The sequence below is a fragment of the Neovison vison genome, chromosome 6 (genome assembly GCF_020171115.1).
Source record: "Neovison vison isolate M4711 chromosome 6, ASM_NN_V1, whole genome shotgun sequence".
Taxonomy (NCBI): domain Eukaryota; kingdom Metazoa; phylum Chordata; class Mammalia; order Carnivora; family Mustelidae; genus Neogale; species Neogale vison.
The window spans coordinates 211,248,129-211,320,217 of record NC_058096.1 but is presented as its reverse complement, the minus strand read 5'-3'; the positions used below and the strand labels follow the sequence as shown (position 1 = coordinate 211,320,217).

Genomic DNA, 72,089 nt, shown 5'->3' with positions numbered 1-72,089 from the left:
GCTGAAAGCCCTCTGTGGTGCTGGATCCCAGGACCTAGAGATCATTACCTGGCTTGAAGGCAGATGCTTAACCATCTGAGCCACCCAGGTACCACTGTGGTTAAAACTTTTAAACTGGTAGCTAAGGGGTTACTGTGAATTTGCTAGCAGGAAGTAAGTGTTACAAGGTTGAAGGCAGAACCTGAAGATAGCTGTGATCCAAATAGTGATATTATTTACCTCAGGATTTCTCTGTCCCTGCATATGGACATTTTGCTCAGAGTATGCCCAGGGGTAGGGTGTGTCCTGTGCATTGTAGGATGTTTAGATATTCCTGTCTCCAGGAACCCTTCTCCAGTGTGATAGGCAAAGCTGGCTCCAGGCAGGGATCAATAACCCCTAGGGGACAAAATCAAACCCAGTTAGAACCACACATTTAGTGTAACTTTTACACTAAATAAAGTGTACTTTTATACTTTTTCTAGCATTGCTATATTAGCGGTTTAATAATAGCAAATATGAAAGACCTTCAAAAGTGTGAGAAGAAGTCACTCTGTGAAATTGACATTCATGCTAGTAATATATTAATTACTTAATCAAACAAACAGACAAATACAGTGATCAGTTGTTCTGGGCTAAGTCGAATTGGCTCTCACATGGTGATGGGTCAACGTTCTTGGCTTCCATTCTCTCTGACCCTGTCATCCAGAGATCTCTGGGATGCTGGACTCACCTGGTTGGGCTGTGTGACAGGAAGGTGTCCTTGTGGAAGTCTGAATTCCTCCCTGGATGACAGATGATAGGGACCCAAGCTCTGTCCTCAGCTGAGGCAGCAGGAAGGAATGAAACATTGGCCTCCAGCCAGAATAAGGACTTGTAACAAATAGACAAGAAGCATGGTCCTTCCTGTCCAAAGTTGCCAGGACTGAGGGACTGGAGACGAGAAGGTATTTACAACTTCCTGTGTGTGCTCATTAGGCACACTTCCCTCTCATGACTCCAAACTCTAAGCATATGATTCCCAAGTGGAAAAGTCCTCTGGACAGAAAGGTTATTTTTCCAATGAACCTCAGTTCCCAAAAGACTAGGTTAGAGGTCATGTAAAATCAGTTTTTCTTTTCTTTTCTAGTGTCTTTCCCCGAACTTTCCCCCTTCCTGATATGTGAATCTTCTAGCATCTCACCTCAGCTTCAAGTTACAATTTTCTCCAAGTCTATGACCCAGTGTCCACTTGGATTAGGTCTCTTTATCTTCAAAGCACTGATATGTTTTGGGGACTCAGCCCTGTTATCTCCAGACACAGTTTGTTATTCTTTTCAATAAGGCAGAGGAGAGGGCTCTTCTGATAATAAACTTTGGCCAGTACACACATTGGCTTTAAGACACATTTGCTGTTACAATTAGGATTTTCTTACTTTACACAAGTAAAGGGCTATCACTTAGTCCTTTGTCATAAAATGGTTATAATAATAACAGACATGTTTAGATCATTTTATGTGGTATAATGTGAGCTTGCATCTTATAGGGATTGTTTGATTTAATATTTTAAATTTAATTATTTTTTATTAAATAAAATGTATTATTTGCCCCAGGTGTACAGGTCCATGAATCATCAGGCTTACACGTTTCACAGCACTCATCATAGCACATACCCTCCCCAATGTCCATAATAATTTTTATTAAAATATCATCACTGAGCAAGTACACTATGATCTCCAATCTATGTTGCCAAAATGGTGCTTGATGCTGTCTAGTGACCTGTCCACCTTGAATAGATGGGTATGTTGTGGGCCTGGAGTGTCATTCTGCAGGATGCTTCTAGCTTTCAAGCTCTCAGGCAGTTTCTCAACCAGAAATGAATTTATCCCTGGGCATGTCTGGCAATTTCTGAAGGGATGCTGCTGAACACTCACAATCCAAAAGAAAGCACCCCAAAATATTATTATCTTGCCACAAATATCAACCATAAAACCTGAGAAACCCATCCAGACTAGCATCTGGATGAGGTCTAGCATCTGGAGAGACTAGCATCTCTCCAACTTCAGTGTGCCTGTGAATCCACACAGATCCCACTAAATATTCGGGATCTTATCATAGTTCCAGGGTGCTCAGAGATTCTGTATTTCCAGCAAGCTTCCAGGCGATGTTGATGTGTGGATCCTGGAATACAGATAACTATTCATTAGCAAGGCTGTGATCCTGTGTTAAAGATAGGTGTAGGGAGTTTTAAGTCTTCTGCACCATATATGGTCATTGCATGAAATTATGACGGACCCTATATTCACTCATTCTTCAGGCTGTGTAAAGTCCATGTTTATTGTTTTTGTAAGTGATCAAAGTAATACACATATGAAAAACACTTTGTAGTATGAAGGATAATGCCCTCCCAGATATGTCCACATCCTGATGTCCACTGACTTTCATGTATTACTTGTTATAACACAGAAGAGTCAAGGTAGCAGATTGAACAAGGTTGATAATCAGTCTGCCATTAAGATAAGGACGCCTGGGTGGCTCAGTTGGTTGAGCAGCTGCCTTCAGCTCAGGTCATGATCCCGGCATCCTGGGATCGAGTCCTGCATCGGGCTCCTTGCTCGGCAGGGAGCCTGCTTCTCCCTCTACCTCTGCCTGCCATTCTGTCCTCCTGTGCTCGCTCTCTCTCCCTCTCTCTCTGATAAATAAATAAATAAAATCTTAAAAAAAAAAGATAAGGAGATTAGTTATGATTGTCCAGGTGGGACCAAGGTCATCACAACAGTCCTCTGAATGTTCAGGAAGGGTATAAAAGACTTTGTGTTAGGGAGAGATTGAAAATGCTGCCCTGTTGGCTCTGAAGGAAAAGGAAGAACGAGAGCCCAGGAATGCAGGTGGCCAGCAAGAGCAACTGGAATTGGAAAGGGAACAGATTCTCCTCTAGAATGAACTCAGCCCTGCAGACATCTTGCTATTAGCCCGATGAGACTCCTTCCAAGCTTTTTACTCCAGAACTGTAAGAGCACGTATGTGTTTGTTTTAAGTAACTACTGTGGGGATGTTTTACAGAAGCAGGAGGACTCACATATGAACATAGTCAATAAAATTGTTTGAGAATAGTGATTTTAAGTCTTCCAATTCACTTGTATCTTCCCTTGGATAAGGGCAAATTGCAATACAGAACCCACAGTTAAGTAGATAAAAAACTAAAACTATTTGGAGATATTCTGCCCTATATGCTGGTTCAGTAAATGCCTCCAGGCTTAAATGAACATGTGGCCTGACTACTAGGCCTTTGAGACAGTGACATAGGAAAGAAATTTGTGGTTCAAATTAAGGTCAGCACTGTAATTTATAATTTTATGTCTATATTTCTGCATCCTTCTATTTCATGTTGATTCAGAATTCATTCTTTCCATAATCACTACACTTGGCTGTTTTCTTTGGAGTATAAAAAATTAATTTCCACAAATTTCATTCTTTTCTTACAATGGTCATATGAATCCATATTTGGCATTCCACATTGCCTTCAGAAATAAAGACAAAAAAAAGGAAAAAAAGAAATAAGGACAGAGGCTCAGGGGCTTGAAATTTTTAATGATTACTTAACAAAGCAGTTAAAGTTTATGTAAAAGTCTTAATTATACATAAATGGAAACTTGGACTATGTGCTCCTCATTTGGGGATAGCTCCTTCAATTCATCAACTTCTACACTTTAAATATGCAGTTTACTGTATGTAATTATATTCCATAGTTGGATAAGTCAAAAAATATCTATGGCACATGGATAAGGGTATGATATAGAGCACAGGTACCTGACTCTCCACTGAAGTTTTGTAAGATAGCTCTTCTAACAAGGAAGGAAAGCAAGTTTTAATTACTGAAGTGGGAACAGTGGGGAGATATTCAAATTCAAATAATTCATATAAGTATATTTAAATTGTTAATAGAAGAATAACCTACATATAGAAATGTAGTAATAAGACCATGGATTGTCTGAGACAGAAGAGCACTCAGGCCACACCACATCTTGGGTGAGCCTTAGTAATGTACTGTAGAGATATGCTACTGACCACAGATTCATGAGCATCTCAGTAGAGATCAGAAATGCTTCCAGAGTATAATGTCACTTGACTGTAAAGATATTACTGATGATGAGAATAAGTGCAAGAGCCCATCTCCTTACAATCTTCAGCCCCTGAGGAATCATTTAGACATTCAGAGTGTGACATCACCCCAACAACTCATGGCTGCCTTAATATTGGTGTTTCATTAGAGACTAAAACAACCTTAGCTTTCAAGAGTAAGACCTCAAGGTCCTGTAAATCTCACATTCAGCATACAGAAATTCCTTAGAAACTTATGTTATCTCTATCACCCTTTCCTCCACAAATTTAAAAGGAAGTAACCAGTCTCTCCTCACAATCCCAGTGCAGCTCTTTCTGTCCATGGGTCTTATTCTTATGCTATAATAAAAGCATCTTCTTCTATTATGAAATGGCTCAACAATTCTCTCTTGACTGTTGTGTTACATGAGCTTCCATCAGTTGCTCTTCCCTTTGAAAAGGACAGCCTGTTACACAGCAAGTGCTGACTGACATAATAATCCAAGTGAACACACGTGAGGCAACTAGAGCATGTGCTGCTCTTTATTTGTGGTCCATGATCTGACAAATGAGGAGAGCGGTTGTGATCATCCTATTACTGAAGTTTATTTCCAGTGACTTTATGAATAAGTGACTGTATGTGGGCTTCCTTCAGGGTCACTGGAAGAGTTTGAATGATATACACATTTAACTTTTGTGCAGAAGAACTGGTGACCCTGAACTACATGATGGGCAGGACATCCAGCTGTCCTGTGAAGCATCCTCTGATCACACAAGTGGAAGAGATTTCTGAGCAGGAAGGAATTATGAAATAGATGATACTAAGATCCCTTAGCATTTGTGGCAAATGGAAAAGGGAGTTATCCCATGTAACCATAAAGAGAATCATATTATCAGGGAGAAGTTGAAATATTCATGTAGAAACAGGAAGATCACTTGGTGATAAAACATACAAGACACTAAGAAATCCTTCATGTCAATGAATAAACCCTTTGCAGACACCGATGTTCCATGTTTCAAAAAATAGATGCACAGCATGAACTGTGATATAAAAAATGCAAAAAAGAAAAAGGAAATATTTGAGTAGTAACAAAATGAGTATTTTGAAATTTTATTTCATCATAGTTATGATCACCATGACATTAAGAACATAACAGGTTCATGTATTTATTCAAATTTGTCTTTTCCATGTAGTCTCCATTGGGAGATATATGTCTGCTAATCAGTGTTTGCAGGGGCTATGGTAGGTTTTCTGGACACTAAGCTGAATCACCAAGTAAAAACAGGAGACTCATTAGGACACAGTAGCATGTCTGTAGAGTAAGTGCCTCATATTAAGTTTATGGTTATTTCAGAGACAACCATGTGGAGTAAACACAGTGAGGTATGGGACACAATTATCAGAGAAACACTCAGGCTGCCCCAGTCATGAAATACCTCTTCAGAAAGCCTTGGGTAACCTCCATACTGACACATGAGTGACTCTGCTTTCCCTTTCAGCAGCTAAATTCTACTCATATAAAATTTACCAGTAAATCCTGATCATACAGTCCCCTACCATTCTGGCCATGGACCTGGATAAGTGCATATCCTTCAGCAGCAATTTCTTTCCCTCCCTCTCAATGCTTCTCTTTCCTTCTGAGACCTCCCTGAATGGCCTTTGGGCATCCCCTCTGCCCTCCAGGACCTGTTAAAAATATACCTGGTTTTGTTAGACTTCCCAGATGGGTTTTGCTGAGGTGTGTCTTGAAATCACAGTAAGAACCTAAGGGCTGGTTCAGCCATAGCAGAGGCTTTGGTCAGGGAAGTCTCTGTGGGAATGTCCACATGCACAGGAATACAGGGAAGTAACTAGGCTTTCCTAGCCTGAGCATCCTTGTCTGTAGCCTGAGACTTAAAGGGAAGGAGGTTAGAGTCCACATTATCAGGAAGAGGTGTGAGGGTATTGATGTAAAAGAACTGACAGACTCTAGGTGAAAATTGAGGTTTTATATATTCCTCTACAACAAAGTTATGTGAGGGCTCAGTGGCCACACATAGTTTCTTAAATATGAGGAATACAGATCAGGGTTATTCTCCTGGGAAATCTAGGCATAATTTACTTGGCATGTCATAATTCATTTCAAATAAAATAGTTTCATTTGAAATGAAATTAGTTTTAAGAATCCTAATTGCCCCAGCTAAGATACAGAATTTACTAGGCATTTGTGATCCAGTGTTCGTGAATCATAGGAAGCCATGTAATTGACAAAGGGGAAACTCTGTGTGTATCAGACAGAGCAGAAGCTTAATAAAGGGAGTTAATTAAACTCAAAATGGTTGAAGGATCATATGTGAGATAGGAATCCATCAAAATCCTAGAGAAGAACATACACAGTAACCTCTTCTACCTCAGCCACAGCAACTTCTTTCAAGACATGTCTCTGAAAGGCAAGGGAAGCAAAAGGAAAATGAACTTTTGGGACTTCATCAAGATAAAAAAAACTTCTGCACAGCAAAACTAAAAGGAATCAACAAAAATCAATCAACAAAACTAAAAGGAAACCTATTGAATGGGAGAAGATATTTGCAATGTCATATCAGAGAAAAGCAAGGTATTCAAGATCTATAAAGAACTTCTCAAACTCAACATCCAAAAAACAAATGGTCCAGTCAAGAAATGGGCAGAAGACATGAACAGACATTTCTCCAAAGAGCACATACGTGTGGTCAATAGACACATGAATAAATGCTCCCCATCACTTCTCACCAGGCAACTATAGATCAAAACCACAATGAGATACCACCTTACACCAGTCAGAATGGCAAAAATTAACAAGACAGGAGGCAACAAGTGTTGGCGAGGATGTGGAGAAATGGGAACCCTTTCCCCACACTGTTGGTGGGATAACAAGCTATACAGCCACTCTGGAAAACAGTATGGAGGTTCCTCCGGGAGTTCAAAATAGAGCTACCGTATGATCTAGCAATTGCACAAGTAGTTATTTACCCCAAAGATATAGATGTAGTGAAAAGAAGGGACACCTGGACCCCAGTGTTCATAGCAGCAATGTCCGCCATAGCTAAACTGTGGAGGGAGCTGAGATGTCCTTCAACAGATGAATGGATAAGGAAGATGTGTTTCATATATACAATGGAATATTACCCAGTCATCAAAAAAGATGAATACCTACCATTTACATGGACATAGTTGGAACTGGAGGGCATTATGCTAAGTGAACTAAGTTAATCAGAGAATTAAAAGAAAAACCATTTTAGAAAGCAGAATAAGAACCTCCAAAATATGTACACATCCTAATCCCTAGTACCTATGCACATGATATTGTATATTGCAAGAGAGAATTAAGGTGGCAGCTTGAAAAGCATTGCCACTCAACAAATTCAGATAAAACAGTGAGGAACTGAGAAATTGGAACTCTTTGTACTGTTAGTTAAAATGCATATTGGTCAAGCCATGGTGGAATATAGTATTAACTAAGAGAAGAATTAACTGGGAACTTGAGTATTTTGGGACCATGTTCATCATGGGTATTGGTCTGTAATTCTTTTAGATGGGGTTTTTGTGTGGTTTTGGGATCAGGGTAATGCTGGACTCATAGAATGAGTTTGGTAGTTGTCCCTCCATTTCTATTTTTTGAAACAGATCCAGTAGAATAGGTATGATTTCTTCTTTAAAATTTTGTAAGAATTCCCCTGGGATGCCATTTGACCCCGGACTCCTGTTTTGGGGTCAAAGGTTTTGATTACTGGTTCAATTTCCTTGATTTATTGGTCAGTTCAGATTGTCTATTTCTTCCTGTTTCAGTCTTGGTAGTTTATAAGTTTCCAGGGCCTGGAAAACCAAAAATCAAGGATGTACACTATATGTTGGCTAGCTAAATTTAAATAAAAAATTCCATTTCATTAATATATAGCAGAATAGTAGTTTCAAGTGTACTTTCAAATGTACAATTTAGTAATTTAACACTTCCATACATCACCCCATGCTCATCAAATCAAGTGTGCTGCTCCATCCCAATGATCTATTTTACCCACCTCTTAACCATTTATTTTTATTTTATTTAAAAAATACTTTATTTTTTTCAGTGTTCCTAAATTTATTGTTTATGCACCACACCCAGTGCTCCATGCAATATGTGCCCTCTTTAATACCCACCACTAGGCTCACCCCACCCTCCAATCCCCTCCCATTCAAAACCCTCAGTTTGTTTTATTTTTAAGTAGGCCCTATGTCCAGTGGGGAGCCCAACACAGGGCTTGAATTCAGGAACCTGAGATCAAAACCTGAGTTGAGATCCTGAGTCAGAGGCTGGAGCGACTAAGCCACCATGGTGCCCCTCAATCATTTTTTTTTAATATTTCATGAGGTGTTTTTTTTCCAATTTATTTATTTTCAGAAAAACATTATTCATTATTTTTTCACCACACCCAGTGCTCCATGCAAGCCGTGCCCTGTATAATACCCACCACCTGGTACCCCAACCTCCCACCCCACCCCCCCCGCCACTTCAAACCATTTTTAAGTGCACAGCTCAGTGGGATTAAATACATTCACATTGTTGTGAGCTGACATCACCATCTATCTCCAGAACTTTTTTCTTCTAGGGAACCTCAAGCTCTAAACCTAAATATATATTGCTTTAATTACCAAAATATTAAGTAAGTTATAAAAAAGAAGAAACAATACCTTTTAATTTGTCTTAAAGCGTTAATTCTTACCTGTTTTGGCAAAACTGTCATGGAAGCCAAGGACCTAGTACTCATGGTTTTATGTCAAAGGAATACAGTTCTTCACCTCACTGAAGAGGGGATAGCCATTTTTTGGAGATACAAGTTCTGTGTTCCATCACAAATCAATATTTTGGAGACCCAAGGATCCTAGTAATGAACAGCTCTTCACTCTTAGATTTGGAGAAATCTTTAAATCAGGGTTGTGATAAGGTGCTAGAAGGTTACTTCTATGGGAAGCAGGTGAGTTCAGGGAAAAATAATAACTGGATTCTCCTGACTTGTAATTTGGTCTTTTGGGACCAGAAAAACTACTGAAAAAAGTCCTATCTGTCCAGAACAATGTCCCATGGGGGATGATGTGCTCAAAGTTTGGAGAAACAGGAGGGAAATACACTTAAGGAGCAGATAGGGAGCTTTAAATATCTCTTTTGCTGTTGTCTCTCAACAGGTGCAACCTTGTGCTGTTTGGGCATGGTCATTTCTTTTGGATAGGAGATGCCTGTTCTATTGTTTGAGAACAGACTTCAGCGTCCACCATCAACTGTCTAGGGAGGAATCGGGACTTCTACATAAAGAACCACACAAAGGTAAGTCTGAGAGCCCAGCACACATTGCAAGAAAGGGCCAGAGAGAATAGAAGGGTGAGAACATTTACCTGAAACCGCCTGAGAGCCAACTCAACCTAGCCCAGCACCACGACATTGCTAAGGTTGTTGGGTTGTTTGATTAGTTAATGATTAGATTAAACTATAATCCTAAAAAGAAAAGTAAACACTGAAATCAGCCATGCAGGAGAGATTGCTGAGAATTGAGTAGTATTGATGGAAGAGTGGTGATGGGTGACAGAAAGTGGTTACAGTGAGTAGAACAGTCTAAGAATCTTTGCAATTAAGAGGAATGAAGTTATAGGGTATTATCTACAATAGCTAGGCAGTCAAATAAAAGCATTCTTTTATTCTTTTAAGCCAGAGAAAATTTGAGTATGTTCCCATATTGATGAGAAAGACCCAGACCAATAGATTGATGAGAAAGACCCAGACCAGTAGATCATAAGACATACATAAGAAAGACCCAGACCAATAGATCATAAGACATACATTTCACAGTGACCTTCTTCTTGCTGAGCATTCCAATAAATTAATATGTGAAATATGTAAAATTAATATATAAATATGTAATATGTAAAATTAATATAGGTATAGGAGAAAAGCTTTACATTACAATTATTTCCTTCCTGGGAGGATGAGTATATTTGTGTGTTTCCTAGATGTTTGTTTTCTCTTTTGTTTTGTGGGTTTCAAGTGTTCATATTCCTGTTTTTGGTTGCATTTTTTCAAGCATAGGAATTAAAGTTTTTCCTTCAATTTTGTTATCTGACCTTCAGTTCCTTTATGTACGTGTAGATGTATCTGAGGGTAGTAGGAAAGTTAATACATTTTGTGTGCTCAAACCTATCATTTGATCATATTTTCCTCCCTCTCTTGCTTGTTTAAGTGTAGAAAGTTCCACAACATCTAAAGTAATAAATCACCTTTTATACATATTTTCACCTTGTGTTTACATTTCTGTTATTTGTTATTGTACCTTTTGGCCTTTTGTGATTAGACCTATTTCTCAGTCATGTCATTGGCAGCCAATGTTTTTAAGGTATTCTTTTTTATCATTTGACCAACATTCACTTTCTTAAATAAATATGAAGTAATATATATCTCTATATGAAATGAAAGCATCACTTTAGATAATGCTTCTTACCCACTGTTTTGTTATAATTTTTAAAAAGTAATCTGTACACTCAATGTGGATATCAAACTGACAAACCCAAAATCAGGAGCTGTACTCTTTACTGACTGAACCAGCCAGGTGCCCCTGTTTCCATGTCTTTTGTACTTTACTCTTGAATTAGTGACCCATGTTAATGTCATTAAATTAATACTACTTTATGCCTGTCTAGAAAGTTAGTTTTAGATTGTTGTGTTTCAGACTGTTGTTTGAGATAGCTTCATGCCTAATCTATTCTTACTCCTACTGTTATTCTTTGTTCCATAAAATTTTAGTTTCTTTTAAAACTTACATTTCTAGGGGTGCTGGGTAGCTCAGTCAGTTGAGCATGTGACCTATTATTTTAGCTCAGGCCATGCTGTTAGGGTCATGAGATGGAGCCCTGAGTTTCGCTCTGGGCTGATTATGGAGTCTTCTTGAGTTTGTCTCTCTGCCTTTCCCTCTATCCTGCTTCCACTTAGCTTCTGTACTCTCTCTTTCTCCCCCTAAAATGTTGTGTTTCTATATTATGCACACACAAATATTCATATCCTTAAGAAAAGATTTTATGTGTTTATTTGAGAGAGACAGAGAGAGAAAGAGTATGTATGAGAAGGCTCAAACAGAGTGGAGGGGCAGAGGGAGAGGGAGAAGCAGGCTCCCGCTGAGTAGGGAGCCAGACAGGGGGCTGGATCTCAGCACCCCAAGATCCTGATCTGAGCCCAAGATACATGCTTACCTGATTGAACTACCCATATGCTCCTATTCATACACTTTCATACAAATTCATGAATAGAACTTATACACGTTATAAATTGTCTTTAGGTTTTAGTACAGTATTTTTTTAATAGCTTGTCTCCCTCAATAGTACCTTACAGACTTGCCTCCACCATCTTGTATAGTGATAATTCATTATTTCAGTGATTGCATAGTATTTCAAGGTTTGGCTGGGTCATTTACACTTTTGAAGATTTTTCATATTCTTTCTCATTAAATTGCTATTTTATCAATGGTACAAAAATATTTTGAGACTGAGTTAAAATGCTGGCTCTCCACTGGGGGCAATTTTGTCCTTCTGAGGACATTGAACAATGTTCAGGGACATCTTAGGCTGTCAGGTAAGGGTGGTATCACTAGACGTGGCAGTCCTCTAGACATCCTACATTGCCCAGGACAAACCCCAGCACAGAACTAATCTGGGCCTGAATAATAATAGTGCTGAGATTGAGAAACCCTGAGGTAAATAATGCTTGTCTATATTTTTAATACTTACAGCTGTTTTCAGATTATTCCCCGAATGTTATAGGACCTCACATTTCTGTGATGGAAATTAAAGAACACCACTTTGCTGCCTGTTTAAAAGTTCCAATTCCAATTGATGTGATAGCTTTTTAAGTTTTTTGATAGGCTGTTGGGTATGGAAGGAATTTCTTATTCTTTTCATGAGCAATTAGCAAGTTTGAGCAAATTCATATATTTGGTCACCATTTTGATTTACCCATTATTATTATATGCCCATTTATTATATGCCCACTTTCTACAGTTGCCAGCATTTCAAATGATTTTTACAGATTGTTTCTCTATTGAATTCTATGGAGATATTTGGGCCATAAAAATGTTTTTAATACTATGAGTTAATGTATAACTTTTTCTTTTTCAATTTCTTGCCTTAATTAAGATTGCCTGTAGATTTTAGTTGTTTTATTTTTTTTTTATTTTGGGGAATTTTTGTTTTTTTAAAGGACTTTGGGTGATTTTTTGTATTTTTTAAATTTATTCTTAATTTCTATATAATTGACATGCAGTGTTATATTAGTTTTAGGTGTACAGTATAGTGATTCAGTAATTGTATACATTACTCAGTGCTCATCATGGTAAGTCTACCTTTCATTCCCTTCACCTATTTCACCCATTCCCCCATCCACCTCCCATCTGGCAACCACCAATTTGTTCTCCACATTGAAAAGTCTGTTTTTGTTTGGTCTTCTTTTTGTTGTTGCTGTTCATTTGTTTTGTTTCTTAAATTCTATATGAGTAAAATCATATGGTATTTGTCTTTCTTTGACTGAGTTATTTCACTTATCACTATAACCTCTAGAGCCACCCATGTTGTTGCTTTTGGCAAAACATCATTCTTTTTAATGGCTGCATAATATTCCATTGCATATATATCAATCAATCTTCTGTATCCATTCATCTATCAATGGACACTTGAGGTGCTTCCATACCTTGGTTTTTGTAAATAATGTTGCAAAATATAGGGTTCATGTGTATTTTTGAATTAGTGTTTTTGTCTTCTTTGGGTAAATACCCAATAATAGGATTAGTTGATCTTGTGGTATTTCTATTTAAAAAATTTTTTTTTTACAGAGAAAACAACTGATTTATTAATGAAATATTTTCCTTTTCTCCACATTACTTTTTTGTTGTGTAAATGTAAGCACAATCATAGAGAACATATTTACTTATGGTAAACAACATTAAAAAAAGAGAGATTCTTGAGGAATCTCCACACTGTTCTCCAAAGAGGCTGCACCAACTTGCATTCCCACCAACAGTGGAAGAGGGTTCCCCTTTCTCCACATCCTCTCCAACACATGTTGTTTCCTGTTTTGTTAATTTTGGCCATTCTAACTGGTGTAAGGTGATATCTCAATGTGGTTTTAATTTGAATCTCCCTGAGGGCTAATGATGATGAGCATTTTTTCATGTGTCTGATAGCCATTTGTATTTCTTGATTGGAGAAGTGTCTGTTCATATCTTCTGCCCATTTTTTGATGTGTTTGTCTGTTTCGTGTGGGTTGAGTTTGAGGAGTTCATTATAGATCCTGGATATCAACCTTTTGTCTGTACTGTCATTTGCAAATATCTTCTCCCATTCCGTGGGTTGCCTCTTTGTTTTTTTGACTGTTTCCTTTGCTGTGCAGAAGCTTTTGATTTTGATGAAGTCCCAGAAGTTTATTTTCTCTTTTGTTTCCTTTGCCTTTGGAGACGTATCTTGAAAGAAGTTGCTGTGGCTGATATCAAAGAGATTACTGCCTATGTTCTCCTCTAAGATTCTGATGGATTCCTGTCTCACGTTGAGATCTTTTATCCATTTAGAAATTAAAAATAGAGCTTCCCTACGACCCTGCAATTGCACTCCTGGGTATTTACCCCAAAGATACAGATGTCGTGAAAAGAAGGGCCATCTGTACCCCAATGTTTATAGCAGCAATGGCCACAGACGCCAAACTATGGAAAGAACCAAGATGCCCTTCAACGGATGAATGGATACGGAAGATGTGGTCCATATACACTATGGAGTATTATGCCTCCATCAGAAAGGACGAATATCCAACTTTTGTAGCAACATGGACGGGACTGGAAGAGATTATGCTGAGTGAAATCAGTCAAGCAGAGAGAGTCAATTATCATATGGTTTCACTCATTTGTGGAGCATAACCAATAGCATGGAGGACAAGGGGCGTTAGAGAGTAGTAGGGAATTTGGGTAAATTGGAAGGGGAGGTGAACCATGAGAGACTATGGACTCTGAAAAACAGTCTGAGGGGTTTGAAGTGGCGGGGGGGTGGGAGTTGGGGTACCAGGTGGTGGGTATTATAGAGGGCACAGCTTGCATGGAGCACTGGGTGTGGTGAAAAAATAATGAATACTGTTTTTCTGAAAATAAATAAATTGGGAGAAAAAAAAAAGAGAGATTCTCACAATCTTTTTTTTTTCCTATTTAAAAATTTTTAAGGAACCTCCATTCTGTTTCCACCGTAGCTGAAGCAGTTGAATTCCCACCAACAGTGCATGAGTGTTCTCTCTTCACCACCTCTGCACTAACACTTGTTATTTCTTGTCTTTTTATATTAACCATTTGACTGGTGTAAGGTGATACTCTTTTGGATGTCACACAAATGGAATTATTTCATTCCCTTCTCAGACTCTTCACTGCTTGCATGTAGAAATACAATGATTTGTTGAAGAGTTGCTTTATATCCAGTACTTGGTGAATTAATTTATTAGTTCTGTTAGTGTTCTGTGGGATCTTTATGATTTTCTACATATAAGATCAAAACACCTGCATATATAAATGTATTTCTTCCTTTCCAGGTTGGATGTCTTTTATTTCTTTTTCTTTCTTTAACTGTTCTGGCTAGAACTTCCAGTGTTATGTTGAGCAGACATCAGGAAAGTGGGCATCCTTTCCTTGTTTCTGATCATAAAGGAAAAATGTTGACTGTATCCCCATTGAGTATCATGCTTCCTGTGGGTTTTCTTTAAATGGTTTTATGTTGAGTAGTTTTCTTCTATTCCTATTCCTCGTTCTTTTTTTTTTTAAATTTCTTTTCAGTGTTCCAGAATTCATTGTTTGTGCATCACACCCAGTGCTCCATGCAATATGTGCCCTCCATAATACCCACCACCAGGCTTACCCAACCTCCCAACTCCTGCCCCTCCAAAAACCAGATATTTTTTCACAATTCTTAATGTTTTTAATCATGTTCTATACACACATATAAACATCAATATCCTGAGTGCAGAATATAAACAATAATATATCTTCCAGGTTAGTAATGCATGATTGTGTTGTGCTCGTTCTTTCTTATTTTTTTTTTCCCAATTTATTTATTTTCAGAAAAACAGTATTCATTATTTTTTCACCACACCCAGTGCTCCATGCAAGCTGTGCCCTCTATAATACCCACCACCTGGTACCCCAACCTCCCACCCCCCCGCCACTTCAAACCCCTCAGACTGTTTTTCAGAGTCCATAGTCTCTCATGGTTCACCTCCCCTTCCAATTTACCCAAATTCCCTACTACTCTCTAACGCCCCTTGTCCTCCATGCTATTGGTTATGCTCCACAAATGAGTGAAACCATATGATAATTGACTCTCTCTGCTTGACTGATTTCACTCAGCATAATCTCTTCCAGTCCCGTCCATGTTGCTACAAAAGTTGGATATTCGTCCTTTCTGATGGAGGCATAATACTCCATAGTGTATATGGACCACATCTTCCTTATCCATTCATCCGTTGAAGGGCATCTTGGTTCTTTCCATAGTTTGGCGACTGTGGCCATTGCTGCTATAAACATTGGGGTACAGATGGCCCTTCTTTTCACGACATCTGTATCTTTGGGGTAAATACCCAGGAGTGCAATTGCAGGGTCGTAGGGAAGCTCTATTTTTAATTTCTTGAGGAATCTCCACACTGTTCTCCAAAGAGGCTGCACCAACTTGCATTCCCACCAACAGTGTAAGAGGGTTCCCCTTTCTCCACATCCTCTCCAACACATGTTGGTTCCTGTTTTGTTAATTTTGGCCATTCTAACTGGTGTAAGGTGATATCTCAATGTGGTTTTAATTTGAATCTCCCTGAGGGCTAATGATGATGAGCATTTTTTCATGTGTCTGATAGCCATTTGTATTTCTTGATTGGAGAAGTGTCTGTTCATATCTTCTGCCCATTTTTTGATGTGTTTGTCTGTTTCGTGTGGGTTGAGTTTGAGGAGTTCATTATAGATCCTGGATATCAACCTTTTGTCTGTACTGTCATTTGCAAATATCTTCTCCCATTCCGTGGGTTGCCTCTTTGTTTTTTTGACTGTTTCCTTTGCTGTGCAGAAGCTTTTGATTTTGATGAAGTCCCAGAAGTCTATTTTCGCTTTTGTTTCCTTTGCCTTTGGAGACGTATCTTGAAAGAAGTTGCTGTGGCTGATATCGAAGAGATTACTGCCTATGTTCTCCTCTAAGATTCTGATAGATTCCTGTCTCACGTTGAGATCTTTTATCCATTTAGAAATTAAAAATAGAGCTTCCCTACGACCCTGCAATTGCACTCCTGGGTATTTACCCCAAAGATACAGATGTCGTGAAAAGAAGGGCCATCTGTACCCCAATGTTTATAGCAGCAATGGCCACAGACGCCAAACTATGGAAAGAACCAAGATGCCCTTCAACGGATGAATGGATACGGAAGATGTGGTCCATATACACTATGGAGTATTATGCCTCCATCAGAAAGGACGAATATCCAACTTTTGTAGCAACATGGACGGGACTGGAAGAGATTATGCTGAGTGAAATCAGTCAAGCAGAGAGAGTCAATTATCATATGGTTTCACAAATTTGTGGAGCATAACCAATAGCATGGAGGACAAGGGGCGTTAGAGAGTAGTAGGGAATTTGGGTAAATTGGAAGGGGAGGTGAACCATGAGAGACTATGGACTCTGAAAAACAGTCTGAGGGGTTTGAAGTGGCGGGGGGGGTGGGAGTTGGGGTACCAGGTGGTGGGTATTATAGAGGGCACAGCTTGCATGGAGCACTGGGTGTGGTGAAAAAATAATGAATACTGTTTTTCTGAAAATAAATAAATTGGGAGAAAAAAAAAAGAGAGATTCTCACAATCTTTTTTTTTTCCTATTTAAAAATTTTTAAGGAACCTCCATTCTGTTTCCACCGTAGCTGAAGCAGTTGAATTCCCACCAACAGTGCATGAGTGTTCTCTCTTCACCACCTCTGCACTAACACTTGTTATTTCTTGTCTTTTTATATTAACCATTTGACTGGTGTAAGGTGATACTCTTTTGGATGTCACACAAATGGAATTATTTCATTCCCTTCTCAGACTCTTCACTGCTTGCATGTAGAAATACAATGATTTGTTGAAGAGTTGCTTTATATCCAGTACTTGGTGAATTAATTTATTAGTTCTGTTAGTGTTCTGTGGGATCTTTATGATTTTCTACATATAAGATCAAAACACCTGCATATATAAATGTATTTCTTCCTTTCCAGGTTGGATGTCTTTTATTTCTTTTTCTTTCTTTAACTGTTCTGGCTAGAACTTCCAGTGTTATGTTGAGCAGACATCAGGAAAGTGGGCATCCTTTCCTTGTTTCTGATCATAAAGGAAAAATGTTGACTGTATCCCCATTGAGTATCATGCTTCCTGTGGGTTTTCTTTAAATGGTTTTATGTTGAGTAGTTTTCTTCTATTCCTATTCCTCGTTCTTTTTTTTTTTAAATTTCTTTTCAGTGTTCCAGAATTCATTGTTTGTGCATCACACCCAGTGCTCCATGCAATATGTGCCCTCCATAATACCCACCACCAGGCTTACCCAACCTCCCAACTCCTGCCCCTCCAAAAACCAGATATTTTTTCACAATTCTTAATGTTTTTAATCATGTTCTATACACACATATAAACATCAATATCCTGAGTGCAGAATATAAACAATAATATATCTTCCAGGTTAGTAATGCATGATTGTGTTGTGCTCGTTCTTTCTTATTTTTTTTTTTTTCCCAATTTATTTATTTTCAGAAAAACAGTATTCATTATTTTTTCACCACACCCAGTGCTCCATGCAAGCTGTGCCCTCTATAATACCCACCACCTGGTACCCCAACCTCCCACCCCCCCGCCACTTCAAACCCCTCAGACTGTTTTTCAGAGTCCATAGTCTCTCATGGTTCACCTCCCCTTCCAATTTACCCAAATTCCCTACTACTCTCTAACGCCCCTTGTCCTCCATGCTATTGGTTATGCTCCACAAATGAGTGAAACCATATGATAATTGACTCTCTCTGCTTGACTGATTTCACTCAGCATAATCTCTTCCAGTCCCGTCCATGTTGCTACAAAAGTTGGATATTCGTCCTTTCTGATGGAGGCATAATACTCCATAGTGTATATGGACCACATCTTCCTTATCCATTCATCCGTTGAAGGGCATCTTGGTTCTTTCCATAGTTTGGCGACTGTGGCCATTGCTGCTATAAACATTGGGGTACAGATGGCCCTTCTTTTCACGACATCTGTATCTTTGGGGTAAATACCCAGGAGTGCAATTGCAGGGTCGTAGGGAAGCTCTATTTTTAATTTCTTGAGGAATCTCCACACTGTTCTCCAAAGAGGCTGCACCAACTTGCATTCCCACCAACAGTGTAAGAGGGTTCCCCTTTCTCCACATCCTCTCCAACACATGTTGGTTCCTGTTTTGTTAATTTTGGCCATTCTAACTGGTGTAAGGTGATATCTCAATGTGGTTTTAATTTGAATCTCCCTGAGGGCTAATGATGATGAGCATTTTTTCATGTGTCTGATAGCCATTTGTATTTCTTGATTGGAGAAGTGTCTGTTCATATCTTCTGCCCATTTTTTGATGTGTTTGTCTGTTTCGTGTGGGTTGAGTTTGAGGAGTTCATTATAGATCCTGGATATCAACCTTTTGTCTGTACTGTCATTTGCAAATATCTTCTCCCATTCCGTGGGTTGCCTCTTTGTTTTTTTGACTGTTTCCTTTGCTGTGCAGAAGCTTTTGATTTTGATGAAGTCCCAGAAGTCTATTTTCGCTTTTGTTTCCTTTGCCTTTGGAGACGTATCTTGAAAGAAGTTGCTGTGGCTGATATCGAAGAGATTACTGCCTATGTTCTCCTCTAAGATTCTGATAGATTCCTGTCTCACGTTGAGGTCTTTTATCCATTTTGAGTTGATCTTTGTGTACGGTGTAAGAGAATGGTCGAGTTTCATTCTTCTACATATAGCTGTCCAGTTTTCCCAGCACCATTTATTGAAGAGACTGTCTTTTTTCCACTGTATATTTTTTCCTGTTTTGTCGAAGATTAATTGACCATAGAGTTGAGGGTCCATATCAGGGCTCTCTACTCTGTTCCACTGGTCTATGTGTCTGTTTTTATGCCAGTACCATGCTGTCTTGGTGATCACAGCTTTGTAATAAAGCTTGAAATCAGGTAAGGTGATGCCGCCAGCTTTATTTTTGTTTTTCAACGTTTCCTTAGCGATTCGGGGTCTCTTCTGATTCCATACAAATTTTTGGATTATTTGCTCCAGCTCTTTGAAGAATGCCCGTGGAATTTTGATCGGAATGGCATTAAAAGTATAGATTGCTCTAGGCAGTATAGACATTTTAACGATGTTTATTCTTCCGATCCAAGAGCATGGAATGGTCTTCCATCTTTTTGTGTCTTCTTCAATTTCTTTCATGAGTGTTCTATAGTTCCTCAAGTATAGATCCTTTCCCTCTTTAGTTAGGTTTATTCCCAGGTATCTTATGGTTCTTGGTGCTATAGTAAATGGAATCGATTCTCTAATTTCCCTTTCTGTATTTTCCTTGTTAGTGTATAAGAAAGCCACTGATTTCTGCACATTGACTTTGTATCCTGCCACGCTGCTGAATTGCTGTATGAGTTCTAGTAGTTTGGGGGTGGAGTCTTTTGGGTTTTCCATATAAAGAATCATGTCATCTGTGAAGAGAGAGAGTTTGACTTCTTCATTACCAATTTGGATACCTTTTATTTCTCTCTGTTGTCTGATTGCTGTTGCTAGGACTTCTAATACTATGTTGAACAAGAGTGGTGAAAGTGGGCATCCTTGTCTTGTTCCTGATCTCAACGGGAAGGCTGCAAGCTTTTTCCCATTGAGGATGATATTTGCTGTGGGTCTTTCATAGATAGATTTGATGAGGTTCAGGAATGTTCCCTCTATCCCTATACTTTGAAGCGTTTTAATCAGGAACGGATGTTGGATTTTGTCAAATGCTTTTTCTGCATCAATTGAGAGGACCATGTGGTTCTTCTCTCTTCTCCTATTAATTTGTTGTATCACATTGATTGATTTACGAATGTTGAACCATCCTTGTAGCCCAGGGATGAATCCCACCTGATCATGGTGGATAATCTTTTTAATGTGCTGTTGGATCCTGTTGGCTAGGATCTTGTTGAGAATCTTAGCATCCATATTCATCAGTGATATTGGTCTGAAATTCTCCGTTTTGGTAGGGTCCTTGCCTGGTTTGGGGATCAGGGTAATGCTGGCTTCATAGAAAGAGTCTGGAAGTTTTCCTTCTGCTTCAATTTTTTGAAACAGCTTCAGGAGAATAGGTGTTATTTCTTCTTGGAAGGTTTGGTAGAATTCCCCAGGGAATCCGTCAGGTCCTGGGCTCTTGTTTTTTGGGAGATTTTTGATCACTGCTTCAATCTCGTTATTAGATATCGGTCTATTCAGGTTGTCGATTTCTTCCTGGTTCAATTTTGGTAGTTTATATTTTTCCAGGAATGCATCCATTTCATCAAGGTTGCTAAGCTTATTGGCATATAACTGTTCGTAGTAACTTCTGGTGATTGTTTCTACTTCCTTGGTGTTAGTTGTGATCTCTCCCCTTTCATTCATAATTTTATGAATTTGGGATTTCTCTCTTTTCTTTTGGATTAGTGTAGCCAGTGGCTTATCGATCTTATTGATTCTTTCAAAAAACCAGCTTCTAGTTTCATTGATACGTTCTACTGTATCTCTGGTTTCTCCCTCATTGATCTCAGCTCTAATCTTGATGATTTCCCTTCTTATGTGTGGAGTTGGTTTGATTTGTTGTTGATCCTCCAGTTCTTTAAGGTGTAGAGACAGCTGGTGTGTTCTGGATCTTTCAATTTTTTTGAGCATGGCTTGGATGGCTATATATTTTCCCCTTAGGACCGCCTTTGCTGTATCCCATAGGTTTTGGACCGAAGTGTCTTCATTCTCATTGGTTTCCATGAATTGTTTCAGTTCTTCTTTGATCTCCTGGTTGATCCAAGCATTCTTAAGCAAGGTGGTCTTTAGCTTCCAGGTGTTTGAGTTCCTTCGGAACTTTTCCTTGTGATTGAGCTCCAGTTTCAAAGCATTGTGATCTGAGAATATGCAGGGAATAATCTCAGTCTTTTGGTATCGGCTGAGTCCTGATTTGTGACCCAGTATGTGGTCTATTCTGGAGAAGGTTCCGTGTGCACTTGAGAAGAATGAGTATTCTGCTGTTTTAGGGTGGAATGTTCTGTATATATCTATGAGGTCCATCTGGTCCAATGTGTCGTTCAATGCTCTTGTTTCTTTATTGATTTTCTGCTTCGATGATCTGTCTAATTCTGAAAGAGGCGTGTTAAGATCACCTACGATTAGTGTACTCATATCAATATGACTCTTTATCTTTTTTTTTTTTTTTTTTTTAATTTTTTATTTATTTTTTATTTTTTATATTTTATTTTTTTTTTCCCAATTTATTTATTTTCAGAAAAACAGTATTCATTATTTTTTCACCACACCCAGTGCTCCATGCAAGCTGTGCCCTCTATAATACCCACCACCTGGTACCCAAACCTCCCACCCCCCCGCCACTTCAAACCCCTCAGACTGTTTTTCAGAGTCCATAGTCTCTCATGGTTCACCTCCCCTTCCAATTTACCCAAATTCCCTACTACTCTCTAACGCCCCTTGTCCTCCATGCTATTGGTTATGCTCCACAAATGAGTGAAACCATATGATAATTGACTCTCTCTGCTTGACTGATTTCACTCAGCATAATCTCTTCCAGTCCCGTCCATGTTACTACAAAAGTTGGATATTCGTCCTTTCTGAGGGAGGCATAATACTCCATAGTGTATATGGACCACATCTTCCTTATCCATTCATCCGTTGAAGGGCATCTTGGTTCTTTCCATAGTTTGGCGACTGTGGCCATTGCTGCTATAAACATTGGGGTACAGATGGCCCTTCTTTTCACGACATCTGTATCTTTGGGGTAAATACCCAGGAGTGCAATTGCAGGGTCGTAGGGAAGCTCTATTTTTAATTTCTTGAGGAATCTCCACACTGTTCTCCAAAGAGGCTGCACCAACTTGCATTCCCACCAACAGTGTAAGAGGGTTCCCCTTTCTCCACATCCTCTCCAACACATGTTGGTTCCTGTTTTGTTAATTTTGGCCATTCTAACTGGTGTAAGGTGATATCTCAATGTGGTTTTAATTTGAATCTCCCTGAGGGCTAATGATGATGAGCATTTTTTCATGTGTCTGATAGCCATTTGTATTTCTTGATTGGAGAAGTGTCTGTTCATATCTTCTGCCCATTTTTTGATGTGTTTGTCTGTTTCGTGTGGGTTGAGTTTGAGGAGTTCATTATAGATCCTGGATATCAACCTTTTGTCTGTACTGTCATTTGCAAATATCTTCTCCCATTCCGTGGGTTGCCTCTTTGTTTTTTTGACTGTTTCCTTTGCTGTGCAGAAGCTTTTGATTTTGATGAAGTCCCAGAAGTCTATTTTCGCTTTTGTTTCCTTTGCCTTTGGAGACGTATCTTGAAAGAAGTTGCTGTGGCTGATATCGAAGAGATTACTGCCTATGTTCTCCTCTAAGATTCTGATAGATTCCTGTCTCACGTTGAGGTCTTTTATCCATTTTGAGTTGATCTTTGTGTACGGTGTAAGAGAATGGTCGAGTTTCATTCTTCTACATATAGCTGTCCAGTTTTCCCAGCACCATTTATTGAAGAGACTGTCTTTTTTCCACTGTATATTTTTTCCTGTTTTGTCGAAGATTAATTGACCATAGAGTTGAGGGTCCATATCAGGGCTCTCTACTCTGTTCCACTGGTCTATGTGTCTGTTTTTATGCCAGTACCATGCTGTCTTGGTGATCACAGCTTTGTAATAAAGCTTGAAATCAGGTAAGGTGATGCCGCCAGCTTTATTTTTGTTTTTCAACGTTTCCTTAGCGATTCGGGGTCTCTTCTGATTCCATACAAATTTTTGGATTATTTGCTCCAGCTCTTTGAAGAATGCCCGTGGAATTTTGATCGGAATGGCATTAAAAGTATAGATTGCTCTAGGCAGTATAGACATTTTAACGATGTTTATTCTTCCGATCCAAGAGCATGGAATGGTCTTCCATCTTTTTGTGTCTTCTTCAATTTCTTTCATGAGTGTTCTATAGTTCCTCAAGTATAGATCCTTTACCTCTTTAGTTAGGTTTATTCCCAGGTATCTTATGGTTCTTGGTGCTATAGTAAATGGAATCGATTCTCTAATTTCCCTTTCTGTATTTTCCTTGTTAGTGTATAAGAAAGCCACTGATTTCTGCACTTTGACTTTGTATCCTGCCACGCTGCTGAATTGCTCTATGAGTTCTAGTAGTTTGGGGGTGGAGTCTTTTGGGTTTTCCATATAAAGAATCATGTCATCTGCGAAGAGAGAGAGTTTGACTTCTTCATTACCAATTTGGATACCTTTTATTTCTCTCTGTTGTCTGATTGCTGTTGCTAGGACTTCTAATACTATGTTGAACAAGAGTGGTGAAAGTGGGCATCCTTGTCTTGTTCCTGATCTCAACGGGAAGGCTGCAAGCTTTTTCCCATTGAGGATGATATTTGCTGTGGGTCTTTCATAGATAGATTTGATGAGGTTCAGGAATGTTCCCTCTATCCCTATACTTTGAAGCGTTTTAATCAGGAACGGATGTTGGATTTTGTCAAATGCTTTTTCTGCATCAATTGAGAGGACCATGTGGTTCTTCTCTCTTCTCCTATTAATTTGTTGTATCACATTGATTGATTTACGAATGTTGAACCATCCTTGTAGCCCAGGGATGAATCCCACCTGATCATGGTGGATAATCTTTTTAATGTGTTGTTGGATCCTGCTGGCTAGGATCTTGTTGAGAATCTTAGCATCCATATTCATCAGTGATATTGGTCTGAAATTCTCCTTTTTGGTATGGTCCTTGCCTGGTTTGGGGATCAGGGTAATGCTGGCTTCATAGAAAGAGTCTGGAAGTTTTCCTTCTGCTTCAATTTTTGAAACAGCTTCAGGAGAATAGGTGTTATTTCTTCTTGGAAGGTTTGGTAGAATTCCCCAGGGAATCCGTCAGGTCCTGGGCTCTTGTTTTTTGGGAGATTTTTGATCACTGCTTCAATCTCGTTATTAGATATCGGTCTATTCAGGTTGTCAATTTCTTCCTGGTTCAATTTTGGTAGTTTATATTTTTCCAGGAATGCATCCATTTCATCAAGGTTGCTAAGCTTATTGGCATATAACTGTTCGTAGTAACTTCTGATGATTGTTTCTACTTCCTTGGTGTTAGTTGTGATCTCTCCCCTTTCATTCATAATTTTATGAATTTGGGATTTCTCTCTTTTCTTTTGGATTAGTGTAGCCAGTGGCTTATCGATCTTATTGATTCTTTCAAAAAACCAGCTTCTAGTTTCATTGATACGTTCTACTGTATCTCTGGTTTCTCCCTCATTGATCTCAGCTCTAATCTTGATGATTTCCCTTCTTATGTGTGGAGTTGGTTTGATATGTTGTTGATCCTCCAGTTCTTTAAGGTGTAGAGACAGCTGGTGTGTTCTGGATTTTTCAATTTTTTTGAGCAAGGCTTGGATGGCTATATATTTTCCCCTTAGGACCGCCTTTGCTGTATCCCATAGGTTTTGGACCGAAGTGTCTTCATTCTCATTGGTTTCCATGAATTGTTTCAGTTCTTCTTTGATCTCCTGGTTGATCCAAGCATTCTTAAGCAAGGTGGTCTTTAGCTTCCAGGTGTTTGAGTTCCTTCGGAACTTTTCCTTGTGATTGAGCTCCAGTTTCAAAGCATTGTGATCTGAGAATATGCAGGGAATAATCTCAGTCTTTTGGTATCGGCTGAGTCCTGATTTGTGACCCAGTATGTGGTCTATTCTGGAGAAGGTTCCGTGTGCACTTGAGAAGAATGAGTATTCTGCTGTTTTAGGGTGGAATGTTCTGTATATATCTATGAGGTCCATCTGGTCCAATGTGTCGTTCAATGCTCTTGTTTCTTTATTGATTTTCTGCTTCGATGATCTGTCTAATTCTGAAAGAGGCGTGTTAAGATCACCTACGATTAGTGTATTCATATCAATATGACTCTTTATCTTGATTAACAGTTTTCTTAAGTAATTGGCTGCTCCCATATTGGGAGCATAGATATTTACAATTGTTAGATCATCTTGGTGGATAGTCCCTTTAAGGATTATGTAGTGTCCTTCTGTATCTCTGACTACAGTCTTTAGTTTGAAGTCTAATTTATCTGATATGAGAATCGCTACCCCAGCCTTCTTTTGAGTCCCATTGGCATGAAAGATGCTTCTCCACCCCTTCACTTTCAGTCTGCGTGTATCTTTAGGTTCAAAATGGGTCTCTTGTAGACAGCATATGGATGGGTCCTGTCGTTTTATCCAATCTGCAACCCTGTGCCGTTTTATGGGTGCATTGAGGCCATTCACATTGAGAGTGATTATTGATAGATACGTTTTTATTGACATCGAGTTACCTTTGAAGTCTTTCTTTCTGTAGACTGTCTCTATATTTCTGTTCAATGCTATTCTTGGGATTTTTCCTCTTTTATAGAACCCCCCTTAATATTTCCTGCAGTATCGGCTTGGTGGTTGCATAGTCTTTTAAGTCTTGCCGGTCTTGGAAACTCTTTATCTCTCCATCCATTTTGAATGTCAGTCTTGCTGGATAAAGTATTCTTGGCTGCATGTTCTTCTCATTTAGTGCCCTGAATATATCTTGCCAGCCTCTTCTGGCTTGCCAGGTCTCTGTGGACAGGTCTGACGTTATTCTGATGGGCTTCCCTCTGTAAGTAAGGAGCCTCTTTGCCCTGGCAGCTTTCAAGAGATTATACCTACAATTATAATTTCTCAATTTGACTATCAGGTGTCGTGATGTTTTTTTGGAGTGTATAATCTTGGGTGGAGACCGTTCAGCCTCTAGTACATGAACGCTGGTTTCATTCGCGAGATTCGGAAAGTTTTCATGAAGGACTTGTTCCACGACATCTTCTAGACTTCTTTCTTTCTCCTCCCCTTCAGGAATTCCAATAATTCTGACGTTGGAACGCTTCATGGCATCACTTATTTCCCTAATTCTGCTTTCGTGGGATCTAAGCTGTTTGTTCCAGGCTTCCTCCTGATCCTTTCTCTCTATCTGTTTGTCTTCCAGATCACTAATTCTATCTTCTGTCTCAGTTACCCTAGCTTTGAGAGAGTTGAGATTGGATTGGAACTCATTGAGAGCATTGTGGACCTCCTCCCTGGTAGCTTTAAGCTCCGCCCTAACATTGTGAACATCCTGTCTGGTCGCTTTCAGTTCGGCTCTAATCAATTCTGTTTGGTCATCCATGGCTTTCTCCAACCTAGCTATTGCCTGGATAATTGTTAGCCTGAATTCTCTTTCCGACATATTGTCTATGTTGATAGCCGTTAGCTCTGTTGCGGAAGGTCCATCCTCTGTATTTTTCTTCTGTTGGGCATTCCTCCTCCTAGTCATTTTGGTGGGAGAAGACTGAACAGATGTAGCTGGATGTATCAACTCTGGTGCAGTCAAGGTGCACCCTGGAACACTTCCTGATCTCCGTCTCAGAAGCCTCAGTCTGGGTGCAGAAGCTGAATAAATTCCCCCTTGGATGCTGGCAGTGCAGGTTCCAAGTTAAAGACCCTGGGGGCGCAGGATCTTTTGCTCGTCCCCAAAGCCAAGGCAGTGGCGGCTGTCTGGGAGCTCCTGACCGCCAGAGAGGTTCCAAGCAGCGATCGCACACTGAGATTTTGCCGCTGGCCGGGGCTGGGAGTGCCCGGCTTGCGCGCACCTCTTTTCAGAGGCGGCTGTGGGTCGGGCGCGCGTCTGGGGCACTGAGAACGGGGCGCTGGTCCGTAAGCCGCAGGCTGGGCTTTTGCGCGCCTCTGTCCGGGGAAGAGTTTCGCGGGCGCGAGGCTTAGACTTTGAAACAATGGCCCGGGTCAAGAAGCGCCCCAGGGCCTTAGAAACCCAGGAGAGCTGGAGCGACGTGCACGCGCATCTCAAGCTTTGTGGTAGGGCTAGCGCGCGTTCTGCAGACCGGCTCCCATCCCCTCACAGGAGCCGGAACCCCCGCGCTCTGGGGCACGCTGGCGGCTTAGGGACCAGGAGCCAGTTTCTCCGCCGCACTCTCTCTGCCTCCGCGCCGGGGAGGCCGTCTGGGACCGGGGACTCAAGCCCCTGTCCCTAGCCGCCCCGATTCCCACAGTTTGCCCCCCGCGATCCTTTGCTCTTTTGGAGTGCTTTCAACCAGTCTCCGAGTTAATGCTGGTCCCCAGACGCAGGGCACTCTCGCTCGTATCGGGGTATTACTTTCCCACCGGTCGCCTCTGGTGGCTCCCTCCCCCTTTTGTTTATCTTCCGATCTCAGTCCGCTGTTCCCATTCCGCTTTACCTGCTCACTGGCGTCTTCTGCCCCTGTAGAGATCCAGACGTGTATAATTCTGATCTCAGGCTGATTTCATGGGTGATCAGAGTTCTTTGGTAGGTAATCAGCTCACTTTGGGGTACCAGCTGAAAAGACGCCTCTTCCTAGTACCCCGCCATCTTGTCTCGTTCTTTCTTATTTTTGTAGTCACATCAATGACATGGAACTGGAGAATGATACACAAATTTTGGGATTTCTTCTTCTGGGATTTCCAGAGGGACCAGAATTGCAACCCTTCCTCTTTGTGCTGTTCCTGTCCATGTACCTGGTAACCATACTTGGGAATCTGCTCATCCTCTTGGCTGTCAGCTCAGATTCCCATCTCCATATGCCCATGTACTTCTTCCTTGCCAACCTGTCCTTTGTAGACATCTGTTTCACCTCCACCACCATTCCCAAGATGTTGGTGAATATAGAAACACAGAAAAAAGTCATACCTTATGGCAGCTGCATCATGCAGATGTTCTTTTTTATACTTTTTGCAACTTTGGACAACTTCCTCTTGACTGTGATGGCTTATGATCGCTTTGTGGCCATCTGCCACCCCCTACACTACATGGCAACAATGAGCCCTCAGCTCTGTGGACTGCTGGTTCTGGTATCCTGGATCATGAGTGTCCTGCATTCTTTGTTACAAACCTTAATGGTGTTGCAGCTATCCTTCTGTACAGAGGTGGAAATCCCCCACTTTTTCTGTGAACTCAATCAGATGATCCAACTTGCATGTTCTGACACCTTTCTCAATAACATGGTGATGTATTCTGCAGCTGTCCTCCTGGCTGGTGTTCCCCTAGCCGGGGTCCTTTACTCTTATTCTAAGATAGTTTCCTCCATATGTGGGATTTCATCATCTCAGGGTAAGCATAAAGCATTTTCCACATGTGCTTCACATCTCTTGGTTGTCTCCTTATTTTATTGTACTAGCCTAGGAGTGTACCTTAGCTCTGCTGCTACCCAGAGCTCCCACTCAAGTGCAGTAGCCTCGGTGATGTACACGATGGTCACACCTATGCTGAATCCCTTCATCTATAGTTTGAGGAACAGAGATATAAAGGAGGCTCTAAATGTATTTTTCAGAGCATCCATAAAGAGGCCATTTTTCAACAAGTACCTGTGCTTGCAGGCTTAGTGCCTAATACCCAGAAATTGTGATTCTTTAATCAGATCATGAAAGAGGAACTTAATCTCTCTTTTATATCCTGGAGTTTCAATTTTTCTAAAAATCAGCTGCTTTATGGAATTTAAATAAGTGTCTGTTAAATTTTCTACTGCTTCTGAGAGCTAAAAAAATTTTTTTGTTTCCTTAATTTCCAAAGTTTGTCCCAACCTTGAATTAGAAACTATTTGGAGATTCCCGTTTGCCTCATATAGTAATGAATGGTCCTAGTTTTATAAACTAAATGACATTGGCAACTGAGGCCATTTTTATAATTTTTTTGTAGAGGAAATTCTGAGATCACAGTTTTTCACTCTGTCTGTCATTCTTTCTAAGTTAATAACTTAAATGCCTTTCTTGGTAATACAAGCTTTAACCTACTATTTTGTTTCATAGGTAGTCATCCTCCTTAAGATCATGTTCCTGATCCTATCGGCTAAGCATCCACAGTATCTCTGTCAGAGAATAGTAAGGCAGAAATTGCTTATGAAAAACGCCCCTAGCGCCTGGGTGGCTCAGTGGGTTAGGCCGCTGCCTTTGGCTCAGGTCATGATCTCAGGGTCCTGGGATCAAGTCCCGCATCGGGCTCTCTGCTCAGCAGGGAGCCTGCTTCCCTCTCTGTCTCTCTGCCTGCCTCTCCATCTACTTGTTATTTCTCTTTGTCAAATAAATAAATAAAATCTTAAAAAAAAAAACAACGCCCCTAACGTGTAATCTATGGAAAGACAAATTTGCACAAACCAATTTACTTAATACGTAAATACATGTCAGAGAATACCTGAAAGACGATGTTAAATTTTCTATCACACCATATTTTTTTGTGGATAATGTGTTTTTGATCATGAACATCTATTCCTTACTGTGTCCATGTTTAAAGGGTTTTATTAATTGTACTGAAGAATTTAGTGGTATAATATGGGTTATTTAATTGGATGACATCCTGTTTCTACTTGAAAAATTCAAGCCCTGCCTACAAATATTACTCCTTCCATTGCCCTAAACTCTCCCCCTTTAAAAATGTTGTCTTCAATATCATAGTGTGAGTGAGCGAACAATTGGTGCATTCATTCTGTCATTAATTTCTTTACCATTTTTTTTGTTCTAAACTCTCTTTCATTCTATGATCAGAGGATCATAGATCAATTCCAGACAAGAGCTGGAATTACTGCTCAGTAATGCCCTGAGAGTGGAAACTTGTGACTTAGGGTCCCACAAGTTATTCCTGTAAAAAAATAGAGGTCTTTCCAAACTCTCCCAGTTACCTGAATGGGAGTCTCAATGGTGGTCAATTTTTAGTAAAGTTATTTGAAATAAATGTGAATAACCAGGCCATTATGAATAGTGCTTTCATATATCAGAAAAATATCAAAACTAAAAAGCAGTTGATTATTCTTAATATTCTCAGTTCTGTTTACATTGGTTATTGAATCAGTCACCAATTGCTGTATGAAAAGCCATGCTAAATGTAAAAGATATAAGATTATGTTTCTTTTAAAATAGCATGGGGGCCTATAATGGGGAAGTCTTTTGGTCTCCACTGATCTCTTGAGGCTGAGGTCAGCTGTGGCTCAGCTGGAAATACTCCATTCATCCTAGCTGCATTCTCGCATTTGGTGTCTTGCTGGTGATAGGCTGGTCTAGGTTGACCATGGTTACAGTTGCTGAGCTCTGTTTCACATGTTTTTACCTCTCACAGCAAGGTAGTCTGGACTTGTGTACATGGCAGAGGCAGAGTTACAAGGTAGCAGCAAAAACACACAATAACCCCTTGAAGCACATTGTCATTTTCAGCAGATACTATTAGTCAAGGCAAAAACACCGCAACTAAGTTCAGTACAGATTCAAAGTTGGAGAAATAGACTCTACCTCTCAATGGAAGGAGCTTCACAGTCACATTGCCAAGTACATGGATACAGAGATAAGTGTTGAATTGTGGGCATCTCAGCAAAAAGGTCTACAGCCTGTACAATTTTCAATTTAATAAAATTTTATTGGTGTAGAACATAAAGCCAACATGGGGTAGGGAGGGAGACAAACCATAAGTGACTCTTAATCTCACGAAACAAACTGTGGGTTGCTGGGGGGAGGGGGGTTGGGAGAAGGGGGGTAGGGTTATGGACATTGGGGAGGGTATGTGCTTTTGGGTAAATTAGAAGTGGAGATGAACTATGAGAGACTATGGACTCCGAAAAACAATCTGAGGGGTTTGAAGTGGCGGGGGGGGTGAGAGGTTGGGGTACCAGGTGGTGGGTATTATAGAGGGCACAGCTTGCATGGAGCACTGGGTGTGGTGAAAAAGTAATGAATACTGTTTTTCTGAAAACAAATAAATTGGAAAAAAAAAGAACATAAAGCCAACATAGAGAACAATCTAGTAAGTATAATACAGTAATTTAATAATTCTACACATGACTTGGACTCATGATTATGAGTATGCTCTACATCAAAGCTAAAGATGAACTATACACTGGCTAACTGAACATATTAAAAATTAAGAAAAATTAAAATGGAAATGGAATAAAAATAAATTTTCTTAAAAAAAAAAAAAAGAACAAAATAGAAGATGGCGGGGAAGTAGGAGGAGGCGCCTTTTCAACCTGTACCCTAAAGTGAGATGATTACCTACCAAAGAACTCCGATCACCCATGAAATCAGCCTGAGATCAGAATTATACATGTCTGTATCTCTACGGGGGCAGAAGATGCCAGTGGGCATGTGAAGCGGAGTGGGAACATTGGACTGATATAAGAAGATAAACAAAAGGGGGAGGGAGCCATCAGAGGCGACTGATTGGGAAGTAATACCCCTAATACGAGAGTGCCCTGGATCTGGGGACCAGCATTAACTTGGAGACTGGTTGAAAGCACTCAGAGCAAAGGATCGTGGGGGGGGATATTGTGGGAATCGGGGTGGCTAGGGAGAGGGGGTTCCCTGGACCCAGGACAGCCTCCCCTGGTGCTGAGCCAGAGAGAGTGTGGCAGAGAAATCAGGTCTTGGTCCCTGAGCTGCCAGCACGACAGAGAATGCATGGGGTCCGGCTCCTGTGAGGGGCCGGGAGCCTCGCCAGATGGCAGAACACCGAGCTGTGCTAACAGAGCTGGAGACACACATGCCCCACACCCTCCCCTGAGAGAGGTGCGAGAAGGCTCACCTGGCTCTCTAAGACCCACGCCATTGTTTCAGAGCCTGAGATGCGCTCGCACCCCAAACTCTCCCCTGAGATGGGTCCACAAAGGCCCAGCCTGGTGTTCTTGACCCATGCCCAGCTATCAGCCTGAGATGCATGTGTGACTCATAGCCTCCCCTGAAAGAGGTGCACACAAACCCAGCACACTTAGACCCAGAGGAACCAGGCACTCCCAGCCCGGGCCAGCAGGAAAATCTCAGTGTGCAATCGCTGCTTGGAACATCTCTGGTGGTCTGGAGCTGCCCAGACAGCCACTGCTGCTGTGGTTTTGGGTACAAGCAGAAGATCCTGTGCCCCAGGGACCATGACTCAGAACCTGCTTTGCCAGTGGCTGGGAATTTAGAAGGGCTCTGCAGCACCCACAGGAGAGCAGACTGAGGCTTCTCTCTGAGAGGGAGGTCAGGGTGCAGTCTGATTTCCTCTAACCTACAAAAATGATCAAAAGCGGTCAAGGAGAGAAAAAAAAAGTGAACAAACATAAAAACCTCCAGAGAAGTCTCTGTTCATATCTTCTGCCCATTTTTTTTATATGATTGTCTGTTTTGTGTGTGTTGAGTTTGAGGAGTTCTTTATAGATTCTGGAAATCAACCTTTTGTCTGTACTGTCATTTGCAAATAGCTTCTTCCCATTCTGTGGGTTGCCTATTTGTTTTCTTGACTGTTTCCTTAGCTGTGCAGAAGCTTTTGATTTTGATGAAGTCCCAAAAGTTTATTTTCGCTTTTGTTTCCTTTGCCTTTGGAGACGTATCTTGAAAGAAGTTGCTGTGGCTGATATTGAAGAGGTTACTGCCTATATTCTCCTCTAGGGTTCTGAAGGATACCTGCCTCACGTTGAGGTCATTTATCCATTTCAAGTTTACCTTTCTGAATGGCTATCAGACACATGGAAAAATGTTCATCATCACTAGTCATCATGGAGATTCATTAAGAACACATTGAGATGCCACCTTACACCTGATAGAATGGCAAAAATTAACAAAAGGGAAACAACATGTGTTGGGGAGGATGTGGAAAAAGGATAACCTCCTACACTGTTGGTGGGGATGCAAGTTGGTGCAGCCACTTTGGAAAAAAGTGTGGAGATTCCTCAAGAAATTAAAAATAGAACTTCCCTATGACCCTGCAATTGCACTCCTGGGTATTTATTCCAAAGATACAGATGGAGTGAAAAAAAGGGCCAACTGTACCCCAATGTATATAGCAGCAATGGCCACGGTCGCCAAACTGTGGAAAGAACCAGGATGCCCTTCATCGGATGAAGGATAAAGAAGATGTGGTCCATATACACTATGGAGTATTATGCCTGCACCAGAAAGGATGAATATCCAACTTTTGTAGCAACATGGACGGGACTGGAAGAGATTATGCTGAGTGAAATCAGTCAAGCAGAGAGAGTCAATTATCATATGGTTTCACTTATTTGTAGAGCATAACAAATAGCATGGAGGACAAGGGGAGATGGAGAGGAGAAGGGAGTTGGGGTAAATTGGAAGGGGAGGTGAACCATGAGAAACTATGGACTCTGAAAAACAATCTGAGGGTTTTGAAGGGGTGGGGGGTAGGAGGTTGGGGGACCCAATTGGTGAGTATTAGAGAGGAGACGGATTGCATGGAGCACTGGGTGTGGTGCAAAAACAATGAGAACTCAATGGGAAAAAGCTTTCAGCCTTCCCGTTGAGATCAGGAACAAGACAAGGATGCCCACTCTCACCACTCTTGTTCAACATAGTATTAGAAGTCCTAGCAACAGCAATCAGACAACAGAGAGAAATAAAAGGTATCCAAATTGGCAATGAAGAAGTCAAACTCTCTCTCTTTGCAGATGACATGATTCTTTATATGCAAAACCCAAAAGACTCCAACCCGAAACTACTAGAACTCATACAGCAATTCAGCAACGTGGCAGGATACAAAGTCAATGTGCAGGAATCAGTGGCTTTCTTATACACTAACAATGAAAATACAGAAAGGGAAATTAGAGAATTGATTCCATTTACTCTAGCACCAAGAACCATAATATACCTGGGAATAAACCTAACCAAAGAGGTAAGTAAAGGATCTGTACTTGAGGAACTACAGAACACTCATGAAAGAAATTGAAGAAGACACAAAAAGATGGAAGACCATTCCATGCTCTTAGATTGGAAGAATAAACCTTGTTAAATTGTCTATACTGCCTAGAGAAAACTACCCTTTTAATGCCATTCTGATCAAAATTCCACCAGTATTCTTCAAAGAGCTGGAGCAAAGAATCCAAAACTTTATGGAATCAGAAGAAACCCGAATCGCTAAGGAAATGTTGAAAAACAAAAATAAAACTGGGCGCATCACGTTACCTGATTTCAAGCTTTACTACAAAGCTGTGGTCACCAAGACAGCAGGGTACTGGCATAAAAACAGACACATAGACCTGTGGAACAGAGTAGAGAGCCCTGATATGGACCCTCAACTCTATGGTCAATTAATCTTTGACAAAACAGGAAAAAATATACAGTGGAAAAAAGACAGTCTCTTCAATAAATGGTGCTGGGAAAACTGGACAGCTATATGTAGAAGAATGAAACTCGACCATTCTCTTATACCGTACACAAAGTAAACTCAAAATGGATAAAAGACCGCAATGTGAGACAGGAATCCATCAGAATCCTAGAGGAGAACATAGGCAGTAATCTCTTCGATATCAGCCACAGCAACTTCTTTCAAGATATGTCTCCAAAGGCAAAAGAAACAAAAGTGAAGATGAACTTTTGGGACTTAATCAAAATCAAAACCTTCTGCACAGCAAAGGAAACAGTAAAGAAAATGAAGAGGCAACCCACGGAATGGGAGAAGATATTTGCAAATGACAGTACAGACAAAAAGTTGATATCCAGGTTCTATAAAGAACTCCTCAAACTCAACACACACAAAAAAGACAAACATATCAAAAAATGGGGAGAACATATGAACAGACACTTTTCTAAGGAAGATATACTAATGGCTATCAGACACACGAAAAAATATTCATCATCACTAGCCATCAGGGAGATTCAAATTAAAACCACATTGGGGGGGTGGGAGGTTGGGGTACCAGGTGGTGGGTATTATAGAGGGCACAGCTTGCATGGAGCACTGGGTGTGGTGAAAATATAATGAATAATGTTTTTCTGAAAATAAATAAATTGAAAAAAAAAAACACATTGAGATATCACCTCCCACAGTTAGAATGGCCATAATTAACAAGACAGGAAACCAACATGTTTTGGAGGGGATGTGGAGAAAGGGGAACCCTCTTACACTGTTGGTGGGAATGCAAGTTGGTCCAGCCTCTTTGGAGAACAGTGTGGAGATTCCTCAAGAAATTAAAAATAGAGCTTCCCTATGACCCTGCAATTGTACTCATGGGTATTTACCCCAAGATACAGATGGAGTGAAAAGAAGGGCCATCTGTACCCCAATGTTTATAGCAGCAATGGCTACAGTCGCCAAACTATGGAAAGAACCAAGATGCCCTTCAACGGACAAATGGATAAGGAAGATGTGGTCCATATACACTATGGAGTATTATGCCTCCATCAAAAAGGACGAATCCCCAACTTTTGTAGCAACATGGACAGGACTGGAAGAGATTATGCTGAGTGAAATAAGTCAAGCAGAGAGAGTCAATTATCATATGGTCTCACTTATTTTTGGAGCATAACAAATAGCATAGAGAACAACGGGAGTTAGAGAACAGAAGGGAGTTGAGGGACATTGGAAGGGGAGGTGAACCATGAGAGACTGTGGACTCTGAAAAACAATCTGAGGGGTTTGAAGCGGTGGGGGTGGGAGGTGGGGGGAACCTGCTGGTGGGTATGGAGACAGCATGGTTTGTGTGAAGCACTGGGTTGGTGCAAAAAAAATGAATACTGTTATGCTGAAAATAAATAATTTAATTAAAAAAATAAAAAAAAAGAATTTATTTTCTCAAAAATAACCATTGAATACTCTTACACTGAAAATTAATTTAAAACATTAAAAAATAAACAAATTATCATATGGTTTCATTTATTTGTGGAGCATAACAAATAGCATGGAGGACAAGGGGCGTTAGAGAGGAGTAGGGAATTTGGGTAAATTGGAAGGGGAGGTGAACCATGAGAGACTATGGACTCTGGAAAACAATCTGAGGGTTTTGAAGTGGCGGGGGGGGTGGGAGGTTGGGGTACCAGGTGGTGGGTATTATAGAGGGCACGGATTGCATGGAGCACTGGGTGTGGTGAAAAAATAATGATACTGTTATGCTGAAAATAAATAAATTAAAAAAAAGAACCAAGATGCCCTTCAACGGATGAATGGATAAGGAAGATGTGGTCCATATACACTATGGAGTATTATGCCTCCATCAGAAAGGATGAATACCCAACTTTTGTAGCAACATGGATGGGACTGGAAGAGATTATGCTGAGTGAAATAAGTCAAGCAGAGAGAGTCAATTATCCTATGGTTTCACTTATTTATGGAGCATAACAAATATCATGGAGGACAAGGGGCATTAGAGAGGAGAAGGGAATTTGGGTAAATTGGAAGGGGAGGTGAACCATGAGAGACTATGGACTCTGAAAAACAGTCTGAGGGGTTTGAAGTGGCGGGGGGGTGGGAGGTTGGGGTACCAGGTGGTGGGTATTATAGGGGGCATGGCTTGCATGGAGCACTGGGTGTGGTGAAAAAAGAATGAATACTGTTTTTCTGAAAATAAATAAATTGAAAAAAAATTGGAAGGGGAGGTGAACCATGAGAGACTATGGACTCTGAAAAACAGTCTGAGGGGTTTGAAGTGGCGGGGGGGTGGGAGGTTGGAGTACCAGGTGGTGGGTATTATAGAGGGCACGGCTTGCATGGAGCACTGGGTGTGGTGAAAAAATAATGAATAATGTTTTTCTGAAAATAAATAAATTGGAAAAAAAAGTATATGAAGAAATTGCTGAAGCCATGAGAAGACCAAGGATAGGTGACAACTAAATGGAATGTGGGACCCTGATGAGATCCTGGGAACAGAGAAAGGACTTCAAGTTAAACACACAGGGAATCTGAGTAAAGTATGGACATTAGTTAATAAATCATTGCTGGCTTTTTAAAAAAAAAATTCTATGCAAAAACATTTTTTTCCTTGAAAAACCCCTACAACTATCTGTGTGCCTCCCACCATCACAGGACAACAGCCTTGCTACTCAAAGAGTGGTCTGTGGACCAAAAGCATCAACATCATTAAGGAGCTTGTTAGAAATGTTGAATTCCTGGGCCCATCAGCACCCACTAAAGCAGGGAGAGATCACAATTAACACCAAGGAAGTAGAAATAATCATCAGAAGTTATTATCAACAGTTATATGCAAATAAGCTTAGCAACCTAGATGAAATGGATGCATTCCTGGAAAACTATAAACTCCCAAAATTGAACCAGGAAAAAATTGACAACCTGAATAGACTGATATCTAGTAATGAGATTGAAGCAGTGATCAAAGAGTAGGGAATTTGGGTAGATTGGAAGGGGAGGTGAACCATGAGAGACTATGGACTCTGAAAAACAATCTGAGGGGTTTGAAGTGGTGGGGAGGTGGGAGGTTGGGGTACCAGGTGGTGGGTATAATAGAGGGCACGGCTTGCATGGAGCACTGGGTGTGGTGAAAAAATAATGAATAGTGTTTTTCTGAAAATAAATAAATTGGAAAAAAAATTAAAAAAAAAAACCTCCCAAAAAACAAGAGCTCAGGACCTGATAGAATTCTCTGGGGAATTCTACCAAACTTTCAAAGAAGAAATAACACCTATGCTCCTGAAGCTGTTTCCAAAAATGGAAGCAGAAGAAAAACTTCCAGACTATTTCTATAAAGCCAGCATTATGTTGACCCCCAAACCAGACAAAGACCCTACCAAAAAGGAGAATTTTAGACCAATATCACTGATGAATATGGATGCTAAGACTATGAACAAGATCCTAGCAAACAGGATCCAATAGCACATTAAAAAAATTATCCACCAAAAAAAAAAAAATTATCCACCATGACCAGGTGGGATTCATCCCTGAGCTACAAGGGTGGTTCAACATTCGCAAATCAATCAATGTGATACAACAAATTAATATGAGAAGAGAGAAGAACCACATGGTCCTCTCAATTGATGCAGAAAAAGCATTTGACAAAATCCAACATCCGTTCCTGATTAAAACGCTTCAAAGTATAGGGATAGAGGGAACATTCCTCAACTTCATCAAATCTATCTACAAGAGACCCACAACAAATATCATCCTCAATGGGAAAAAGCTTGCAGCCTTCCCGTTGAGATCAGGAACACGACCAGGATGCCCACTCTCACCACTCTTGTTCAACATAGTATTAGAAGTCCTAGCAACAGCAATCAGACAACAAAGAGAAATAAAAGGTATTCAAATTGGCAATGAAGAAGTCAAACTCTCTTTGCAGATGACATGATTCTTTATATGGAAAACCCAAATGACTCTACCCCCAAGCTATTAGAACTCATACAGCAATTAATAAATGTGGCAGGATACAAAGTCAATGTACAGAAATCAGTGGCTTTCTTATATACTAACAATGGAAATACAGAAAGAGAAATTAGAGAATCTATTCCATTTACTATAGCACCAAGAACCATAAGATACCTGGGAATAAACCTAACCAAAGAGGTAAAGGATCTGTACTTGAGGAACTACAGAACACTCATGAAAGAAATTGAAGAAGACACAAAAAGATGGAAGACCATTTCATGCTCTTGGATCGAAAGAATAAACATTGTTAAAATGTCTATACTGCCTTGAGCAATCTATACTTTTAATGCCATTCCAATCAAAATTCCACCGGTATTCTTCAAAGAGCTGGAGCAAATCAAGCAGAATCTGCATTTAAGCTAGAATCCTAGATGATTCCTAGCAATTTGGAGTTGGAAAAGTGCTGATCTAGAATACATTTTCTCACATTATCAATTTGACCTTTGAGGTAGTCTTATTTTTTGTGTTGGGAGCTGTCCTGTTCCTTGGAGGTATTTACCAGCATCCCTCAGACATTGCTAACAATGCCTGGGGAAAAGAACTACCTCTGGTTGGGACCACTGCAATGGAGTTTGAAAGCTGGGAGCATCCTGACAGAATGCAATCAACACCCATCCCTTTTTGCAATAAGTTTGAGGTGAACACTAAATTTTTCAAACCCCATTTCTCCATAGGGAATGAAGTTCACACTAGTGCTTCCTCACAGAATGGATTTGTATCAATATTAAATTAGACAATTCCTGTAAGGTAATAAACTCAGATTACATGTACAAAAAGACCTAAATATGACTCTTACAAGTAACAAATATTTTATAGTGACATTTTAAGCCATAGTTCTGAACTCGAGAAAGAATTGTGAGATTAGTGGCCAGGGTTTTATGTTAAAGGAGCAAACCTTTCATCTTTGTTTAAAAAGGCAAAAGTAACATTCTAGAGATATCAGGTATTGTGTCTCCACAACTCAAAGCTTTGAGTGGCCCAATGGACCTTGTCAGGGTTGATCCTCAACTGTCAAGAGGAGAAAACATTCACTCAGGAGTGGGATGATGTGCTGGGAGTTTAGATCCCTGAAAGGCAGAAGAAGATATAGAAAAGAATAAGAAAAACTGACTTCATCTGGATTATCACCTGGTTTCCTAGGAACAGAAATTCAACAGGAAAAATTTCATTTCTGTCCAGACTAGTGTCCCGCAGGGAAATCATGTGCCTAAATGTAGGAGGAACAAGAAGGAAATGTGCCTAATGAGCAGACCAAAGCAGTTGTAAATACCTCCTCTTCTGCAGTCCCACAGCATGGACAACCTCGGACTGGACAAGACCTGGTCTTTTCTGGTGCAGCCCTAAGTCTGGATGGGGCACAGGAATCTGACTCATTCCTGCTCTCTTGTCTGGGGACAGAGCTTCATACTCCATCATCTACCAATCAGACAGGTATTTTGACTTCCATATGGAGACCTTCCTCACGGAGGCTCAATCTAGATGAGTTTTACTGCCCAGTAGGAACTGAATTGGGTCTGAGAATGAAAGTCTACAGCATTTAACTAAGGTCATCTGAGAGCCAATCCAGCCTAGCCCAGAGCTGAGAGTTTGCTGTGGCTGTCTGCTGTTTTGATTAAGAAAATTATTGGTTGATTCACTTATGTATTTATAATGCTAAAATTAGAAGTGAACATGGAACTCATAAATGCAAGGTTCAACCTGAACAACTAAATCATAATAAGGGAAATCCAATCATATGGGGGATGGGAAGCATAAAAGTAGAACATGAAACCAAGGATCTTTGTAATTAACCAGAGTAGAAAAGTCAAGTGTTAGTTGTGGAGGGATAGACAGTGAAGTGAGGACATGTCTTTTCATGTGTAATATAGAACATAGTAAGCTACATTTCCATACTGAAGAGAAAATCCTGACAAAAGAATCTCCCTGGTTTATCTATGCAAGAGCAGTACATGAAACATACATATCACAGTACCTCCTCTCTCTTGAGTGTTCAAATGAATTTTTTACATGTATTATGTGAAAAAGGTATGCTGATGAGCTTCCTTTACAATTACCTCATTGCCTGTGAGCCTGAATATATCCTAACTAAGCTAGCCACACACTTTCTCCACTGAAAATTGTGGGAGTCCTTGATGTTTACATAATGGAGTCAGAGTGGTTTTATTCCTGTTTTTATTGCATTATTTTAAGCATAGTATTGCTTTATATCACCAATTTAGCTACTTTCCATTTCATTTTTATGTATGTGTAGATGTATTTGTGCAGAATGTGCCAGAGTGTATGAATTTCATGTGATAAAGTCTGTGAGTTACTCACAATATATTCCCTCCACTGATTTTTAATTGTTTGTTTGTTGGAATAATTGATCTGTCATCTTAATATTCTTTGCTTGTTGATACCTGTGTTTCCAAACACTGAAAGTGAATGTCCTTCTGCATACTTATTGCTCACAAATCACTCTTTATATCTGTATTCCGAATAGTGTTCACGTCTCTGTATACCTTATTGTTCCTTCTGGCCTTTTATCATTGGCTCTATTTCTAAAATAGAAATTCCATCACTTGAAAGGGATTCTTATTTATGTTTGACCAAAAAGAACCTTTACCTTCCACAAGCATGCTTGTCTCATATCTCTTTATATGAGATGAAACTAAAACTTTAGATACTGCTTCTCTCCACATTAAAAGACTTTTTCAAATTCTTTTATGCCCTAGTCCTTGGAAATCTAATTTAAATTTGGACCCATGTCAATTTCATTAAATTATTACTCTTTTAAATCTTTTTGCTCAGAAGTTGGTTTTGGGTCTTCCTTCAATTTTATTTCAGACAGTTGTTTTTAGACACTGCTTAATATAAGTGCAGCTTCACTATTCTTTCTTTCAAAAGTATTCATTTCTTTTAAAAGTATTCTGTTATGGAAACATACACATTCACACTTTAAATCTAAATGTATGAAAAGACATCTAATATATTTTAAGTACTCTTAACGTTCTAACACCATCTTTTTTCTAGCTCTTCTTCCCTGGCCTTCAGACTCAAGAGTATCTTATATAAAACCCTCTAGTCAACCAATGTAAACCTGACTCATTATTTCAATTCCTGCATGACATTTCATGGTGTGACTGTATTATTTACACTTTTGATAATCTTTTTTTATTTTTTCTTCATTAAATTATTATTTAATGAAAAATATTATTGAATATATATGCCACAAAATACTTTTTAAATAGTTAAAATTATCTTTCTTTTTTTTTCCCCAATTTATTTATTTTCAGAAAAACAGTATTCATTATTTTTTCACCACACCCAGTGCTCCATGCAAGCTGTGCCCTCTATAATACCCACCACCTGGTACCCCAACCTCCCACCCCACCCCCCGCCACTTCAAACCCCTCAGACTGTTTTTCAGAGTCCATAGTCTCTCATGGTTCACCTCCCCTTCCAATTTACCCAAATTCCCTACTACTCTAACGCCCCTTGTCCTCCATGCTATTGGTTATGCACCACAAATGAGTGAAACCATATGATAATTGACTCTCTCTGCTTGACTGATTTCACTCAGCATAATCTCTTCCAGTCCCGTCCATGTTGCTACAAAAGTTGGATATTCGTCCTTTCTGATGGAGGCATAATACTCCATAGTGTATATGGACCACATCTTCCTTATCCATTCATCCGTTGAAGGGCATCTTGGTTCTTTCCATAGTTTGGCGACTGTGGCCATTGCTGCTATAAACATTGGGGTACAGATGGCCCTTCTTTTCACGACATCTGTATCTTTGGGGTAAATACCCAGGAGTGCAATTGCAGGGTCGTAGGGAAGCTCTATTTTTAAAATTATCTTTCTTAACCAAAGGTGAATTTGTGCCCTAGGGGCATTGGGCAATATTCAAAGTCATTTTGGGCTATCACACTGGGAAAGGGTGTTTGGTGGCCAGGGTCCCTCTAAACACCCTATAATACATAGGACACAGCACACCACAGAGAAGGATCTAGCCCTGAATACACATAGTGCAGAGACTGAGAAATCCTGAGTTAAATCATATCCATATTTTTAAAAAGTAATATTACTCAGCCATCAGGAAGGGTGGATATCCAACTTCTGAATCAATGTTGTTGGAACTGGAAGAGATTATGCTAAGTGAAATAAGCGTAAGTCAAGCAGAGAAAGCCAATTATCATATCATTTCCCTTATTTGTGGGACATAAGGAATAGCATGGAGGACTTTAGGAGAAGGAAGGGAAAAATGAAGGGTGGGGGAATCAGAGGGAGAGATGAACCATGAGAGACTATGGACTCAGGAAACAAACTGAAGGTTTTAGAAGGGAGTTGGGTGGGGGAATGGGTTAGCCCAGTGATGGATGTTAAGGAGGGCATGTATTGCATGGAGCACTGGGTGTTATACATGAACAATGAATCATAGAGCACTACATCAAAAACTAATGCTGTACTGTATGATGACTAACATAACATAATAAAAAAATTAAAAATAATTTTAAAAATTGAGTTTTTTAAATTTCTTTTCAGTGTAACAGAGTTCATTGTTTATGCACCACACTCAGTGCTCCATGCCATATGTGCCCTCCATAATACCCACCACCTGCTCCCCCAACCTCCCACTCCCCGCCCCTTCAAAACCCTCAAATTGTTTTTCACAGTCCATAGTCTCTCATGGTTCACCTCCCCTTCCAATGAGTTTTTAAGTAATCTCTACACTCAACATGAGGCTTAAACTTACAAACCCAAGTTCGAGTCTCTACTGAATGAGCCATCCAGCCACCCCAAAGAATGTCTGTATTTTTAATATTTCTAACTATCTTCAGAGATTCTCCAAAACATTGTAACACTTCACAATTGTGACAGAAAAGTTAGAGAATACCCATTTGCTACTTGATTAAAAATACCAACCCAATCAATGTGACAGCTCCTTGAGTGTTTTCTCAGGGTGATGAATGTGAACGAGATTTCTGTTGATTTTTTAAACCATTACTGAGCCCCAGTAAAGATTCATATATTTGATCACCATGTTCAATTTTCTATTATTATTATATGCTCACATATCATATGCCTATTAACAATTATCAGCATTTAAAATAATTATTGTAAATCTGTTTCTCTATTGAATTTTAGTTTTAAATTTTATTTAGTTAAATATACTATCTTTTTACCTCTGAAATTTTTGCCTAAATTATGATTTGCCCACCTGTGCATTTCATTTCATTCTATATGTGTATTAAAAATGGAATGGTTATTCTTTTTTTTTCCAATTTATTTATTTTCAGAAAAACAGTATTATTTTTTCACCACACCCAGTGCTCCATGCAAGCCGTGCCCTCTATAATACCCACCACCTGGTACCCCAACCTCCCACCCCCCCCCGCCACTTCAAACCCATCAGACTGTTTTTCAGAGTCCATAGTCTCAATGGTTATTCTTATACCAAGGGTTTACTCTTTCTGGTTTTTGTAAGATGTGTGAGATAAGGAACCACTGAAATTCATGCCACAGAGAAAGCTGTTTGTGCCAACTTCCATTCAACAATCCAATCTTTTCCAACGAAGTCCAAATGCAGCTCTGTCATGTATTAAATGTCCATATATAATGAGAACTAATTCCTGGTTCACTCAACATATACTAAAAGAGCATATGCTATGTTCCAAAAATTTCTAAGAGCTTACATGCAACACACAATTATATCAATGTCATGGGGAGTTTTAATATTCATCCATGTTGATTTTGTAGAATTACTGCTCCTGTAGCTCCTATTTCAGTTAGGAGCTGAAACTTCCTTAAACGTTGTTGAATACAGTTGTACAGAAATTGCTCTCCTGCTCTCTTTAACCTGGTTTTACTTCCTCTGTCATTCTCTGGATTTCATTATGTCCCACTTTCTTCTATTTGTTTCTATATAAGTGCATATACATCCACACCTATAAAGAAAAACCATGAACAACACAGGTGATGTCCCTGCTCCTATGGTTCTTACCTCATAGTTCCAGACAAGAGCACAGTGAGATAAATCTGAGTCTGATTTAATGTCCTCAGATAAGTCACATAAAAAGTATTCAGAGTAAGAGGCTAGATTGCCTCCAGGTGTGTAGGATTTCACAGAGTCTTGCATGTTGGGCAAGAACATTGAGCCATTGTGTTCATCAGACTTGTCAAGAAAGTGATTGTACCCAAAGGCTAAGAATAACAAATAAAAACAAAAAGATACCACAAAAGAAAAGTGATAAAAGGTTCACCTCATCCTCTATGGAACCAAACAAAAAAGCATGGGTCAAATAAATATGGATGAGGCACAGGAAGAAAAATGAAAAAGTCTTCAGTCTGCTCTCTGGTAATAAAAATGCCCAAATTTTGTGAAATGTTGGTTTATTTTTTTCTTGTTATGTTCAATCAATAATGTGATTCACACCATAAAGATGTCACTACTTTGTGAACAAAACTTATTTTGCTCTTATTATTTTTGCTGATTAAAAATGGTGTGTAGGGGCACCTGGGTGGCTCAGTGGGTTAAGCCTCTGCCTTCTGCTCAGGGTCCTGGGATTTCAGGGTCCTGGGATCGAGCCCAACATTGGGGTCTTTGCTCAGTGGGGAGTCTGCTTCCCCCTCCCTCTTTCTGCCTGCCTCTCTGCCTACTTGTGATCTCTCTCTCTGTCACATAAATAAATAAAATCTTTTTTTAAAAAATGGTATGTATGCTGAGTGAAATAAGTCAAGCAGAGAGAGTCAATTATCATATGGTTTCACTTATTTGTGGAGCATAACAAATAGCATGGAGGACAAGGGGCGTTAGAGAGGAGAAGGGAATTTGGGTAAATTGGAAGGGGAGGTGAACCATGAGAGACTATGGACTCTGAAAAACAATCTGAGGGGTTTGAAGTGGCGGGGGGGTGGGAGGTTGGGGTACCAGGTGGTGGGTATTATAGAGGGCACGGCTTGCATGGAGCACTGGGTGTGGTGAAAAAATAATGAATAATGTTTTTCTGAAAATAAATAAATTGGAAAAAAATGGTATGTAAGCAAGACTGGATGCCGCTAGCACCAAGGAAGCTTTACTTCCTTGTAGTCTATCAGAAAAACTGAGCTTATTAGATCATTTTACTCTGTATGTTCATCTCATTTCTCCCTCCCTCTGTCTGTCTCTCCCTATCTCTCTATTTGTTGAACACAATTTTTTGCGGCTGCTTTTTAAAAAAACTTTATTTAAATTCAGTGTAATTAACATATAGTGTATTATTAGTTTCAGAGGTAGAATTTAATGATTCATCACTTGCATATAATGCCCAGTATTCATTCCATCAAGTGCCCTCAGTGACCATCACCCAATTAACCCATCGCCCCCCACCGACCTCCCCTCCAGCAACCATCAGTTTCTGTCCTATTATAAAGGCACTTGTAGTTTTCCTCCATCTCTGTTTGTATCCTTTTTTAATTTTTTTCTTCCTTTCCCCTATATTTATCCATTTTGTTTCTTAAATTCCACTTATGAATGAAATCATATAGTATTTATCTTTCTCTGACTTATTTTGTTTAGCATAATACATGATACCTCCCTCCAGGTCTTTTCAAATGGCAAGATTTGATTCTTTAATGGCCAAGTAATATTACATTGTGTATATATACTCACCTTTATCCCACTAAGTCCACCCAGGAGCCCCTACTACCTCTTTATTCACTCATCTATGGATGGACTTCTGGGCTCTTGCCACATGTTGCCTATTGTGGACATGACTTCTATAAACATTTAGGCACATGTGCCCTTTCAAATCACTGTTTGTATCCATTGCAGAAATACCAAGCAGTGGAATTGTCTCATGGTATGGTGGCTATTTTGATTTTTTTCAGAATCCTCCTTACTGTTTTCCAGAATGTCTGCACCAGTCTGCATTTCCACAGACAGTGTGAGGGGGCTCCCTTTTCTCTGCATCGTGGTTAACATCTGTTGTCTATCAAGTTGTTAATTTTAGCCTTTGTGAACAGTGTGAGGTGGTATCTCACTGTGGTTTTGATTTGTATTTGCCTGATGATGAGAGATATAAACATTTTTTCATGTATCTCTTAACTGTTTACAGTTGTATCGAAAACCATAAGTTATCTAGGAAGAAACCTAACCAAAGAGGTAAAATATCTGTAGTCCGAAAATTGTAGAATACTTGTGAAAGAAATTGAGGAAGGCACAAAAAATTGGAAAACATTCCATACTCATGTATTGGAAGAACAAATATTATTAAAATGTCTATGCTACCCAAAGCAAATATACACACTCAGATTAATCCTTATCAAAATACCACCAACATTTTTCACAGAGCTGGAAAAAATTATCTAAACTGCATATGGAACCAGAAAACACCCTAAATATTGAAAACATTTTTTTACATTTCTTTACACACAGGTCAGAAAGTGGCTATTACAAAATGGAGACCCAAGATGATTTGTTCCTGGGAAGCTCTGAATAGGAATTTCTGGGTATTATTCTACATTCTTTATGGGAAAGGTAATATGATGCATATCCATTCATATCCTAAACACTGTGTTGGAGTGGGTAGGGAAAGACAAGAAGGACTTAGAAGTAACACACACAAGGAGGACCTGGTGTGCTCTGTTGTATGTAAGTGACACCGTGTGTGTGTGTGTGTGTGTGTGTGTGTGTGTACACGTGCATGTGGACATCTTGATGAGTGAGAGCAGTCCTCAGAGCAGGGTTAGACAGGCTCCTCCATTGCAAGATGCCAATTATAATACATAGGCCAAATTCAATAACAGAAGATACTAAGGAGGAGTGTTCAATGGACAGGAGGCTGATGCAACCAGATCATAAAAAGGAAGAGGTACACAGTGTGGACAAGGAAGTCCCTGTGTCTTGAATATTAAGCGGGTATGAGGCCACATGATTCTACAAAATTCACTGCCACCACCTCTCATCACTGTTGTCCATTCCCCTCAATACACAGGCTTCCTTTTGAGCCTTCATTTTCTGACAAAAGCATTTCCTCAGAGCCTTTGCATCAGCTGTTTCCTCTATCAGGAAGACCTCTCTCTTCCACCCACTCTTCCATGAAGTCTCATTTCAAAGGTAACCTTCTTAGCCAACCTTGACTGAACACCCAACATAACACCTGACGTCTTCTCTCCCTTAACCTGCTTTTTTTCTGTTCATATCATCTCTCCCCATCTCATGATTATTTAATTGTTATATATGCATCTACCCTATCACCATCATTGAAATGTAGGGACTTTTGCTTTTCAACACCCACTACTTTATGACTAGAATTTCAAAAACATGGTCAACATTGTATATATTTTTCAAATGCATGAATTGTTTTCTTACTGAAATTGTAAAATACCCAACCTTTTGGGAAAACATTGGATGTTGTGATGAAAATTCCTAATCAGAGAGGACTAGGGATCCTCTTAAGGGGCCCAAATCCATTCACAAAATACTGTGATTACTTTCTTGACTGTAAAACATAAATTGTTGCATTTCCACAATGTGAGCAAGGACTATCTGTGTAAAAATTAATTCTGTTACTTCCCTCTGTGCTGATAGTCACCTACAACACATGGACCCAGGAAACAATACAGGAATTTCAGAGTTCCACCTTCTGGGATTTACAGAGAAACCAGAACTGCAGCCCCTCATATTTGGGCTTTTCCTCTCCATGTATCTGATCACTGTGTTTGGAAACCTGCTCATCATCCTGGCTGTCAGCTCTGACTCCCACCTCCACACCCCCATGTACTTCTTCCTTGCAAACCTGTCTTTTGTAGACATCTGTTTCACCTCCACCACTGTCCCCAAGATGCTGTGGAACATCCAAACTCAGAGCAAAGTCATTACCTATGCAGGCTGCATCACACAGATGTATTTTTTCATACTATTTACAGGATTAGACATGTTCCTCCTGACAGTTATGGCTTATGACCGCTTTGTGGCCATCTGTCACCCGCTGCACTACACAGTCATCATGAACGCCTGGCTTTGTGGACTGCTGGTTCTGGTATGTTGGATCCTGAGTGTCTTTCATTCTTTACTACACACTTCCATGGTGTTGTGGTTGTCCTTCTGCACAGAGGTGGAAATCCCCCACTTTTTCTGTGAACTCAATCAGATGATCCAACTTGCATGTTCTGACACCTTTCTCAATAATATGGTGATGTATTTTGCAGCCATGTTGCTGGCTGTTGGTCCCTTCATTGGTATCCTTTACTCTTACTCTAAGATTGTTTCCTCCATATGTGGGATCTCATCAGCTCAGGGCAAGTATAAAGCATTTTCCACCTGTACATCTCACCTCTCAGTTGTCTCCTTATTTTATTGTACGAGCCTAGGAGTGTACCTTAGCTCTGCTGCTACCAAGAGCTCCCACTCAAATACAGTAGCTTCGGTTATGTACACGGTGGTTACACCAATGCTGAACCCGTTCATCTACAGCCTGAGGAATAAAGACATAAAGGAGGCTCTGGTGAGATTCTCTAGGATGACAGCTCTAAAAGGGATAATTGTTCTGGCACTGAAGACATGCCCATGAGTGCAGGGCCCAAAGCCTGATCCAAATGTTGAGATACATTGATCAGATTGTGGAAGTGGAACATCCCTCCTCTATTTTTTTTTTCTGGGAATTTCTATTTTTTTTAACCTCTCTGCATAATTTACATAACTCAGTTTATTAAGCTTTGTGATAACTCTGATATCCAAGAGATTTCCCTTTGTCATTATCCTGCTCTCTCAATGTCATTCCTAATCTCAAATGTGAAATATTTGGACATTCTCACTTATTCAAAGGACTCCATGAATCTGTTAAGAATTATTTCTTCTCTGGCCTTCTGAGTGGCTAAGGGGGTTAAAGCCTCTGCCTTCAGCTTGGGTCATGATTCCAGGGTTCTGGAATTGAGCCCCACATTGGACTCTCTGCTCAGTAGGGAGCCTACTCCCTCCCAATACCTCTCTGCCTACTTGTGATCTCTGTCAAGTAAATAAATACAATCTTTGAAAAAAAATCTTCTCAAATTAAACACATCAGGGTAAGTATAGTTTCTTTAGTTTGACTGAATACTACTCCTATGGAAAATCTACTCTTGGCCACCAGGGCTATTTATGTAAATTTATAATAGGTGAAAATCTAATGCCACTGTGCTTCTCTCTCATGAACATCATTCCTTTGTATATTGTTATCTTTACTGTTCTGTCTGAGAATGGATATTTAGATATACTGGTGATTGTAGCTGTTCATGGAGATTTTTCTACACATTAGGATCCTGTTGTTACACAGCTTATGTTCATCGTGCCTACCATAGTCTTTAGGGGAAAAAAAAGATAGTAAAATACATTCTCCAAGTGGAATCTATACAGATATGGATAAAATAGAATGATAATATATGACCTTATAATCAACTTTGGCTTTAAGTGTGATAAAGCAAAATATTAAAGCATACATTTGTTATTGGCACTTCATCTATTCAATGAATTATGGAATATCAGAATCCATTCTAAAAGAATGTTCATTAAGATGAAAAAGTGGTAGACACGTTTGGGGTTTTATTAAATTATTTTCTGGATTCTGGGCCTTCCATTTCTCTAAATGAAGTATTTCCCACTATTCAAAATTTTGCCATAACCTCTAAAGTGTCAGTGAGTAAAGAGTATCATTATCATACATTATATACCATCCTCATAACTATGGCTGACTTACAAGCAAGCTTGGATTCCTGTCCATGATGTGACCTAGAGTCATAAGTTTTGTGCACACAGACTTGTCCTTCCAACTTTTCCATGTTACCTCAAAGGGGCCTCAATGGAGTCATTTTTATTTTTTATTTATTTTTTTAAAGATTTTTTTTTTTATCTGAGAGAGAGAGAGAGAGAGAGAGAGAGAGATGGAACACAATCAGGGGGAGTAGTAGGCAGGGAGAGGGAGAAGCAGACTCCCTGATGAGTAGGGAGCCTGATGCAAGAATGGATCCCAGGGTTCTGGGATTCTGACCTCAGCCGAAGGCAGCCATTTAAGGTACTGAGCCACTAGGCATCCTGGAGTCATTTTTATAATACATGAGATAAACTTGAAGAACAGAGTTCTTGAAACTAATTTCAAGTATCAGAAAAAATGCTTAGAATAAGAAGAATCAGATCATTACAAATGCTATGTGTTCTCCCTGAATTGATTATTATAACACTTAGCTATTGGTACATACAAAACACCCTAAAACAAAATGGATTAGTATAGGGGTGCCTGGATAATTCAGTTGGTTAAGCATATGCCTTTGGCTCAGATCCTGTTCCAGGGGTCCTGGAATTGAGCTCCCTACTCAGCAGGGAGTCTTTTTCTCCCTCTACTTCTTTCACAACCACCTGCCACCATGCTCCCTCTCTAGGTTATGCACTCTCTCTCTCTCTCTCTCTCTTTCTCTCTCTCTCATGTAAATAAATGAAATCTAAAAAAGAAATGGCTAATATAACGTCTTTATTATAGAAGGGGATTGTAGGGTAGGCCGTTGTTCTGATCTGTGCAGGGCTTCTCATGAGTCTGAAGTCAGTTTTGACTCTCTACATTGTGTTTCTAAGGGTCATCAGAGGCATGTTGCTATAGTAATTTTCCATCTTGAACCAATTTATGCCGTTTTTTTTAACTGTTTAAAATGTTAACTTTATTTTTTTTATTTTTATTTTTTTTTTGCTTTTTATTTTAATTTAATTTTTATTTTTTTTCCAATTTATTTATTTTCAGAAAAACATTATTCATTATTTTTTCACCACACCCAGTGCTCCATGCAAGCCGTGCCCTCTATAATACCCACCACCTGGTACCCCAACCTCCCACCCCCCCGCCACTTCAAACCCCTCAGATCGTTTTATTCCTTTCAAATATGTAGGTAGTTTTGGGGAGCCTCGTGCCTAGAAGGGGTTAACCCAATAAAGCAACAGTTCTTGGGAACCTCTTCAACTGAGGACTTTCACAGGTGGCGAGCTAGAGTGCCACAGTTTTTCCCTGGTAATTGTTATGAGAACATTGTAAGGTTTGGCTTGTTGCCATTGCAGCTGCTGTCTCAAGACTAAGTTAATAAGGCTCCTGTGTTTTGTGAATATTGAGTTATGGCCTAGGGTCCAAACCACGAAGGTCGAGGCTGTCTGATATCTCTGCATGGCCAGCTACTCTCAGGCCAAAATAGAAACTAGCACCAGCTGTACAGGAGGTGATTCCCTTAATGTGTGGTATAAATCAGAACTCTGCTAAATAAACTTTGGCACTATGTGACATCCTCCTTGATGCTCCTCCTGCCCCCATCTCTTTGTCTCTTAATTTCTTTTCACCATCCTCTTACTCTCACTTTCCTGGTTGGTATGTCGCGCCAGCCATGACAGGTAATCTTCTAGATACAAAATAAATGAGTTTATGAAATGTGAATGACCTTAATTTATTTCCACTATTTTAACATGCATGTGAACCTTTTCTTTTCCACAGTTGGAAGAGACCTTTCCCACCTGGACAGGGGTGGCTCAGCTACCTGTGCTCCAGATCTGCCCTGAGCCATAAGCACTACTAGAATTTTTTAAAATTCTCATTAATTTACTGGAGCATTATTACATGTGATAAACTGTACATGTTTAGGTATACAACTTTGGATGTGCTATGGTGAGTGCTGTGAAGTGTGTAAACCTGGAGATTCACAAATCTGTACCCCTGGGGATAAAAATATATTACATGTTTATAAAAAAATAATAAAAAAATCAAGTATGTAAAAAAAAGTGTACAACTTTGGGAATTGAAAGAATCACTGAAAAATCATGGGTACATACAGCATCATTCTTTTTCCATAGAACTCAAGAAGGTGCACAGAAAGCTCTAACTACTTCAATTTTTTTTCAATTTATTTATTTTCAGGAAAACATTATTCATTATTTTTTCACCACACCCAGTGCTCCATGCAAGCCGTGCTCTCTATAATACCCACCACCTGGTACCCCAACCTCCCACCCCCCCCCGCCACTTCAAACCCCTCAGACTGTTTCTCAGAGTCCATAGTCTCTCATGGTTCACCTCCCCTTCCAATTTACCCAAATTCCCTTCTCCTCTCTAATGCCTCTTGTCCTCCATGCTATTTGTTATGCTCCACAAATAAGTGAAACCATATGATAATTGACTCTCTCTGCTTGACTTATTTCACTCAGCATAATCTCTTCCAGTCCCGTCCATGTTGCTACAAAAGTTGGGGATTCAAGTAACACCCCTAATATGAGAGCATCCTTTCTGATGGAGGCATAATACCCCATAGTGTATATGGACCACATCTTCCTTATCCATTCGTCCATTGAAGGGCATCTTGGTTCTTTCCACAGTTTGGCGACTGTAGCCATTGCTGCTATAAACATTGGGTTACAGATGGCCCTTCTTTTCACGACATCTGTATCTTTGGGGTAAATACCCAGGAATGCAATTGCAGGGTCATAGGGAAGCTCTATTTTTAATTTCTTGAGGAATCTCCACACTGTTTTCCAAAATGGCTGCACCAACTTGCATTCCCACCAACAGTGTAAGAGAGTTCCCCTTTCCCCACATCCTCTCCAACACATGTTGTTTCCTGTCTTGCTAATTTTGGCCATTCTAACTGGTGTAAGGTGGTATCTCAATGTAGTTTGAATCTCCCTGATGGCTAATGATGATGAACATTTTTTCATGTGTGTAATAGCCATTTGTATGTCTTCATTGGAGAAGTGTATCTATTTCATTATGCAATTGTTAGGGTGTAATCCCTCCACCTTCGCTTTCAGAAAAGGCAATTCACCTTGCCTTCAGAAAAGGCAATATTGAATCATAAAAATAACTTCAAGAGATGTTTTAAGGCAAGAAGAAATGTGAAATACTTTGTTGGGTCCAAAGAAGTTTAAGATTAAGGGTTGTGTGTATGTAAATGTATGTATATTAATGTATATATTTATTTCAAGAAAACACACTCACATGCATGGATGTGCATGCACAAGTTTCATAACCCTCATTATAACTCATTATACCTGTCTATTGTGTTGAAAGAAAGCTTGAGAGAAACTTGCAGGGTACATGAATGAAAAGAATGAGCACTTGCTTTCACGTGGACTGCTAGGAATGTAGAAATTCAGACCCCAAAATTTAGAGAGCAGGTGGCCTGAATTTTCACAATATATCACTTTTCTTACCTAAGTGCCCAGAGGCCTCAAAGACAGAACCACACTGACATTATGCAAGGAGAACTCCTCTGTACCAGCTAATTGGGCTGAGTATCTCCAAAGTGACTTTAGATTTAAATCTCATGATTATAACATTTCACTATAAACATTTCATTCTCTGTCAAATAGTCATGTCTACATCCTGGCAGACGACCCACAAAATAAGTTTTTTGTTGATCTGACTGCAGTAAACTCTTCAATGGAAAAAAAAATGTATATATATTTTTCTTATCCTTAAGGTAGGGTTTCAGCACAAAATGCCCTTACCCAAAGAAGCTAGGAGAATGATTTGAGAGGCTTAAATTCAGCTTCTTCAAAAAAAAAATATTGGAGAAATGTCTTTGTCCCTTTTTATTGCTGCTATCACCAATTACCACACTGAGGGTTTAATAGAAACAAATTTATACTCTTCTAGTCCTTGAGGTCAATGCCATGCAAAAATGAATCTCTTTGGGCTAAAATCAAGGTGTCTCAGCAGGCATGGAGGTTCCTCAAAATGTTGAAAATAGAACTACCGGAGGGGGGAAAAGATGGCGGGGAAATAGGAGGAGGTGCCTTTTCAACCTGTACCATGAAGTGAGCTGATTACCTACCAAAGAACTCCAATCACCCATGAAATCAGCCTGAGATCAGAATTATACACGTCTGGATCTCTACAGGGGCAGAAGACGCCAGTGGGCAGGAAAAGTGGTGTGGGAATGGCGGACTAATATCGGAAGATAAACAAAAGGGGGAGGGAGCCACCAGAGGTGACCTGTTGGAAAGTAATACCCCAATAAGAGTGAGAGTGCCCTGCGTCTGGGGACCAGCATTAACTTGGAGACTGCTTGAAAGCACTCCAAAAGAGCAAAGGATCACGGTGGGGAAATTGTGGGAATCAGGGTGGCTAGGGACAGGGGCTTAAGTCCCAGGTCCCAGGACAGCCTCCCCTGGCGCTTAGCCAGAGAGAGTGCGGTGGAGAAACCAGCTCTTGGTCCCTAGCCCTCCAGCGTGCCTGAGAACGTGTGGGGTCCGGCTCCTGTGAGGGGATGGGAGACACCCAGACAGCAGAACGCGCGAGCCCTGCTATAGAGCCTGAGATGCATGCACCCCTGATCCTCCCCTGAGAGAGGTAGAAAGGCCCAGCTGGCACCCTTTGATATGCACCATTGTTTTAGAGCCTAAGATGTACGCCCCAAATTTTACCCCCAGAGAGGTGTGCAAAGGCCCAGCCTGGTGCTTTCAGACCTGCGCCTGATTCTCAAGCCTGAGAGCCCCGCGCAACCCACAGCCTCCCCTGAAAGAGGTGCACGCAAGCTGGGCACTCTTAAACCCAGATAGACCAGGAACTCCCAGCCCGGGCCAGTGGGAAAATCTCCGTGTGCGATCACTGCTTGGAACCTCTCTGGCAGTCTGGAGCTGCCCAGACAGCCGCCACTGCCGTGGCTTTGGGTAAAAGCAAAAGATCCTGCATCCCCAGGGACCGCGACTTGGAACTTGCTCTGCCAGTGGCCAAGGGGGAACTTATTTGGGCTCTGCAGCCAGACTGAGGCTTCTCTCTGAGAGGGAGGTCAGAGTGCGATTTGTTTTCCTCTAAAACTACAAAAACCATCAAAAGCGGTCAAGGTGAGAGAAAAAAAAAGTGAACAAACATAAAAACTGTCAGAGAACGAAAGCCTGAAAAAAACCAGTTTCCTCAGAGCCCACCCTCTTGAGGGGGGAGGGAGGACTTAACTCAGGGAACATCACTGACTGAAAACCCACGTGGCAGGCCCCTCCCCTAGAAAACAAACCAAGAAAGGAAAAAAAAAAAAAAGGATGACAAGAGAACAACCACCACTACTTCATAGGAAAACTTTTATTTTTTACTCGTTCCCACTACTCTGGTTCATTTTTTTTTTTTGTATATAGATTTTTTTTAACCTATTTTCCATCACAGTGTGCTGTCCAGTACATCAAATTCCATAATAACATTCTAACCTGAACTTTTTGATATATACAACTGTGTTTTTCTTTTCCATTTCTATCTTTATAATTTCTTTTTTTAATTGTAGTTTAGTTTAGTATAGCTTATTCCTTTTTATTTTTATTTTCTAATATTCATATAGAGTTAAACTTCAAAGTTGTCCCCTTTTCCCAGTCAATACTACCCATATAGGTAAACCAGTTTTTAATCCCCCTTTATCTTAGTTGAGTCCTTTAACAAAGATATCAAGATACATGCAGGAAGAATCAAATCAAACTTCCTCGCCCACACTGAGAATGGATAACCACTCTCCCATCTTTTTATTCCACCACTGATTCTATGATTTTGTGTTTGTCCTGATAGTATATAAATCTTACACTTGGGGTTCTTTTTGACAGATTCTTCCTTTAATTACATATATATTTTTTCTCTTGTCATATACTTTTATCAGTCTCTTTGTTTGTCTGCGTTTGTTTGTATACTTCCTAAATCTTACCTTGGGGCCCATTTGGGCTGAACCTTCTCTTTCATCTTCCCTTTCTTTCCTGTCTCTCTCTCTCTCTTCTTTTTTTTCTATTCTTTTGTCTCTTGTTTGGGTGGGGAATCCTGATTGCTCAGAAGTGTCCCAGGGTGCACCTTGACTGCACCACGGTCAATACATCGAGCTACATTGTTCAGTCATCTCTCACCAAAATGACTAGGAGGAGGAATGCCCAACAGAAGAAAAATACAGAGGATGGACCTTCTGCAACGGAGCTAAAGGCTATCAACATAGACAATATGTCAGAGGAGAAATCAGGCTAACAATTATCCAGGCAATAACTAGGTTGGGGAAAGCCATGGATGACCAAACAGAATTGATTAGGGCTGAGCTGAAAGTGACCAGAGATGATGTTCAAAATGTTAGGGCGGAGCTTAAAGCTACCAGGGCTGAGGTACACAATGCTCTCAATGAGTTCCAATCTGATCTAAATTCTCTCAAATCTAGGGTAACTGAGACAGAAGATAGAGTTAGTGATCTGGAGGACAAACAGATAGAGAAAGGATCAGGAGGAAGCCTGAAACAAACAGCTTAGAAACCATGAAAACAGAATCAGGGAAAGAGATGATGCCATGAAGCGTTCCAACATCAGAATTATTGGAATCCCTGAGGGGAGGAGAAAGAAAGAAGTCTAGAAGATATAGTGGAACAAGTTCTTCATGAAAATTTTCCCAATCTCGTGAATGGAATCAGTGCTCATGTACTAGAGGCCAAATGGTCTCTACAAAAGATTATACATTCCAAAAAAACATCACGACAACTGATAGTCAAATTGAGCAGACATAATTGTAGGTATAATCTCTTGAAAGCCGCTAGGACAAAGAGGCTCCTTACTTACAGAGGAAAGGCCATTAGAATAACGTCACACCTGTCCAAAGAGACCTGGAAAGCCAGAAAGGGCTGGCAAGATATATTCAGGGCACTAAATGAGAAGAACAAGCAGCCAAGAATACTTTATCCAGCAAGACTGACATTCAAAATGGATGGAGAGATAAAGAATTTCCAAGACCAGCAAGGCTTAAAAGACTAAGCAACCACTAAGCTGACACTGCAGGAAATATTAAGGGGGGTTCTATAAAAGAGGGAAAATCCTAAGAATAGCATTGAACAGAAATACAGAGACAATATACAGAAAGAAGGACTTCAAAGGTAACTCGATGTCAATAAAAACGTATCTATCAATAATCACTCTCAATGTGAATGGCCTAAATGTGGCCATAGAATGGCACAGGGTTGCAGATTGGATAAAATGACAGGACCCATCCATATGTTGTCTACAAGAGACCCATTTTGAATCTTAAGAAACACCCAGACTGAAAGTGAAGGGATGGAGAAGCATTTCTCATGCCAGTGGACCTCAAAAGAAGGCTGGATTAGCGATTCTTGTATCATATAAATTAGATTTTAAACTAAAGACTGTAGTCAGAGATACAGAAGGACACTACATAATCCTTAAAGGGACTATCCACCAAGATGATCTAACAATTGTAAATATCTATGCCCCCAATATGGGAGGAGCCAATTACATAAGAAAACTGTTAATCAAGATAAAGAGTCATATTGATATGAATACATTAATAGTAGGAGATCTTAACATGCCTCTCTCAGAAATAGACAGATCATTGAAGCAGAAAATCAATAAAGAAACAAGAGCATTGAATGACACATTGGACCAGATGGACCTCATAGATATTTGCAGAACATTCCATCCTAAAACAACAGAATACTCATTCTTCTCAAGTGCACATGGAACCTTCTCCAGAATAGACCACATACTGGGTCACAAATCAGGACTCAACTGATACCAAAAGACTGAGATGATTTCTTGCATATTCTCATATCACAATTCTTTGAAACTGGAACTCAATAACAAGGAAAAGTTCCGAAGGGACTCAAACACCTGGAAGCTAAAGACCACCTTGCTTAAGAATGCTTGGATCAACAATTCTGATGTTGGAATGCTTCATGGCATCATTTATTTCCCTGATTCTGTTTTCGTGGTTTCTAAGCTGTTTGTTCCAGGCTTCCTCTTGATCCTTTCTATCTGTCTTCCAGATCACTAATTCTATATTCTGTCTCAGTTACCCTAGCTTTGAGAGAGTTTATATTAGATTGGAACTCATTGAGAGCATTGTGAACCTCCTCCCTGGTAGCTTTAAGCTCCGCCCTAACATTGTGAACATCCTGTCTGGTCGATTTCAGATCGGCCCTAATCTATTCTGTTTGGTCATCCATGGCTTTGTCCAACCTAGCTATTGCCTGGATTAGCCCTCAGGGAGATTCAAATTAAAACCACATTGAGATATCACCTTACACCAGTTAGAATGGCCAAAATTAACAAAACAGGAAACAACATGTGTTGGAGAGGATGTGGAGAAAGGGGAACCCTCTTACACTGTTGGCGGGAATGCAAGTTGGTGCAGACTCTTTGGAGAACAGTGTGGAGAATCCTCAAGAAATTAAAAATAGAGCTTCCCTATGACCCTGCAATTGCACTCCTGGGTATTTACCCCAAAGACACATTTGTTGTTAAAAGAAGGGCCATCTGTACCCCAATGTTTATAGCAGCAATGGCTACAGTCGCCAAACTATGGAAAGAACCAAGATGCCCTTCAACGGAAGAATGGATAAGGAAGATGTGGTCCATATACACTATGGAGTATTATGCCTCCATCATAAAGGATGATATCCAACTTTTGTAGCAACATGGACGGGACTGGAAGAGATTATGCTGAGTGAAATCAGTCAAGCAGAGAGAGTCAATTATCATATGGTTTCACTTATTTGTGGAGCATAACAAATAGCATGGAGGACAAGGGGCATTAGAGAGGAGTAGGGAATTTGGGTAAATTGTAAGGGGAGGTGAACCATGAGAGACTATGGACTCTGAGAAACAGTCTGAGGGGTTTGAAGTGGCGGGGGGGTGGGAGGTTGGGGTATCAGGTGGTGGGTATTATAGAGGGCACGGCATGCATGGAGCACTGGGTGTGGTGAAAAAATAATGAATACTGTTTTTCTGAAAATAAATAACTTGGAAAACAAACAAACAAACAAAAACACTATATCCTTCTAAATAAAAAAAGCATGAAATTAAAAGAATATAGACATTTAGACACACAGATTTAAAGAAGAATGGGAAATCTTAATTTTAGTAATCAATTCATTTTTTAAATCTTAATCTACAAAGGGCTCAAAGTCAGAATCTATATTTAAAAAAATACAGAATTTATATTTATTTATTTATTTTTTAAAAAAAATTATTATTTATTTATTTATTTTCAGAAAAACTGTATTCATTATTTTTTCACCACACCCAGTGCTCCATGCAAGCCGTGCCCTCTATAATACCCAACCCCTGGTACCCAACCTCCCACCCCCCCGCCACTTCAAACCCCTCAGATTGTTTTTAAGTGTCCATAGTCTCTCATGGTTCACCTCCCCTTCCAATTTACCCAAATTCCCTACTCCTCTCTAACGCCCCTTGTCCTCCATGCTATTTGTTATGCTCCACAAATAAGTGAAACCATATGATAATTGACTCTCTCTGCTTGACTGATTTCACTCAGCATAATCTCTTCCAGTCCCATCCATATTGCTACAAAAGTTGGGTATTCGTCTTTTCTGAAGGAGGCATAATACTCCATAGTGTATATGGACCACATCTTCCTTATCTGTTCATCCGTTGAAGGGCATCTTGGGTCTTTTCATAGTTTGGCGACTGTCGCCATTGCTGCTATAAACATTGGGGTACAGATAGCCCTTATTTTCACGACATCAGTATCTTTGGGGTAAATACCCAGGAGTGCAATTGCAGGGTCGTAGGGAAGCTCTATTTTTAATTTCTTGAGGAATCTCCACACTGTTCTCCAAAGAGTCTGCACCAACTTGCATTCCCACCAACAGTGGAAGAGGGTTCCCCTTTCTCCACATCCTCTCCAACACATGTTGTTTCCTGATTTGTTAATTTTGGCCATTCTAACTGGTGTAAGGTGATATCTCAATGTGGTTTTAATTTGAATCTCCCTGAAGGCTAATGATGATGAGCATTTTTTCCTGTGTCTGATAGCCATTTGTATGTCTTGATGGGAGAAGTGTCTGTTCATATCTTCTGCCCATTTTTTGATATGTTTACCTGTTTCATGTGTGTTGAGTTTGAGGAATTCATTATAGATCCTGGATATCAACCTTTTGTCTGTACTGTCATTTGCAAATATCTTCTCCCGTTCCGTGGGTTGCCTCTTTGTTTTTTTGACTGTTTCCTTTGCTGTGCAGAAGCTTTTGATTTTGATGCAGTCCCAGAACTTTATTTTCGCTTTTGTTTCCTTTTCCTTTGGAGACGTATCTTGAAAGAAGTTGCTGTGGCTGATATCAAAGAGATTTCTTTCTATGTTCTCCTCTAAGATTCTGATGGATTCCTGTCTCACATTGAGGTCTTTTATCCATTTTGAGTTGATCTTTGTGTACGGTGTAAGAGAATGGTCGAGTTTCATTCTTCTACATATAGCTGTCCAGCTTTCCCAGCACCATTTATTGAAGAGACTGTCTTTTTTCCACTGTATATTTTTTCCTGTTTTGTCAAAGATTAATTAACCATAGAGTTGAGGGTCCATATCTGGGCTCTCTACTCTCTTTCACTTGTCCATGTGTCTGGTTTTATGTCAGTACCATGCTGTCTTGGTGATCACAGCTTTGTATTAAAGCTTGAAATCAGGTAAGGTGATGCCGCCCGCTTTAATTTTGTTTTTCAACATTTCCTTAGCGATTCGGGGTCTCTTCTGATTCCATACAAATTTTAGGATTATTTGCTCCAGCTCTTTGAAGAATGCCGGTGTAATTTTGATCGGAATGGCATTAAAAGTATAGATTGCTCTAGGCAGTATAGACATTTTAACAATGTTTATTCTTCCGATCCAAGAGCAAAGAATGGTCTTCCATCTTTTTGTGTGTTCTTTAATTTCTTTCATGTGTGTTCTGTAGTTCCTCAAGTACAGATCCTTTACTTGTTTAGTTAGGTTAATTCCCAGGTATCTTATGGTTCTTGGTGCTATAGTAAATGGAACCGATTCTCTAATTTCCCTTTCTGTATTTTCGTTGTTAGTGTATAAGAAAGCCACTGATTTCTGAACATTGACTTTGTATCCTGCCACGTTGCTGAATTGCTGTATGAGTTCTAGTAGTTTGGGGGTGGAGTGTTTTGGGTTTTCCATATAAAGAATCATGTCATCTGCGAAGAGAGAGAGTTTGACTTCTTCATTACCAATTTGGATACCTTTTATTTCTCTCTGTTGTCTGATTGCTGTTGGAGGACTTCTAATACTATGTTGAACAAGAGGGGTGAAAGTGGGCATCCTTGTCTTGTTCCTGATCTCAATGGGAAGGCTGCAAGCTTTTTCCCATTGAGGATGATATTTGCTATGGGTCTTTCAGATAGATTTGATGAGGTTCAGGAATGTTCCCTCTATCCCTATACTTTGAAGTGTTTTAATCAGGAACGGATGCTGGATTTTGTCAAATGCTTTTTCTGCATCAATTGAGAGGACCATGTGGTTCTTCTCTCTTCTCATATTAATTTGTTGTATCACATTGATTGATTTGCGAATGTTGAATCATCCTTGTAGCCCAGGGATGAATCCCACCTGATCATGGTGGATAATCTTTTTAATGTGTTGTTGGATCCTGTTGGCTAGGATCTTGTTGAGAATCTTGGCATCCATATTCATCAGTGATATTGTTCTGAAATTCTCCTTTTTGTTATGGTCCTTGTCTGGTTTGGGGATCAGGGTAATGCTGGCTTCATAGAAAGAGTCTGGAAGTTTTCCTTCTGCTTCAATTTTTTGAAACAGCTTCAGGAGAATAGGTGTTATTTCTTCTTGGAAGGTTTGGTAGAATTCCCCAGGGAATCTGTCAGGTCCTGGGCTCTTGTTTTTTGGGAGATTTTTGATCACTGCTTCAATCTCGTTATTAGATATCGGTGTATTCAGGTTGTCGATTTCTTCCTGGTTCAATTTTGGTAGTTTATATTTTTCCAGGAATGCATCCATTTCATCTAGGTGCTAAGCTTATTGGCATATAACTGTTCATAATAACTTCTGATGATTGTTTCTACTTCCTTGGCGTTAGTTGTGATCTCTCCCTTTTCATTCATAATTTTATGAATTTGGGATTTCTCTCTTTTCTTTCGGATTAGTGTAGCCAGTGGCCCTGATATGGACCCTCAACTCTATGGTCAATTAATCTTCGACAAAACAGGAAAAAATATACAGTGGAAAAAAGACAGTCTCTTCAATAAATGGTGCTGGGAAAACTGGACGGCTATATGTAGAAGAATGAAACTCGACCATTCTCTTACACCGTACACAAAGATCAACTCAAAATGGATAAAAGACCTCAACGTGAGACAGGAATGCATCAGAATCTTAGAGGAGAACATAGGCAGTAATCTCTTTGATATCAGCCACAGCAACTTCTTTCAAGATACGTCTCCAAAGGCAAAGGAAACAAAAGCGAAAATAAACTTCTGGGACTGCATCAAAATCAAAAGCTTCTGCACAGCAAAGGAAACAGTCAAAAAAACAAAGAGGCAACCCACGGAATGGGAGAAGATATTTGCAAATGACAGTACAGACAAAAGGTTGATATCCAGGATCTATAATGAATTCCTCAAACTCAACACACATGAAACAGGTAAACATATCAAAAAATGGGCAGAAGATATGAACAGACACTTCTCCCATCAAGACATACAAATGGCTATCAGACACAGGAAAAAATGCTCATCATCATTAGCCTTCAGGGAGATTCAAATTAAAACCACATTGAGATATCACCTTACACCAGTTAGAATGGCCAAAATTAACAAATCAGGAAACAACATGTGTTGGAGAGGATGTGGAGAAAGGGGAACCCTCTTCCACTGTTGGTGGGAATGCAAGTTGGTGCAGACTCTTTGGAGAACAGTGTGGAGATTCCTCAAGAAATTAAAAATAGAGCTTCCCTACGACCCTGCAATTGCACTCCTGGGTATTTACCCCAAAGATACTGATGTCGTGAAAATAAGGGCTATCTGTACCCCAATGTTTATAGCAGCAATGGCCACAGTCGCCAAACTATGGAAAGAACCAAGATGCCCTTCAACGGATGAATGGATAAGGAAGATGTGGTCCATTTACACTATGGAGTATTATGCCTCCATCAGAAAGGACGAATATCCAACTTTTGTAGCAACATGGACGGGACTGGAAGAGATTATGCTGAGTGAAATCAGTCAAGCAGAGAGAGTCAATTATCATGTGGTTTCACTTATTTGTGGAGCATAACCAATAGCATGGAGGACAAGGGGCATTAGAGAGGAGTAGGGAATTTGGGTAAATTGGAAGGGGAGGTGAACCATGAGAGACTATGGACTCTGAAAAACAGTCTGAGGGGTTTGAAGTGGCGGGGGGGTGGGAGGTTGGGGTATCAGGTGGTGGGTATTATAGAGGGCACGGCTTGCATGGAGCACTGGGTGTGGTGAAAATATAATGAATAATGTTTTTCTGAAAATAAATAAATTTTAAAAAATTTAAAAAAAAGTGCTCAATATTTACAGTCTTTTCTGATTCCATATATATTTTAGATAATTTGTTCCATCTCTGTGAGAAATGCTGGTGGTATTTTGATAAGGATTAAGCTGAGTGTGTATATTGCTTTGGGTAGCATAGAAATTTTAATAATATTTGTTCTTCTAATCCATGAGTATGGAATGTCTTCCAATTCTTTGCACCTTCCTCAATTTCTTTCACAAGTATTCTATAATTTTTAGACCACAGACATTTTACCTCTTTGGTTAGGTTTCTTCCTAGATAACTTATGGTTTTTGGTACAACTGTAAACAGCCAAGAGACACATGAAAGATGTTTATATCACTCATCATCAGACAAATACAAATCAAAACCACAGTGAGATACCACCTCACACTGTTCACAAAAGCTAAAATTAACAACTTGGTAGACAACAGATATTAGCCCAGATGCAGAGAAAAGGGCACCCCCTCAAAATGTATGTGGGAACGCAGACTGGTGCAGACATTCCGGAAAACAGTATGGATGATTCTAAAAAAAATCAAAATAGAGCCACCATACGATTCAGCAATTGCAGTGCTTGGTATTTCTGCAATGGATACAAACATAGTGATTCAAAAAGGCACATCTGTCTCAATGTTTATAGCAGCCATGTCCACAATAGGCAAAATATGGAAAGAGCCCAGAGGTCCATCCACAGATGAGTGGATAAAGATGTAGTATATGTACAAAATGTAATATTACTTGGTCATTAAAGAATTGAATCTCACCATTTACAAAGAACTGGAGGGAGGTAGCATGTATTATGCTAAACAAAATAAGTCAGAGAAAGGCAAATACTATGATTTCATTCATAAGTGAAATTTAAGAAACAAAATGAATAAACATAGGGTAAGGGAAGGAAAAATTAAAAAAAAAGATACAAACAGAGGTGGAGGGAAACCATAAGAGCCTTTATAATAGGACAGAAACTGATGGTTGCTGGAGGGGAGGTCGGTAGGGGGCGATGGGGTAATTGGGTGATGTTCATTGAGGGTAGTTGATGGAATGAATACTGGGCATTATATGCAACTTATGAATCACTAAATTCTACCTCTAAAACTAATAATACACTCTATGTTAATTCAATTGAATTTAAATAAATATTTTTAAAAAGCAGCAGCAAAAAATTGTGTTCAATAAATAGATAGGGAGAAACAGACAGAGGGAGGGAGAAATGAGAAATACATAAAGAGTAAAATGATCTAATAAGCTCAGTTTTTCTGAAAGACTACAAGGAAGGAAAGCTTCCTTGGTGCTAGCAGCATTCAGTCTTGCTTACATGCCATTTTTAATCATCAAAAATAATAACAGCAAAATAAGATTTGTTCACAACACAAAGTAGTGACATCTTTATAGTGTGAATTATATTATAGATTGCACACCACAAGAGAAAAATAAACCAACATTTCACAAAACTTGGGCATTTTTATTACGAGAGAGCAGACTGAAGAAGACTTTCTAATTTTCTTCCTGTGCCTTTTCCATATTTATTTGACCCATGTTTTTTTGTTTGATTTCATAGAGGATGAGGTGAACCTTTTATCACTTTTTTGTGATATCTTTTTGTTTTTATTTGTTATTCTTAGCCTTTGGATACAGTCACTCTCTTGACAAGTCTGATAAACATAATGGGTCTATGTTCTTGTCCAATATGCAATACTCTGAAATTCTACACACCTGGAGGCAATCTATCCTCTTACTCTGAATACTCTTTCTGTGACTTATCTGAGGACATTAAATTAGACTCAGATTTATCTCACTGTGCTCTTTCTGTCACTGTGAGGTAAGAACCAAAGGAGCAGGGACGTCACCTTTGTTGTTTATGTTTTTCTAGAATTGAAGAAAATGGGACATTATGAAATCATAGAATGACAAAGGAGGTAAAACCAGGTTAACAAGAGCAGTTTCTGTACAACTGTATTCAATAGTTGAAAAGACTTTTGAGAACTAACTGGAACAGGTTCTACAGGAGCAATAATTCTACAAGATCAACATGGATGAATATTAAAACTCCTCATGACATTGAAATAAATGTGTGTTACATATAAGTTCTTAGAAATTTTTGGAACATAGCATATGCTCTTTTAGTATATGTTGAATGAACCAGGAATTAGGTCTCCTCAAATATGGACATTTAATATATGACAGAGCTGCATTTGAATTTCATTGGAAAAGATTGGATTGTTGAATGGAAGTTGGCACAAACAGCTTTCTCCGTGGAATGAATTTCAGTGGTTCCTTATCTCACACATCTTACAAAAAACAAAAGGAGTAAACCCTTGGTATAAGAATAACCATTCCATTTTCGATACACACCTAGAATGAAATGAAATCCACAAGTGGGCAAACCATAATATAGGCAAAAATTTCAGAAGTAAGAATATAGTATATTTAACTGAATAACATTTAAAACTATTTTATGGCCGACAGTATCTAACTAGAAGTCAATAGAGAAACAGATTTACAATAATAACTTGAAATGCTGATAATTGTAAATAGACACATCATATGTGAACGTATAATAATAATAGATAAACGAACATGGTGATCAAATATATGAATCTTAACTAGAGTTCAGTAAGTTTAAGCCCCATACTGAGTGTAGAGATAACTTTAAAAACTCATTTTTTATTATTTTTAAGATTTATTTATTTTCCGCATAACAATATTCATTGTATTTGCACCACACCCAGTGCTCCATGTAATCCATGCCCTCTATAATACCCACCAACCTCCCACCCCATGCCACTTCAAACCCCTTAGATTGTTTTTCAGAGTCCATAGTCTCTCATGTTTCACCTCCCCTTCCAATTTCCCTCAACTCCCTTCTCCTCTCTAACTCCCCTTGTCCTCCATGCTATTTGTTATGCTCCACAAATAAGTGAAACCATATGATAATGGACTCTCTCTGCTTGACTTATTTCACTCAGCATAATCTCTTCCAGTCCCGTCCATGTTGCTACAAAAGTTGGGTATTCATCCTTTCTGATGGAGGCATAATACTCCATAGTGTATATGGACCACATCTTCTTTATCCATTCGTCCATTGAAGGGCATCTTGGTTCTTTCCACAGTTTGGCGACCATGGCCATTGCTGCTATAAACATTGGGGTAGAGATGGCCCTTCTTTTCACTACATCTGTATCTTTGGGGTAAATACCCAGGAGTGCAATGGCAGGGTCATAGGGAAGCTCTATTTTTAATTTCTTGAGGAATCTCCACACTGTTTTCCAAAGAGTCTGCACCAACTTGCATTCCCACCAACAGTGTAAGAGGGTTCCCCTTTCTCCACATCCCCTCCAACACACGTTGTTTCCTGTCTTGCTAATTTTGGCCATTCTAACTGGTGTAAGTTGATGTCTCAATAGGTTTTTATTATTTTTTATTAAGTTATTTTAGTCAGCATACAGTACAGCATTAGTTTTTGATGTAGTGCTCCATGATGTATTGTTTGTGTATAATACCAAGTGCTCCATGCAATGCATGCCCTCCTTGACACCCATCACTAGGCTAACCCATTACCCCACCCCACTCCCCTCTAAAACCTTCAGTTTGTTTCCTGAGTCCATAGTCTCTCGTTGTTCATCTCTCCCTCTGATTTCCCCACCCCTTCATTTTTTTCCTTCCTTCTCCTAAAGTCCTCCATGCTATTCCTTATGTCCCACAAATAAGGGAAATGATATGATAATTGGCTTTCTCTGCTTGACTTATTTCACTTAGCATAATCTCCTCCAGTTCCAACAACAATGATTCAAAAGTTGGATATCCACCCTTTCTGATGGCTGAGTAATATTATTTTTTAAAAAATATGGATATAATTTAACTGAGGATTTCTCAGTCTCTGCACTATGTGCATTCAGGGCTAAATGCTTTTCTGTGGTGTGCTGTGTCCTATGTGTTATAGGGTGCTTAGAGGGACCCTGGACACCAAACACCCCTTCCCAATGTGACAGCCCAAAATGACTTTGAATATTGCTCAATGCCCCCAGTGCACAAAATCACCTTGGTTAAGAAAGATAATTTTAACTATTTAAAAAGTATTTTGTGGCATATATATTCAATAATATTTCTCATTAAATAATAATTTAATGAAGAAAAATAAAAAAGATCTTCAAAATAACACAGTCACACCATGAAATGTCATGCAGGCATTGAAATAATGAATCAGGTTTACACTGGTTCCCTAGAGGGTTTTATATAAGATACTCTCGAGTCTGAAGGCCAGGGGAGAAGAGCTAGAATAAAAGATTGTACCAAAACATTAAGAGTACTTAAAATATATTAGATGTCTTTTCATACATTCAAATTGAAAGTGTAAATGTGTATGTGTCCATAGCATAGAATAATTTTAAAAGAAATGGATATTTTTTTTAAAGAAAGAAGGACGGGGACTTTGGACAGCCACTTTGGAAAACAGTGTGGAGATTCCTCAAGAAATTAAAAATAGAGCTTCCCTATAGCCCTGAAATTGAACTCTTGGGTATTTACCCCAAAGATACAGATGTAGTGAAAAGAAGGGCCATCTCTACCCTAATGTTTATAGCAGCAATGGCCATGGTCGCCAAACTGTGGAAAGAACCAAGATGCCCTTCAACGGACGAATGGATAAGGAAGATGTGGTCCATATACACTATGGAGTATTATGCCTCCATCAGAAAGGATGAATCCGCAACTTTTGTAGCAACATGGATGGGACTGGAAGAGATTATGCTGAGTGAAATAAGTCAAGCAGAGAGAGTTAATTATCATATGATTTCACTTACTTGTGGAGCATAACAAATAACATAGAGGACATAGGGAGATGGAGAGGAGAAGGGAGTTGAGGGAAATTGGAGAGACTATGGACTCTGAAAAACAATCTGAGGGCTTTGAAGGGTGGAGGGTGGGAGGATGGGAGAAACAGGTGGTGGGTATTAGAGAGGGCATGGATTGCATGGAGCACTGGGTGTGGTACAAAAACAATGAATACTTTTATGCTGAAAATAAATTTTAAAAATTAAAAAAAAAGAAATCAGTGGAGGGAATATATTACGAGTAACTCACAGACTTTACCACACTAAATTCATACACTCTCGCACATTCTGCACAAATGCATTTACACACACATTAAAAAATGAAATGGAAAATAGCTAAATTGATTATATAAATAGCAATACTTTGCTTAAAAGAATGCAATAAAATGAATTCTGATACACTGAAAAGATGTTTAAAAAATTTAAAATTTTTAAAAAAAATGCTATGAAAACAGGATTAAAAACACTCTGAATGCATTATGCAAACATCAAGGACTCCCACAATTTTCAATGGAGGAAGTGTGTGACTAGCTACGTTAAGATATATTCAGGTTCACATGTAATGAGGTAATTTTAAAGGAAGCTCATTAGCATACCTTTTTTCACATAATACATGTAAGAAATTTCATTTGAACACTCGAGAGAGGAGGTATTCTGATATGTATGCTTCATGTACTGCTCTTGCATATATAAACCAGGGAGATTCTTTCATCTGGATTTTCTCTTCAGTATAGAAATGTAGTTTAGTATGTTCCATCTTGAACATGAAAACACATTTCCTCATTTAACTGTCTATCCCTCCACAACTAACACTTGACTTTCTACTCAGGTTAAATACAAAGATCCTTGGTTTCATGTTCTACTTTTATGCTTCCCATCCCCCACATGATTGGATTTCCCTTATTATGATTTACTTGTTTAGGTTGAACCTTGCATTTCTGAATTCCATGTTCACTTCTATTTTTAGCATTATAAATACATAAGCGAATCAACCAATAATTTTCTTAATCAAAACGGCAGACAGCCACAGCAAACTCTCAGCTCTGGGCTAGGTTGGATTGGCCCTCAGATGACCTCAGCTAAATGTTGTTGACTTTCATTCTTAGACCAAATTTAGTCCCTACTGGGCAGGAAAACTCATCTAGATGGAGTATCTGTGAGGAAGGTCTTCACATGGAAATCAAAATACCTGTCTGGTTGGTAGATGGTGAAGTATGAAGCTCTGACGACAGACAAGACAATAGGAATGAGTCAGATTCCTGTGCCCCATCCAGACTTAGGACTGCACCAGAAAAGACCAGGTCCTGTCCAGTCTGAGGTTGCCCATGCTGTGGGACTGCAGCAGAGGAAGTATTTACAGCTGCTTTGGTCTGCTCATTAGGCACAATTTCCCTCTTGTTCCTCCCACCTTTAGGCACATGATTTCCCTGTGGGACAAGTCTGGACAGAAATGAAATTTTTACTGTTGAATTTCTGTTCCTAGGAAACCAGGTGATAAGCCAGGTGAAGTCAGTTTTTCTTACTCTTTTTCCTTATCTTCTTCTGTCTTTCAGGGACCTAAACTCCCAACACATTATCCCACTCCTGAGTGAATGTTTTCTCCTATTTCCAACTGAGGAATCAACTATGACTAGGTCCACTGTGCCCTTCAAAGCATTGAGCTGTGGAGACACAATCCCTGATATCTCTAGAATGTTACTTTTGCCTTTCTAAACAAAAATGAAAAGTTTGTTCCTCTAATGTAAAATCCTGGGCACTAATCTCACAATTTTATCTTAAGTTCAGAAATACAACTTAAAATGTCAGTACAGACAAAAGGTTGATATCCAGGATCTATAATGAACTCCGCAAACTCAACATACACGAAACAGGCAAACACATCAAAAAATGGGCAGAAGATATGAACAGACACTTCTCCAATCAAGGCATACAAATGGCTATCAGACACATGAAAAAATGTTCATCATCATTAGCCTTCAGGGAGATTCAAATTAAAACTACATTGAGATATCACCTTACACCAGTTAGAATGGCCAAAATTAACAAAACAGGAAACAACATGTGTTGGAGAGGATGTGGAGAAAGGGGAACCCTCTTACACTGTTGGTGGGAATGCAGGTTGGTGCAGCCACTTTGGCATTCTTTTTTTTTTTTTCCTTCAATTTATTTATTTTCAGAAAAACATTATTCATTATTTTGTCACCACACCCAGTGCTCCATGCAAGCCGTGCCCTCTATAATACCCACCGCCTGGTACCCCATTCTTTTTTTTTTCCAATTTATTTATTTTCAGAAAAACATTATTCATTATTTTTTCACCACATCCAGTGCTCCATGCAAGCCGTGCCCTCTATTATACCCACCACCTGGTACCCCAACCTCCCACCCCCCTGCCACTTCAAACCCTTCTGATTGTTTTTCAGAGTCCATAGTCTCCCATGGTTCACCTCCCTATCCAATTTACCCAAATTCCCTACTCCTCTCTAATGCCTCTTGTCCTCCATGCTATTTGTTATGCTCCATTCTTAAGCAAGGTGGCCTTTAGCTTACAGGTGATTGAGTCCCTTCTGAACTTTTCTTTGTGATTGAGCTCCAGTTTCAAAGCATTGTGATCTGAGAATATGCAGGGAATCATCTAAGACTTTTGGTATTGGTTGAGTCCTGATTTGTGACCCATTATGTGGTCTATTCTTGAGAAGGTTCCATGTGCACTTGAGAAGAATGAGTATTCTGTTGTTTTAGGGTGGAGTGTTCTGTATTTATCTATGAGGTCTATCTGGTCCAATGTTTCATTCAATGATCTTGTTTCTTTATTGATTTTCTGCTTCGATGATCTGTCTATTTCTGAGAGAGGCATGTGAAGATCTCCTACTATTAGTGTATTCATATCAATATGATGCTTTACATTAATTAACAGTTTTCTTAAGTAATTGGCTGCTCCCATGTTGGGAGAATAGATATTTACAATTGTTAGATCATCTTGGTGGATAGTCCCTTTAAGGATTATGTAGTGTCCTTCTGTATCTCTGACTACAGTCTATAGTTTAAAGTCTAATTTATCTGATATGAGAATCGCTACCCCAACCTTCTTTTGAGGCCCATTGGCATGAAAGATGCTTCTCCATCACTTCACTTTCAGTCTGGGTGTTTCTTTAGGTTCAAAATGGATCTCTTGTAGACAACATATGGATGGGTCCTGTCGTTTTATCCAATCTGCAACCCTGAGCCATTCTATGGGCACAGTTAGGCCATTCACATTGAGAGTGATTACTGATAGATATATTTTTATTGAGATCGAGTTACCTTTGAAGTCTTTCGTTCTGTAGATTGTCTCTATATTTTTGTTCAATGCTATTCTTAGGATTTTTCCTCTTTTATAGAACCCCCCTTAATATTTCCTGCAGTGTCGGCTTGGTGGTTGCATAGTCTTTTAAGCCTTGCCGGTCTTGGAAACTCTTTAACTCTCCATCCATTTTGAATATCAGTCTTGCTGGATAAAGTATTCTTGGCTGCATATTCTTCTCATT

General features: G+C 39.6%; 2 protein-coding genes across 2 annotated transcripts; both read left to right on the top strand.

The window, feature by feature from the left end:
- Positions 1–27,747: 27,747 nt before the first annotated feature.
- On the top strand, positions 27,748–28,740 carry LOC122910229 (olfactory receptor-like protein OLF4). Its single transcript, XM_044254887.1, has one exon. The coding sequence runs from the start codon at positions 27,772–27,774 to the stop codon at positions 28,738–28,740; it is 969 nt and encodes a 322-aa protein (XP_044110822.1). The 5' UTR covers positions 27,748–27,771.
- Positions 28,741–48,046: 19,306 nt separating this feature from the next.
- On the top strand, positions 48,047–69,943 carry LOC122910228 (olfactory receptor 7A17-like). The gene is made up of 3 exons (XM_044254886.1): positions 48,047–48,949; positions 56,992–57,057; positions 69,767–69,943. Exons 1-3 carry the CDS (start codon positions 48,047–48,049, stop codon positions 69,941–69,943), a joined length of 1,146 nt encoding a protein of 381 aa, XP_044110821.1.
- Positions 69,944–72,089: the final 2,146 nt, after the last annotated feature.

Coding starts and splice junctions, on each gene's coding strand:
- LOC122910229 (XM_044254887.1), top strand. CDS start 27,772: ATGGAACTGGAGAATGATACACAAATTTTGGGATTTCTTCTTCTGGGA.
- LOC122910228 (XM_044254886.1), top strand. CDS start 48,047: ATGGACCCAGGAAACAATACAGGAATTTCAGAGTTCCACCTTCTGGGA. Junction 48,950..56,991: donor AAGACATAAAGGAGGCTCTG/GTGAGATTCTCT, acceptor GCTAGGACAAAG/AGGCTCCTTACTTACAGAGG. Junction 57,058..69,766: donor TGTCCAAAGAGACCTGGAAA/GCCAGAAAGGGC, acceptor TCTGGTTGGTAG/ATGGTGAAGTATGAAGCTCT.